Genomic DNA, 72,089 nt, shown 5'->3' with positions numbered 1-72,089 from the left:
ATGGTAACAACAATGCTCTAACTTAAACTGTTTCAGCCCTGCCGTTTTTGCTCCAGCAACCTTAGTAGAGAGCAGTGGAGCTCCGCCTATCCAATCTGCAATGAAAGCCTTCCAATTTGTAATAAAGTGTAGCCTCTCCGCAGAGCAATCCTTGGGAGGATCTGGCTGCTGTTCGCTATAAGCACCGCGTCGGTAAAAACAAACGAGCCGGCAGGTGATTGCGGATAAACAAAAATTACATTTCCAATAAAGGCTCTTGTCTCTTCGGGGCTGCCATGAGACCTTCGCCCAGCCCCACGAGCCCCCCCTTTCCGCTGTTAACAGCCTTAATATAGCCTCTCATCAGCCTTCCTGTTGAGAAGCCACCTGAGAGCTCTCGTCTTAATGCCAGCAGCTTGAAATGTTTCAGGCAATTAAATGTGCCTTGCTGGAATATGAGAATTTCTAGAAACAGCAATCGGTACGATGAATCATTGGGACTAAAAACAACTCATTGAGCTGTGAGGCCGTTACTTTGTATAGATATTATAATGTTGAGTATACAGTTGTGGTCAAAGGTTTACATACACTTGTGAAGAGCATAATGTCATGTCTCTCTTGAGTTTCCAGTTATTTCTACAACTCTGATTTTTCTCTGACAGAGTGATTGGAACAGATACTTTTTCACAAAAAAACATTCATGAAGTTTTGTTCTTTTATGACTTTATTATCGGTGAAGAGAAAAAAAGTGATCAAATCTTCTGGGTCAAAAATAGATAAACAGCAGCACGGATATTTGATAACAGGCATTTACCAGCAACGGAGTCGAGGGGCTCTACTCTGATACTGTTGTCTTCAGCTCCAGTCTGCTGAGAAGCTGTGCGGATAAGCTTGGAAGAGTGACTACCTCGGTCACAGTCTGCAGAAGTTCCCTATCTTGTGGAAGACTTCCTATGTGTGGTTTCAGTTTTTGTCCAACTTTCCAACATATTTTTGAGTCTGTATCCGTTTTAGCTACCGCAACTGAGATGGCGCCGTTCAAGTGGCAGCTGGCAGCGGTGGTAGCTCAGTCCACTCTTGCTCGTTTTGTGTTTTTGCTGCTTTTATGCCTTAATGATTTGATGATTCAATTTACTTTGATTTGCTTTGTACTTTGTGCTTCTACTTTGCTGTTCTGTCTAATCACCCTATATATATATATATATATATATATATATATATATATATATATATATATATATATATATATATATATATATATATATATATATATATATATATATATATATATATATATATATATATATATATATATATATATATATATATATATATATATATATATATATATATATATATATATATATATATATATATATATAAATATACATATATGACTATACGTAACAAACTAACAGAAGGTGTGTGGTGCACACATCAGACACATGCAGTCCCATCATGCAGACAAATTGCAAAGTGGGACGTATCGTGCACCTTTTCATGCACACGCGCCCCACCAAGCCCCTACAGGCCATCAGGCTCGTCCGCTTGCTCCTTCTGATGTGTTTTTCGTGTTAACACTTTACAGTGCCTCAGGTACATCATGCCGAATGCTGCCACACACAAGACCCATTTAGGATGTTTTTCATGGAACGGCATCTTTTTTATTTTTCAATTAAACTTTTATGCTTTTGTGATTTCCGTCTGCGTTCTCTCATTTTTGTGAGGAATGCTATCTTCTCCTATACAATTTCTTTGTGTTTTCTTGTTTTGTCACGAAAAAGGAGAATGCATTGTGCTTGCTTTTTACCTGCATTTTTGATAGACTTTCCAAAGTTTTGCCGAATAATGTCACAAACAACGATGGGTTGAACGGCAACTTTTGTTTGAAATTAAATCGTAGATTCACCTGTGAATGGCAGACAAAGTTGCAAGTGCTTTCAAATCACTTTTCTTCATTCACCAAATGGCTCAACAGCAATCACATAAAAAGGAGAGGCTGCCCCTCTCTTCTCGTATCAATTGGGGTATTTGTCTGATGAGCTGCAAAGCTTTGAAACGTCTGTCAGCAATGGCCTCATTCATGTCCTATCAAATCCGATGGCACTATGGAAGAAAGAATTGGTCCCAGGCATTGCCATTGATCGGCTCAGTGCGGGAAGGGTTTGAATAAGGTGGCAAGGGTCAGGAGAGATGTGTGATATCTTGGTAATCGATGGGCTCTCGTTGTAAGGAGAAGGCGGGAAATTGTCCCAGCCAGGTCATTGTAGTAAATATTGTGGAAAGGAACCATATTAATGTAACCCTGTCATTTCCTTAAATTGTTATGTAAAATTTGGTTGGCTAGGCACCTTGACAAGACCATGGAAGAGGCTATTAAAAAAGTCATTTTAGGGTGATTTCATAGGGTCCTTCAAAGACAACTATTCTTGTCAGAGTATTTCTAAAAATTCTGCCCCTGAATTCATTTTAGTATTAATGCATATTCTGTCCGATTTTGGGTAATCTACATTTCAATTGCAATTCAGTCGAGCCCTATGGTGACACTTTTGGAGCAGAGGCTTCCTTCTTGCATGGCAGCCTCTCAGTCCATGGAGATGCAAAACACGCCTGACTGTGGACACTGACACCTGTGTTCCAGCAGCTTCTAATTTTTGGCAGATCTGGGTTTTTTTTGGTGATTCTCGGTTGAATCTTCACCCACCAGACCAATTTTCTCTCAGCAGCAGGTGATAGCTTGTATTTTCTTCCTGATCGTGGCAGTGACAAAACAGTGCCATGCACTTTATTCTTACAAACAATTGTTTGCACTGTTGCTCTTGGGACCTGCAGCTGCTTCAAATGGCTCCAAGTGACTTTCCTGACTAGTTCAAGTCAAGGATTCGCTTTTTCAGATCCATGCTGAGCTCTTTTGACTTTCCCATTGTAGCGTTTGTGGGCGTTTGCATCCAAAGAGCCTTATTTAAATGGCCTCAGAGAAGTCACTAGCTGTAATCACTCATAATTACAAGAAAATCAGAGGCCATGCTATGAAGCCCATTTCACTGACACAAATTTCGAAGTCACCAAAATTGCTGATTTGTGTTGCTGTATATATATTTTGACCCAGCAGATTTGATCACTTTTTCTGTTAACCCATAATAAAGTCATAAAAGAACCAAACTTGATGAATGTTTTTTGTGACAAAGAAATAATTATCTGTTCCAATCACTCTATCAGAGAAAAATCAGAGTTGTAGAAATAACTGGAAACTCAAGAGAGCCATGACATTATGTTCTTCACAAGTGTATGTAAACTTTTGACCACAACTGTAAATACATTAGTCTTTTCTTATGCCTATAACTGTAATATTTAATTTAAAAACACTTCTTGCAAATTACTTTATTTTTGGACTTGTATTTTTGTATAATATGGTAAGTAGTGATAATAGGGGCGATCCTACTTTGTGGTTTTTCAGTTATAACGGCCATGTCTGGTCTACATTATTTGCTATATTCGAGGGATTACAGTAATTTCCTCACTAAAATACCATTTAGAACCTGGAAGATTCCACGGTCACCTTGACCTGCATGGCTGTCGTAAATGATGCTGCCTCATTTGACCTTGTCATTCCATTCCGATCACACAAGAGAAATGTTACATTACCAGCAAATACAATCACCTGAAAAATAAAACAAGTTAATAAAACAACAAAACAGTTGGGCTGCATTCCATGCAGTAAGACTATCATCTTTCAGCAGGCAAAACATTTGCGCGCTCTGAAAGAAACATAGGACGTCAGCTTGCTGAACTAAAAAGAAAAAAAAAACCTCTAATTGGATCCCGCCATTGCCATTTAAATTATAAAAATAATAAGCAAGATAAATCGCTAGCTAATTGAGCATGAGATCTGAACGATCGTTAAACCTAAAAGGCTTCGCTATAGTATAACCGGAATGCGATTGAGAGTCCGGCCTGAAATGCTGATATGCATTGGCTGCTTATTTTGAGCTGAGCAGGCCTTCATTAGGTGGGCTAATGAGTCAACTCAGCTACATTTTCTACGTTAGCCAAAGAAATAAATGAGGTCAAGAGTTAGAAAACTCGAGTGTTTGTGCTCTGTGAGTTGTGTCTCTTTGTCCTGTAATTCACTTTATGCAAATGTATCACTTTTTCCGATGTGTGTGCGTCTGTGTGTGTGTGTACGGTGCACTCTGTCGACCATGCTGCTATGCTCCCACATTGCCCCTGGGACCCATCTGCCTCCCTGTTATTAATTCATCAGGCTTAACCATGCGGCACTTTACGGCTTTGTTTGGACTGACCAAGTATCTTCTCTCTCTCGCTCTCTCAGCTGCAAATCGGAAAAATATCTGTCACGGCGAAGTGGGTTTTGTATCTTGCCTGCCTGTAAACGGGGGCCATTGTGCTTGGTCGATGAGCAAACAGGATGAAGTTATTTTTCAGGGGTCCGGGAATCGTTGGGGTAAATTTAGTTTTTAAAAGTAAAAGTACGACAAAGGTGCAACGCTTTATTGAGAACTGTTTTTAAAATGTGGGGCTTAACTACTTTAATCGTGCAAACCACATAATTTATTGTCTAAATTTAATTCTTGCTAATTTTTACAAAATTATTTATCAATGGCTATCAATAGGGTTAGGGTTAGGGGGTTAGGGGGTACTACCAAAAAGCTCCAGGGGTGTTTTTGGTGGAAATAGTGATTATACTAAGAAGCCCTTCATTTATCTTAGTCGTAGCACACACTGAATGAATTCAGCTCCTGAGTCAATTTGACTGGCACCAAAAGAAAACCCTGTAGGAGAGACAGTGGATGGGAAGCCATACACGAACATTCAAAACAAAAACAAAAAAAAAAGATTTTTTTCCAAGTACTGCAGCTTAGTACTAAATAGGTAAGTGGCTCTACTGAGAAGTGTTTATAGTAGTACATTTCAATTGCATGGACTTATCCTGCCACTTTAAATGTTTCAATAATCTATAATTGACTGGAGCCAAAGGCTGACGCTGTTTAGAACGTTAGAGGTCCAGGAACTTCTTAAGGCAGGTTTTACCGCTCTCAACATACCGCTTCTGATCAGATGACTACTTTAGTGAATAACAATAGTTTTGGGAAATATCTAATTTTCTGAACCACTTTAGCCTCATGGGGGGGTGCTGGAGCCTATCCAAGCTGATTCCAGGCCAGAGGCGGGGGACACCTGAAATCGGTGGCCAGCCAACAACAAGGTAAGCGGTGTACCCGGAGGAAACCGGTGTACCCGGAGGAGGCGCACGCAAGCCCGGGGAGAACATGCAAACTCGACACAGGTGGATGTCACCTGGATTTTAACCCAGGACCCCAGAGCTATGAGGCTAACCACTCGCACCACCTTTGGGAAATATATGTAGCAAAAACATACTGGTGGAAGTGCAGGTCTGGGGTCATGTATTCACGCCATGACAAGACGTTGGTCAAGGAGGACCAGAAACCTTTGGGACAGGGTTTGTAGCTCTGAACATGTATAAATCTCAGAAACCTTTTACCAGCACTATAAATACTAAAAGTTTATGCAAGTGAGTTTCAAGATTCTTAGAGAGGGTTGGAGAGCTTAAGGAACCTTCAAAATATAGTAATACCTTGACATAAGAATGCCCCAACATATGAGAAATTTGAGATAGGAAGAAAATTCTGAGCAAATGTTTGCCTTGGGATACGAGACAAATTTGAGAAGAGCTTAAGAGAGAGCCAGGTGGTCGAGTACGCGAGAGGTTGCTTATGATAACAGCTAGTCCCTCGTGTAAAGATATCTACGAGCACTGGGCTTAGAGGGTGCATTTTGTACATGTTTTTTGCATGAATCTTTGCAGAATTCAGGCGAAAAACAATGGGTCCAAATCAAGCCGGTGCAATGAAGGGTAGTGAGAAGAAAAAGGGTATAATGACAATCGATATTAAGTACAAAATAATCAAAAAACAAGAGAGTGATATACGCGTGACTGTGCTGGCTTGCCAATACGAGAGGAGTACTTTGACAATATGTACCATCCTTAAGCAGAAGTATGGTATAAAGAATATCAAGCCTTCCAAAGGACTAACCATAATTTCCAAGATGCGCAATTACATTCATAACGAGATGGAGAGCCTTCTTTTTATACAGATCAAAGATAAACAGTTAAGAGTGAGATAGCATGACCGAGTCGAAAATATGTGAAAAAGCCAGCGGAATCTACATGGACTTGAAAGCAAAGCAAGCATCTGAAAAAGACACCAGAAAAACCCTTCAAAGCAAGTCGTGGCTGGTTTAAATATTTAAAAAAAAAACAACTGGACGCAATGAACAATCGGTTCTGAGGCATGGAGAAGCAGGAAGTTCCGCCTTGAAAGCCACGGTGGAATACATTGACATCTTTGCCTCGGTTATTGTACCAAGTTTAAGTGTAATGTAACGTAAGATAAAAACTTATTTTTTGGCCTGTGTGTATAGTAATCTAAGTTCATTTACGTAAGTTAAAGTTTGTTATGTTACAAGCACGTCTATCATGTCTCTCTCGTCTCTGGTCTCTGGCTGTACTGAGTAATGTGACATTTTAGTATTGAAGATCATAACCACTAGGTATGTATTTGTTACTTTGTGAGTAGGTGGTGAATTAAAACCAATAAACTATTGTAATATCCTATTGTTGGTGTTTTTTCAAAGTGTGGGGACGAATTAATTTATATTTAGTTCATTTCTATCGGAAAATCTGATTTGAAATACGACTAAATTGACATACGAGCTCGGTCGCGGAATGCATTAAGATTGTATTTCAAGTTATTACTGTACATTGAATCTCGCATTTCTTGGTGAAGTAACTGACCACTTAAGTGCAATAGATCTAGAAAGTTTGTAAAGGTAATTATTTATGCATTTGTACTAATTCAGCAAATAATTTCTCTATTTTAATATCAGTGCAAAAGCATGCAAACAAAGACTAAACTCAGTAAAGAAAAAATTATAAGAATTAAATTGCAAAAAACACAGACAACATTTTCCTGCTCCTCTTAAAGAGGCCAGAAATCATATGTGGGAAGGTCCACTCGAAACTTTGACTTAATTCCCATCACACAAAACACAAAGATTGTTAGAAAGAAAAGCCTTTTAAGGTCTCCAAACTTTTTCAAGGTTAATCTAAAAATCTTAGAAAATAAGTCATTGGCCCTTCACTGTGAATATGTCTCGATTAGCGTGACTAAGACATGAGGAGATGAGAGGTTGTACTCTGTCAAAGGAGGTTATCTTGAGACAGTGAGACAAACCAAGAAGAAAGTTTGAGGTTTGAAGATGCAACTCAATGAGTGCATTTTCATTCAAAAACAAAGAAAAATGGTTTAGTTTGGATTTGGTTCTTAAACATTATCCGTGATAACGGTCAGCAATTGAGACAGTAAAATAATGTACGGGAAGTCATTTTTAATGCTATATTTTGTGTTTTGACGAGTAGGACTGACAATAACGTATTATATGAATGTTGTAAATGAACTAAATGAAGTAAAATATGGGGAATATAAAAGCAAAACCAGACACAGTCTTTATACTTAATCCCGCTCAGACCATTCGGCAAAGTCCAAATGGAGGGCTTGCTGACCAGTAGTTCAGGACTGGGGTTACACTGCCCTCTAGAGGCTGCTGTAAAGATGAAGCGAGGGAGCATTGAGTTTAGTGGCTAAACTCGTATACTCACTATATGTAATAAAATTGAAAACTGATTAGCGTGTAAATAATTATTCAAATATTTGACTTCAGTTATCGTGACATATTGTTACTAATGTACAAAATGAAAACAATATAAAAAAAATGAGACAGAAATGGTTGTTTGAAGATTTTTTTTAAATCACTGGTAATATATTAGGTCTGTAATCTACAACTCTTTCTCTAGAAGTTTTTTCCCCTCCACAAATCACTGTATCCAACTACTACTTTTATTACTATCGTTAATATGTGCCACAATTAGGCATATCATTTGCTGTAATAACTTTTTCCAAGCAAAAAAAATGTGTAATGTCATCTATGTCAATGTTCATCTTAATGACATACTACACAAAAAAATAAAACCCCTAACCGCATATTACATTCTCTCTCTTTGATTTTTATAACCAAAATTCATCTAAGTTAGGCCATGAATAGGACATTTTTATTTGTCAAAACTGCTGAATTTCATGATTTATGACTTCTTTTCTGTCACGTCGTCATTTGAAAATATTACATGTTTATGACAAATTCAAGGTGTAGAAAGTAGATATAGATAGAAAAAAATATTCACGGGTAGATATTCGGTAGTTCCGAGATCGAGGGCTCAATCCTCTGTGGGTCACGTCTTTCCTGTGTGGAGTTTGGACGTCTTCCTATGCCTGTGTGGATTTTGTCTGGACACTCTGGTCTCCTCCCACATCTAAATTGTCCCTAGGTATGAGTGTATGTGGTAATGGTTGTCTGTCTCCCTGTGCCCTGTGATTGCCTGGCCACCAGTTCAGGGTTTCCCCTGCCTTGTGCCCAAAGTCAGCTGGGATAGGCTCCAGGACACCCTGAATCGTGGGCCAGCCGATTGAAGAGAACGATAAGACGGTCAGGCATTTATGCTCAAATTTATACCCAGGGGCAACTTACAGTGTCCAATTAGCCTACCATGCATTTTTTGGAATGTGAAAGGAAACCGGAGTACCTGGAGAAAACCCACGCAGAACATGCAAACTGTGAGGCCGCTGCGCTAACCACTCAAGTCGCCGGGCGTAAGATGAATCAATGAATTTGTAGTGTATTTTCCCTCCCACTGAATTCAGTGTGATTGCATTCATTCATCTTCTTATCTCGCTTATCCTCGCAAGGGTTCAAGGGTTACTGGAGCCTATCCTAGCTGGCTTTAGGTGAAATACAAACTACACCCTTGAGTGGTCGCCAGTCAACCATAGCGTACACATAGAGGCAGACAACCATTTGCACTCGCAATCACATATCGACCAAGCTGGAATCGATCCAACACTTGCCCACACCGACGTGACGCGACTGACCCACTACACCATCATGCAGCTTCAGTTGAATTTCAATCTATCATTTCTATTGATCACAATGCCAGCAAAAAAAATGTGTATAAAATAAACAATATTGGGAGTGTAAACATTAAGGCCAACATAGCAAATTATAATCAAAATCAAAATTAAATTCACAAAAAAACAGGCCAAAATAAATTTTGGTATACATTGGAGATATTTTGGGTACAGTATGAAAGATTGATAAATGAACAGGCATTTACTGAACGTAAAACTTGTTACAGTGAAAATAGTTTTAAAAAGCTAACTGGTGTATGTCAAATTCAGAAGAAAAATATAATTGCACAACTGGTACAAGAAATAAAAACTATGTTAATGCAATAAAATGTCAAATTATAAAAGTGGAAGATTTGGACCCTAACTGCCATCATGCTCACCATCACCGGCTCCCTAATGCATTTATTTTTTTCTCCATTTACTGCATTGCTGGTTTTATTATCTAATCTATTCAAACCGGAAGGTTCTCGCAACGAATGGTCACTGCCAGGTGTCGCAATTTAAAACGATTGAAGGTGAACCGCCGTCCGAAGCAGCTACTACGACTACCATTACTACCACTACTACCACTACTACCACTACGACCACTACTACCACTACGACCACTACTACCAGTAGTACCACTACTACCACTACTACCACTACTACCACTACTACCACTACTACCACTACTACCACTACTACCACTACTACCAGTACTACCACTACTACCAGTACTACCACTACTACCGGTACTACCACTACTACCACTACTACTACTACTACTACTGGTACTACCACTACTACTACTTTTACTACTATTACTACTACTATTGCAACTATTACTACCACCACCACGACTATTACTGCCACTACTACTGCTATTACTACTATTATTATCTACTAGCACTACAGATCCATCTAGTTAATCTATAACACAACCCCCTACTACTACTACTAATAAAACCACCACTACTACAAGTAGTAGGTCCGTTTTTTCGTAGCGCCTTCAACGAATCAATCCAACCCTCAAAAATGTTATGGTTATAAAACCTCTACTGCAGCTACAGCTGCTACACGTAAAAAATCATCAATGATAACCCCATACAATTGAAATATTATTTAGAAATATAGCCCTATTTTACTCACCAAAAATCATTTTTTAACTGTCCACAATATCCATCCTCCTTTCTTTGCTCCTTCTTCTCTATTGCCATCGAAAGTCGAGCCTGTCTTGTCGTATTTCTGGCATAAGTTTTTATTCGATTTAGTGTTGAAAATGTTCATTCACGGTTGCGACAGGCTTGCTTGCTTTGGAGGTGTCCGACCTTTCTTAATGTTGTCGAGCTTTCTTTTCTTGAAAAGTCCATCTTGAAAACTTTATCCTAGGCAACTCACTCAAACAAACAAATTAAAATTAACTTGGATAAATATATACAGACACTCAACGTTTATTATAACTTCACACAAAACTTTAAATCAAACTGTTGTTATCATGTTTTTACATTAGCATATTTTCACGACTATAAGGCACACATAGAAGTCTTAAATGTTCTCCAAAATAGACAGAGCGACTTATAATCCAGTGCACTGTTATCACGATAAAATAAAATGAATCAGTCGATAGGGTACACCGACTCTACTTTTTTCCCGTAGACAAAGTACTGCGCAGTAACTGCTGGGATATGGAGCAGTTCTTTTGTTAATACGCCCAATGGATTGTGGCCTGTATACATCGACATCAATACGAAGCATGGAAAGCACCGTGTAAAATGTTTCGCTAGCTACCAGCTAGCTACTATTTGCAAATGGATTGTGGCCTGTACACATCAACAACAACACAGCATGATGAAGCATGTAAAGCACCGTTGGAAAAGTTACGCTAGCTACCAGCTACTATTTGCGAATGGATTGTGGCCAGATGGAAAATGAGGACTTTTTGCGGGTGATGATGACATGACATTCTGTGCCCCGGAAATAGCGTCTGGGGCTGCTTATGTAACCAGCGCTATTACGGTTCAATATTCATCCACATATAATACATATATGCCATGCCTGGCTGCGTCTAAACGAACGGTGCGTCCTTTGTGTGTAAAATACAGAAAAATAACACTCGTTATTGACACTGCGGCTAAAAATATGATGCGCCGAATAGTCGTGAAAATACAGTGATTGAAATATTGTGTTCTTCCAAACCATTGAAAAAGTACAGCACAATGATAAACAATTGCGCTTGACCCGAGCAGAAATGTTGAAGACTTACCAGTGCTGTGTATGCCTACTTCCTCTAGAACAACCCCTGAAATGAGAGGATTTGTTTCAAAACAAAAGACTGGTGGTTTAGTCAGCCTTAATAATACTTACTTCCCTTGTGGAAAAAAATGAAAACAAAAATGTTAAAGCGATAGAGGCTACTTTTGCAATCGATTTTGAATCGATTGCCACATTGAAGTCGCACGAGACGAATCATTCGTCAGAACTCGTATCTCAGACCATTCACAATGCACTTTAGCTACCGAATTCTTCCAGTTTAAAGAGCAGTTGAATCAAGATGGTGGAAGCCATAGCTATGATGTGAATTTCGTTGCATATAAATTGGAATTATGGTACTTCTCCGAAACGGTTGCTTAAAAAAAATGTAAGTGAAAATATTTTTGGATTTCCGGATTTTCCCGGAGTTTGTGTTGCATTTACGGGTAAACTCCGGAAATTAGTAGTAGTTGGCAGTTCTGCATGACACAACACGAAAAAGCATGGTGAGATAGAAGAAGGTTCACTATAGCCCTACTCAAAAAGTGTGAATGTTCTCTCCCACAATGGAGCAATCAAGTGTTGGACTCTTTCGTGGCTAAGAAAGCATTGTATTTGTTAAGAAGAAACAAACAGCTATTATCTCTTCAGGTATACTCTCTATTTCCTGCACTAAGTAGCCCCACAACTGTGTGGCTTCTCAAGGGCTTCTTGGCAAACAATCTTATTTGACTTTTTTTCCTAAAGCAGACAAAGGGGCACAACTTCAAGTGAGTACATCTAATTAAAATGTTGCTAAAGCACAGCGTAGCAGGCACTTTATTTAAGAGCTAATTGCGCCTACGCCTGGAACCGCCTGCTTTCTACGCACGCACTCCTTTTCGTTGAGGGGCGGCGAATATTAAGCAGTCGGGAGTTAATCATCTAAGAGTCGCCGGAGGAATACGGGGTTGTGCTGTGACACAGATTCATGCATGATTAGCAGTGGCCTCTGCGGGTTGCTTGTTTTGTTTACCGACAGGTGTTTTTGCTCTCTAAGCAGTGATGGGATTTTTCCTAAAACAATTTCGCAGCAGATAGTTTTTAGATTATACTGAATATTTTTTAGACGCAGTTTTTTCAGATGTCGGTTTCCAGATTTTGAATTTGTTTTTTTGGATGATTCTAAATGAACTCAAGAGCTGATGGCAATGGAAGTACAATCGATTTCTGCATTGTTGTTAATGACAGTGATAATATGATCCTTCAGTGACTGTGTTCTGGTCTTAAAGGAGGCATTGCTCTACTTTACAGGCAAACATTTGCAAAACTCAGAACAAGGATAACCATAAAATAAAAGGGAGCATAGGTTTAATCAACAGATGATTGACAGAAATTAAGAAATGCCAGAGGGATGTAAAATTATATGATTTCATTTCTTTTCCTCCTGCCTATTTAATAGTCTGTCATCTTATCCCTTTGGGCAAAAAAGCACTTTAAAGACGACCAGCAGGAATTGTCTTCAAAGTGCCGTCATTGGACATCGCGGACAAGGACAAAGTGGCAACGATGAGTTGAAAGAAAAAAGAAAGCAAAGAGTGGGGCAAAAGGAGCGATAGTGAAAATAAAAACTAAGCTTGTATTAGGTTTTCACACATCTACCTCAGGATGACAGGCTGCGAAAGCCAAGCCGTCCCAATAGCCAATTTCGACAGTTTTGCAGTACGCTCGTATTCGAGTCAGGGTGAAAATGAAAACCGGCCGGAGGCCAAACGTCTCTTTTTTTCCCACTTTCCTTTCTTTTGTTCTACAAGAAGAAACACGTGAGGTAATTTATAGACAAAGCTGTGTAGAGTGGCCAGTGTTTCTTCAAAATAATTTCAGTAAAAGCAATCATTTAAAAAATGTATTAGAAAAAAGAACTCAAGTAATGAGTAACTGCTAAATAACTCTATTTATTCATTTTCTGAACTGCTTATCCTGACAAAGGTCACGGGGTCCCGTAGCCTACCCCAGCTAATTTGGGCACCAGGTGGAGAACAACCTGAATTTGTAGCCAGTCAATCACAGGGAACAAGGAGACAAACAACCATTCACATTCACACATAGAATGTTCAACCAGTATACCCTGCATGTTTTTGTTATGTGGGAGGAGACCGGAGTAGAAACCCACGGAAGTCCGAGAAAAACATGCAAACTCCACACAGTGTTGACCGATCTGCGAGCCCAACAAGCTAACCCAGGGGTGGGCAAACTTTTTGGCCCAGGGGGCCACATTGACTTTAAAAATTTGATACATGGGTCAGCACAAGATACGATACATATAAAAAACTGCATCCGTTAACAGTACATATGAAACATAAACTGAAAAAAAGGACTAAAGTATTAACATACTCATCACTCATCATTAAAGTATAAAGTACAAAGTAAAGTAAAAAGGAATGTATTAAGAAATATTAAAATGTAATTTAAAAAAAGATAGAGGGGCTGTAAAACACGAAAAACTAATAAGAGTGGACACAGCTACTGCCACTGGCTTCCACGTGACGGCGCCATCTTGAAAAAAAAAAACATTATTTGGACAACGTCGGCGGGCCGGATTAAAACGCCTCGTGTGCTGTAGTTTGCCCATATCTGAGCTAACCCCTCGAATATCGCAGATAATGTAGGACATGGCCGCGATAATCGAAAAACCGTAAAGTAGGATAAGTGAATACTTTCATACTGTTTTTTTGTGCCGATACAAAAATGCACTAGTACACCAGTACAGTTATAAAGAAGTGTATTTATTCATTACAGCTATAAGAATATTAAAAGACTGTAATGTGATAATGTCTAATACAACCTATACATAAAAAAAATGTAAATACTTTAAATACTATACTCAGAGCAAAAATAGTACTTCTGCGCTTGATATAATTTTTAAAAAAAAGTTCATGGGAGTTTTAGACCAAGTCCATTATATGTGTATAATGACAATAAAGGCAATCCATTTAATTCAAGTCCTCCTGCATAGCGCAGTAGAAGGGTGGCCCACTTTCAGCGAGGTACAGCTTTGTGTTGGGAATAAAATAGTTTAAGAACCAGTCATTTTTGGAGGCTTTTGTGATCCAGGCATTCCTGTTGCTCATCAAGTAGACAGCCAGCAGCATTGCCACACATGATGATCCGCATGTTCAGTTCATCTTTGAATAAGAATGTCCATAATTCATCCTCATCCATATTAAAAAGTTGCTTCAACCATTCTCTTGAATTCTGTCAGGGAACTCTCCTACGATGTAGCGTTTTGCTGCCTCCCGGTCTGCCGGCCAACGAGGCTCACTTGCGGCACTGGAACAAGGCTGAGGTTCCTCTTCATTGCCTTTGTCAGTAGCTAAACTATCGTAAAAGGTCTTGCTTTGGTTTTAACAATGTTGGTATCGAGAGGCTCTCCTTACTTATGTGACTAGGTGTGTTTGACTGATAATTATCCCTTGTGTGATCTGGTAGGTCTGGTTGTTGGAGTATTGCTTGCGTTTTGGTCATGTCGTCTCCATGTCGTATGCATACATTCTATCCATGTTCGGTTTGATTCTTTATTAGATTTTTACTCAGACCTAAGTTTGTAGGGCTAATTCTGGTCATTTTTATTTAAGCCTTCAGTTTTCTGGACCAGCACTCCTTTCTCGTTTGACTTCCAGCATCTTTGGGTCTGACTCCACAGCACACCCGAGGCACATTTATGATAGATTTTATTCCTGCTTCCGGAATGGAATCAGAACAAAAGGCACGGCGTCCGTATCATTTGTTTTAATAGGTGCGCCATTGTTCTTCTGGATATGCACCCAGCCTTGAGTGGCACCCATCTCAGCGCCCAAGAAAAGGCGCTGTTCTGACTTTCGCCATTTCTATCTCCTGTCTTCACCTACGTGTTTCGGCGTGAATTTTGAAGGCGGAAAGACATTTAAAGAGCTATTTTCGATGCCAATTCAAAATCCCTACAATGCTGGAAGACGCTCACTGTCGTCTTTCTGTGCGCCGTGCGAAATGTATGTAATGTAATGTAATCCCAAGAAAAGGCATGTCACTGTTTGTATTTTCGATGCATCATTCTTCTTCAACGGTGATATTTCTTTTTCTGTGCTGAGTGCCACCCATTTCAGAGCCAAAGAAGAAGTGGCATCCTGACTAATGCAATTTTTCATCTCCTGTTTTCTGTTAGCAAGTTTCAGTGTGGATTTTTGTATTTTCATGAACTTTTTTCATACATTAAGAAAAAAAACTGTGTACTGAATGATCAGAGTACTCTCATTCCTCACTACTTCACTCCTATCGCCATGTTTATATAATTATGTATCCAAACAAAAAAAAAATCATAAAAATGTTAAAATTTAGGCTGAAACTCGCAAGCTGAAGACAGGGGACCCCCACGCAATTTAGCACCGATGAAGATAAATGGCAGGCAGATGTCGTTGCTCTTCTCTGAAAATAGAAATCTCTGGGTGGCTAAGACGGCTGGATAGCGTAGAAGGACAGTGTGAAAGTTGCATTTCCCTCTATGTGTGGGCATCGGATAGGCCTGGTGGATTAAGTGTTTAGAATGTGGGACTCACAGCTCTGAGGTCCTGGATTCAAATCCAGGTAAATCCACCTGTGTGCAGCTTGCATGCTCTCCCTGTCCCTGTGTGGGTTTTTTTCCGGGTACTCCCATATTTCCAAAAACATGCATTGAAGGCTGATTGGACACTAATTAATGTGGATTACTAGCAGATTTTTTTTTTACGAGTCAGAAACTATCTATTGTTACGCTCGTAACTCTTGCATAAACAAAAAAATATTGGGTAAAATTCGTTTTTTGTCCCACTTTATTTACATTACTTAATCAGGGAATTGATCCACTTTTCACTTATTATATGTGAATAAACAGGCCCAATTGTCCTTCTGTCAAAGGGAGTTGGCTTTCTTTAACTCATTGGCTGCCATTGACGGCAATAAATCTCTAGTCCATAGCATTCTTGGCATCAATCGCCGTCAACAGCACTGAAAAATAATCGCTCACCGCTAACCCTCCCAGTTCAAACGGATTGGAAGGCTATCATTGTCAATAGCAGAAAATGAGTTAACGTGATGAAAGGTTCTTCTTTCTGCTCTTTTTTCGTGTTTGAGCATTTGATCACAGACGCATGCACTAATACAAACATCGATGCAGCTCCATCAACACGCTCTCCTGGAGCAACCCGCAAACAAAAAGGGGTTGATTTAGAGGACAGAGGGTGGGGGGTGGCCGCCTCATGGTGTAGAGGTTCACTAGCCAGACTACGGTGCGGGCAGGCACAGGCTCAATTTCCGCTGGTGGTGGTGGGGGGTGGTTCACTTATGGGCTCCTCCCCCCTGCACACACATTATTTTTAAAAAAAACTTTCTGCTGTTGTTGGCTTTGATAGTTGATGCTGAACATCTAATCTGAAAAACTGACGGGTGTAGGAAATCTGTGAGGCATTTAGTGCATGTGTGGAATCACAATGTGTGTATATGGGGGGCGTGTGTATGTGTGTGCGGTGTTGGGGTTTGTTTGGAAATCTAACAGGGAGATTAAGTTAGGTTGGTTGATCAGCAGTGCATTTGTTTATCTTAAGAGCAGGCAGATGAGAAGCTGTTTATGTCAGATCTGTCATGAGCAATTGCAAATGTTTGGGACTTGTCATGGTACACAAGACACGGCGGTTGAACCTTCCAAATGTGTTCAGAGAAAACACACAGACTAGTCTTGATTGGTGGGTCAGCCCCAGCACAACTTGGATTTTTCTGTGCCACTGACGACATTTTTGACTGGGAGGTGCTGGAAATCAAAATGTATTGGACGCTTATTACCATCAATGGTAGCAAATAACTTAAGTGCATGCTGTAATGGAAAGAAAAAGAGCAGAAGGTCTAATAACTAACGGCAGTACGACAGAAAGGGCCACGTCCAAAATAGACTGGATCTATCCAAATGAATTTAAAAACATCTTCGGCTCCACTACGGGTGCTTCTCTTCTCTTTGAGTACAACAAATGCAATAAACAAACATCCCCCACCCCGCCATGGCTTCACCCCATGTCAACTCGTTTGCCGTTTGACAGGACTGTACATCATACTCTTGGAAGCCTACTAATTGCAAGTGACGGCTGTGTTTCTGCGGTGGTCAGTGTGGATTTTTGTCGGGAGGCGGGGTGGCATATGTAGCCTGAACTTGCAGACGCAGACGGTCAGAGCCATTATGGTAGTTTGACTACTGCTCTGAGAACCCATCACCCAGAGTTTGGGTAAATCGATGTCAAAGGTAGTCATCAAAACATCAAAGACGGGATCTTAAAAGCATATGCCACTGTGGCCCAAAGCGTCATCTGCATTCCCAGAAACATATCACACATAGGGCCGTTACCACAGTCCCCATATTTGCTGAATGAAGCTGCACAATCATTATTGTATTCTACAGAAATTACAGGTTGGAATTCAACAACAATTAGTAGTAGTATTTAGTTTTGCAGCGCAAAGACACCACTGGATTGTATTCCTTATTTCCGACTTTGCTTCAGCAGCCCACAATTAATAAAATACACTGCTGACCTGAGTAGTAAATGTTCTCTGTTTATGGCCTGTTTAGTGACAGATTCATGCAGGGTTTTTTTTCAAATTTCATTCATTCAAATTTCAGAGATGACATAATACAATCGAGAAGTGGACTTTGAGTCTCTGCGACTGACAGTAGGGCAGGGCAAAAAAAAAATGGGGAGTTACCATTATTGTTTAAGTTCATAAATGCTGGTATATTGATAACAAAAAAAGCTAGAGGTGTAGAAATTAATTTGTCACGATTTTTTTAATTGTTCAGACACCATTAGAAATAGTTTAAATCCTTTACAATACAGCCTCTTCAAGCCATAGATGACAAGATTTTCAACACTCTAAGGCACACCTTCCATTAATGGCCTATTTTAAAAAGGGTTTCATAGAGAAGGCACGCATTATAAGGTAGTAGTAGTGATAGTAGTCATAGTGGTTGGGGCTTGTGTTAAACATCCACTAGACCGTCCTGATTGGAATTTCATACTATGTACAGTAATACCTCGACATACGACATATGGCAAATACCACACGATGGAATTAGGAGTTGAAAATTGTATCACTGCAACACTATCTGAACCTCCCTAAAATCTAACTGCAGACCATTTAAATTAAATTCCTACCCAATTACAGTAAAACCATGTAAATAATGGCTGCAAGGCTTGTTACATTTTTAATACATGCACAGTGTGCTCAAGCAAAAAAAGGTTAAAGTTGACATGGTTTGGTAATAAATCTCAGCGCGACCAGCGGAAAAGTAGAGACGCCACTGGGGCCAAAACCACAGACTAAACACTGATGACCTCGGTGCTGACCTGCAACACACACGCACTTACACATAGTGGTGCTCCCATATCACTTCAGAGGACATTGAACTCCATCCATTTCCTGAAGATGTCAAAATGATTTAGCATGTAAGCTTTTTGGCCATGAAACAAATGTGCCTTTGATGCACACGTCTGGTCTCCCCCGAACACTTACTAAACAAAAAAATGAATGTACTATATGCCAAGAAATGTTTAAATAGATAATCCATTGAATAAAACACTATTGGCTTTTATATCTTGGAATTATTGTGGTAGGTACCTCTGCCTCACAGCTCTGGGGTCCTGGGGTCAAATCCAGGTCGGTCCAACTGTGTGGAGTTTGCATGTTCTCCCTGGGTCTGCGTGGGTTTTCTCCGGGCCCTTCAAATTCCTCCCACATTCCAAAAACATGCATGGTAGGCAGATTGGACACTCTGAATTGCCCCTAGGTATGAATGTGAGCGTGAATGATTGTTTGTCTGCTTTTGGCCTGCAATCGGCTGTCCACCAATTCAGGGTGTCCCCACCTCATGCTGAACGGCAGCTTGGAGAAACTCCAGCACCCACCCCGCAATAAAGTGGGTCTGAAAATGAAATGAAAAACTATTACCATTTTAAATTTCAATTTAAAGATAATTCTTAAAATTAAATATCACTGAAATCTCATACACCCAACCTTGGGTGTATGTTACCCTCTAGCGGATAAAACGAGAAGTGTAGAGGCGAGAGTGGTTATTTCGTTGGCTTCTTGATGCCCCGAACTTCACGAGGACTGATGGTGTGACCTTCTACCCTATAGTACCCACACTGGGAGATACCTCCTTTTTTACATGGATGTATTCCTGTAGTGATAAACAAAGCGTACATGTGTGAGAGTGGGGATGAGTGGTGACCGTGTGTGTGTGTTGTTGTTGTTGTTGTTGTTGTTTTTGTTGTTGTTTGTTTGTTTGTTTGTCAGTGGGGTGATCGTTTATTTATGAATATTTTTCTGATTTTCAGAAGCTCAGGATTCTGTCTAGATTCAGTTAGTCTACTCTTTTCCCATCCTTCGAAATAAAAGAAGGGAAACATGGAAGGTATTGTAAGGAATCTATTTGCATCTATGCAATTTTACATTGCACGAATCGTGTAACCATTGATATTTTAATGTGGTGAAGATGTTGGCCTTATTTCCTGTTTTATTTTGAAATCATTAATGATTTTAGGTCTATGTTTCCCTTGCCAGAGTGTCTTTGTCTGTTTAAACGTCACCCCAGCCTTGATCACTGTCACTTCCACAGCCTTTGTAAGAAACCTAAGTTTGCCACTTTGATTCTGTTATACATTTCTTCCTCCCGCGTCAGCCTCACAGCTATGGGGTCCTGGGTTCAAATCCAGGTTACATTCACCTGAGTAAAGTTTGCAGGTTCTCCTGCGTGGGTTTCCTACGGGTACTCCAGTTTCCTCCCACATTCCAAAAACATGCATGGTAGGCTGATTGGACACTCTAAATTGGCCCTAGCTTTGTCTGTGAGTGTGTATGGTTGTCCGTCTCCTTGTGCACTGCGATTGGCTGACCACCGATTCCCACCTCTGGGCCGGATTCAGCTGGGATAGGCTCCTTCACCCCCACGACCATGATGAGGATAAAGCGGTTCAAAAAATGAGAAGAGATGAGCTGAGATTTCTTCCTCCCTATTTGCAATTTTGTTTAGTAAATTTATCTTCATTGCAGTTTGCAATTTTTTTTGGTGCTAACATTTTTCTCTCTGTGATGATTTTTTGGCGGGATTTTGCATGTTTTTCATCTTAGAACAAGAGCCTGTAAATAAAGACATATTTTTAGATATAAAATCACCTGAGTCTGAGTCCTGCCTCAAGTCCAGCCCTGACATTTTGACAGTTCAAAGCCGTATCACTCACTACCACCACGTGGACCAAATGACTGCACCATAGATCTGATCCCAGGCTTCACTATTCTAAAGTCTCATCTTTACTCAGTCTGTAGTCCAGAGAGTGTGGCCATGAAAGAATACATAGAACCCAGAATCCATGGAGCAAAACACCTGGTCTGGGTCGAGTATGTTGCCTACTTCAGCCCCAGAATTTTCTCCGTTTAAGTGTGTTTTTGGTTATGAGGCCCATGCAATTGCAGCTCACCAACCTGAAATGTCTGTGCCCGCTGCAGATGGCATGATCCACCCCAGTCAGCGTATTTGGGGGGCTGCCGGGGGAAAGCAGTGGACTGTAAGTGGTGTCCATCCCCACTCTATCAGCTGGGTCAGAGGCTCTAGTTTGATGCAAGGGACCTGCCCCTCAAAGTGCCCTCTGTAATAGTTAGACAATAATTTGTTAATGAAAGTTTTTAAAATTTTGTATTTTCTTTTATATTCATAGTACACTTCAAGTTTTCTTTCCACATATTGTTGAACTGTTCACATGCGGTATAGTGGAAGACATGTGTTGATCACCAACTTTGTGGCTGCTGATTGGACTGGCTAAAGTGATGTACATGATATAAAGAAAAAAAGACACTTGGTGCGGGCGTGTCCAGAGTGTGCTACCACGTGAGGCACGTGTGCTCAGGCTATGGACTATGCTTGGGCTACGGACTATAAAAAGAGTGTGGCTCAATTATCGAAAAGAAAGGAGAAAAAGATGGACTTGTTTGTGGCTTTAGCAGGCAAACTGCTTTGGAACTTTATCGCGACTGGACAAGGTTTTCGCAGAGGAGAAGGACCACTCATGAAGAAGCCATCTTGGAATGGAGACTTCTCCAAATCCTCTGAATTTAATTTCATCGGACAGGACGGAGTGCTGGCACTTCAAGGAAGGCCCACGTCAAACCAGTCCCCGCTGGATTTTTTATTTTATTTTCTTCATTTGTGTTGTATGTGGGGTATTGTTTATACAAAGTGTGCAAAGTGTACAAAGTTATACAGAGTGTGACTTGTAATAATTTTGGGAGAATGATTTTCGGAAAAAAAGGGGAATGGGGAACTTGTCTTTTGTGCTTTTGTTGCGGTCTGCTCCAACCCGTGGCACCTCCAAGAAGCTACCACTCCATTTTGTCGGGCCCTTTCCAATATCTATTATTGTCGGCAACTTGCTTAATTATGTCACAATTTACACCATCTTCCACATCAGCAAAGTCTAGCCTCCCGGCTCTCCCTCCTCCTCCCCTGACGATAGATGGGGCTCCCACCTACAAAGTCAAATGGCTGCTAGCGGTTCACTCCAGAAGTTGGGGTCAGCAGTATCTGGTGGATTGGGAGGGGTATGGTCCCGAGGAGAGGCAATGGGTCCATTCCCAGTTTATCTTGGACAAATCCCGATAGCAAGTTTTTGCCGGGTTCATACTGAACAGCCTGTGCCCTCTGGTAGCCGGCCCTAGACGTTCTGTCATACCGTGGTGAGGTTTTTGGCCTTGGTTCCTGTTTTAATTTGAAATCATGACTTTCCTGATTTTGGGACAGTTGCTCTTCCCCTTCCATCCCTGATTATCTAGTATTTCCATCTGTGTCTCATTACTTATATTCTTTAATTAGTTAGAAAAAACAGAAAGTTTTAAAAATAATTCACAAAAATACAACCCCATATATACGTTGGTAAAAAATATTATAACATATTTTTAAAACAAAGGGAATGATTTGGTAGTTGGTGACAAAAAAAACAACAACCAAAAAAAATGGCCAAAACATAGACACATTTCAATAGTTTTGTTTTTCAGATTGTGGCCCTGCGTATAGAGTGGTTAAGACAACATTTTCAGTGTTCTCAGACTCAATCCCAGGTTTGGACCTTCTTTTGTAGGGTTAGCTATAAGCTCCCGGACGCCCCAGTGACCTCTTTCGGCATAAGTGGTGTGGAAAAGGAATAAATGAATGTTTTGGGATTGACGTTTTTTAACAGAACTATTGAAATGTGTCTATGATTTGGTCATTTTTTTTGGTTGTTGTTTTTTTTGTCACCAACTACCAAATCATTCATTCCCTTTGTTTTAAAAATATGTTTGGCTTCACTGATTTTTGTGTCCAAATATGCATACCTGTTTTATGTTATTTTTCTATGAATACGTTTAACTAAGTTATATTCATGGCATAATTATAAACCTCTTTTTTGTATATATATATATATGTATATGTATATATATATATATATATATATATATATATATATATATATATATATATATATATATATATATATATATATATATATATATATATATATATATATATATATATATATATATATATATATATATATATATATATATATATATATATATATATATATATATATATATATATATATATATATATATATATACATATACATATACATATATATATATATATATATATATATATATATATATATATATATATATATATATATATATATATATATATATATATATATATATATATATATATATATATATATATATATATATATATATATATATATATATATATATATATATATATATATATATATATATATATATATATATATATATATATATATATATATATATATATATATATATACACACACATACACACACACATACACACACACATACACACATACATACATACATACATACATACATACATATAGCTGTAATCTTTTGATGAACATATTCCTCTTTTATTTTTATTCAGAATGTTTAGTTTATTTGCACGAACATCTTTCAAAATTAACCATCAACGTATATATAATGTATATAATATATTGTCTTCCGTGGTTTTATTTGCGCCATCCCGTGCACCATAGATTAAATCTATCCACATATACTTTAAATCTGATTTAAAGTATATGTATACTAAACTTCCTTCCTTGTAGGTTGGGGTGGCAAAACAAGTCCTCTAGGGGCGATGTAGGTGCAGGTTTTTGTTCCAACCGATCCAGCACAGACACTGACCAATGAAATTTCTGCAGAAAACTAGAAGTACCTGACTGGAATCCACTGATTCCACTGATTGGTGAAAAGGTGTCCCTCTTGATGGGTTGGAATAAAAACCTGCACCCACTGCAGCCCTTTGTTGAATAGTATGGACCCACCTGTTGTAGGTTACAAGTTAGCCAGTGGGTAGCATGTGTGCGCTACTTAATAGCTGCGGGTTTAACACGGAGACATTGTCTTCTGGGGCAGCCTGGAGGAATAAGTGGTTATCACATGGGCCCCACAGCTCTGGGGTCCTGGGTTCAAATCCTGGTCGGTTCACCTGTGTGTAGTTTGCATGTTCTTATTGGCTTGTGTGGGTTTTCTCTGGGTACTGTGGTTTCCTACCACATTCCCAAAACATGCATGGTAGGCCGATTGGACACTGAATTGCCCCTAGGAATGAATGTGAGCGTGAATGGTTGTCCATCTCCTTGTGCCCTGCAATTGGCTGCCCACCAATTCAGGGTGTTCCCTGCCTCTGGCCCAATGTCAGCTGGGATAGGCTCCAGCACCCACTGCAACCCTACTGATTATAAAGCGGTTCAGAAGATTAGACATTGTCTTCTGTAATTGTGGCCAGTATTTTTCCAAACATGTAAACAACATGTGCAACAATGAAAACAAACTGCTATATCACAAAAAAATATATATTTATCTAGTTGATCAAGTCGTTCACACAAATTTAACATGACAATAAAATACGTTTGTAACATTTCATTTGCTAGCTATTACAAGTAGAAAATAGTCCAAGAATTAATTTTGCATGTTTTTCTGGATGGAATGTCAGTGACGTGGTTGTTTTGGAATTGTTTTGCAATTAATTGCATGCGGGCTAAATGAAATGTTTTAAATGCAAAAATTTGTTATTTTAAACTTCAAATACAACTATTAACACAGGGGGACCATTGTACCAATGACTAAAAACCAAAGCAACATGATTTGAACAACTTTATAGACCCATTTTCCCAATAGATTAACCAGAAGTTGCATTGTGGTCTGAGCACGACACCATTGAATGGCCTTAATAGTAATAAAATAACATACTAATTATGACAGAGACCTAGTATTTACAAATGTGGACATCACATCCTGGTTGAATAAAACCAAGGAATTTTGTAAACTAGTGCAGACAAAGATTTAATTTGCCTACACGTCCCCAGGTCACTACCGTATTAAATTATTGCCGCATATTTTTTAGATGCTACAAAATCAGTAGAGGCACCATCATGTTCAACTCTCATGAAAAAAATTCCAACTATTTTTTGTACCTTCTAACTAGTCATTCCAGTTTCTCTGATAGGTTATTAGTGCTCATTTTCCTGTGTAGCTCTCTATTTATGTTTCCATATCCTCCATTCGCCATGTTGTTGTGTCTATAAATCCTAGTCAGGCTTCCGCTTGTCACCCGAAGTCGAAACGTTGGGATATTGAAATATGTAGTTCTTTCGATGTGCCAACTCAAGTCAATACAATGTTGGCCCACAAAAATAAAACTAAATAAATGAATGCTTCAGTCCTCTATGTAGTTTAACATGAGGCATGTGGGGTGTGTCTGTTGATAATAATATAACAATCTATTAATGTGTTCCTGATTCCACCCACTTTTAATTACTGTTCTGTCTCAATCTCAGGATGAATTGAATTTTAACTAGCATTCCTTGGGTGTACGGCGCACTGGTTAATTAGTGGTTAGCTTGCTGGCCTCACAGTTCTGAGGTCCTGGGTTCAAATCCAGGTCGGTCCACCTGTGTGGAGTTTGCGTGTTCTCCCCGGGCCCATGTGGGTTTCCTCCGAGTACGCTGGTTTGTTCCCACAGTCCAAAAACATGCATGGTTGGCTGATTGGACACTCTAAATTGCCTCTACAATTTGTGAGTGCAAATGGTTGTCCTTCACCTCGTGTCCTGCAATGGGCTGGCCACCGCCTCTGGCCCGGAGACAGCTGGAATAGGCCCAGGATCCCCTGTGACCCTATTGAGCATAAAGCGCTTCTGAAAACTAGATGAGATGACACTCATAGCTGGGGGCAATTTAGAGTGTCTTATCAATTTACCAATTTGGATAAAACTTCTAATAAGAAACCCAGACACTCGCAGAAGTTTATTCGTTCGTATTCGACAAAATATTCTTGAAGCGGTCTCAAAAAGGACCAGCATTTGCACATTGCACAACATGCATGTGCGACTTCAGCGTGACCAATCGTGGAATTACTGAGTGTAAAACACACGCAGAAGGACCCAAACAAAAAGATTTTCATTATGCTGTATTTATTCAATAGTTTGCAAAAACAGAATATTTCAATTAATGTAAAAAAAACATGATAATAACAGTTTGATTTAACTTGTACTAAGTTATATTTGTTTTACATTTAATATCGATTTTGCAGGGCGGCCCGGATACCCAAGTAGTTAGTGCGTTCAAATCCAAGTCACATTCGCCTGTATGGAGTTTGCATGTTCTCACTGGGCTTGTGTGGGTTTCCTTTGGGTATTTTGGTTTTCTCCCACATTCCAAAAACTTGCATGGTAGGCCGATTGAACACTCTAAATTGCCCTAGGTATGGGTGTGAGTGTGCATGGTTGTCCATCTCATTGTGCCCTGCGATTGGCTGGCTACCGATTCAGGGTGTCCCCCTGCCTCTGGCCCGGATACAGCTGGGATTGGCTCCAGAATAAAACGGTTCAGAAAATGAGATGAGATGCGATCGATTTGGCATGAATCACATTCACTCCAGGAAACCACGGAAATGGGACAAGGGTACTCCTGAAATGGGGTCGACGGAGGTTGGCAGCTCTGTTTAGTGCACAATGTGTTAGAAAGGGGTGGGGGTAGTGGTGGTTCACTAAACTGGATCCCTGCGTCACAACTTCCGCCCTGTTCCCTCCTCCCTCCTCCCCCTGCATCGCTGAAGCGACTCGAGCTGCTTGCCTGTCTGCCTCGCAATCCAATATGGAGTAGCAAGGCGAAAGATGGGGCTCTAGCGGGGCCACCATACAGCGACTACGGCGCGATTTATACATTCTACCCAACAAACATCGGCGCCTGGCTGACGTGTGGAGACTATTTTGCCTGGTGAGCAAAGGTGAAAAACCGACGACCAGACAGCACCTGAGGGCGAGTCCATATTGTCCAGTAAGGCGGGGTTAGGGAAGGCTTGCGTCGGACAAACCACAACCTGCTGGCCCGCAAAAAAAAGTTGCAGTATATCTTTGGAGGAGGGGGTCGAATTTTGCTGTCGAAAAGCAACTGGCTTGACGAGAAAGGAGGGAGGTGAAGAGAAAGGAAGAGGGGTTTCACACTACACACAAAAGACTTGAGGATATTTGGGTGATAAATGTGGATTTGTAGCGGGAATCAACGCGATGACGGGGCCAAAGAAGAACGTATCAGACGAGCTACGTGACCTAAGGTGAAACGAGGAAACATGATAGAAGAAACACACCCAAACGAGTAAGTAGCCATATACAACCCCCTCCTCCGACACCCCTCCATTTTACCCCCCAACCCCCTCCCCTCGCTCAACTTGCTCTAAATTACTTTTCTTTAAATACCTTCCGTTAATGAAACAACACGAGGCTAACAGTTGTGGCTGCGTTTGGTAGCGTGAAAAGGCCGCCTTGTTTGGAGAAAATCGAAGAGGAAGAGTTTTGAGCTGCAGGAAGCAATGCTTGGGTGATTCGGAAACATTTTGTGAAAGTATCCCCGGGCAAGAGACCCCAGGTTTTGACGACATCCCCCCGGGTGTGCCTGCGCAAATATCTCGCTACGTCAAACACATAAAGCGATAAAAGACCACTGCCGTGTGATCCTATCGGTGTCTCTGTGTTATTTTGGTTTATCTCGCGTGTGTACGCGTGTGTACGTGTGCGTCTGTGTGTGCGTGGTGCCTTCAACCGAAAGGGGAAGTCTCACAGGATATGAGATATCCGATACGCCTCACCCGCCATGTCTTTCTCAATTGCGTCTCATTTGCATACCGCCATTCATAAAAAAAAACGCTTGTTTTGAAAACAAGCGCACTTTTTCACAAACAATTCACATCGAGCTAAATTTCGTAGCTAAAATGATTGTAAAAATGCTTCAGTGAGGCAACACGAGGCTTCTCTATCGGACCAACATGGAGACTTTTACGTTACGCTGGTTCGCCATTTTGGCTCTGCAATGTCGATTAATCTGATGGTGTCGAAGGCCATCGGAGGGGGTGCTTGCACGGCGGTAGCGTGACGCTGGGCTCATTCATAAAAGCCATCTAAAGCTTCCTGAATCGTCTCCCCATTCATGCCCGCTGGCAGAATTCGGCTTCACCGCAGTAGCACACAGCGACATCGCTCCGCACACGCTGACTTCCGCGTTCTCGTTGCCTACATTTTTTGTGTGCATATGCTTAGAGTGGGCGATATAACCTTTCAAGTCTATTTGGCGATATTTACTGGAGAACCCCCCCCCCCCCCCCCCCCCCAAAAAAAATAGCGAAAATGTCTGTGATTAGTGTTTAAATTTAACAGCAATTTTATTGTACACATTTAATCCACTGTTAAAACAAAAGTCCACCTTTTCCAGTAATTCCATTGCAATGTAAATAGCACAAATCCAATGGATTACTGATACTGCTTGAAATAGAAAAAAAAGTATTAGCCATGTAGTCTTTCATCTCAGACATAACTCAATCAGCTTTAACAGTGGTCTCCAAACTATTCCACACAAGGCCGCAGCAGGTACAGGTTTTCATTCTTTTCCAAAAAGAGAATACCTTTTCACGAATCTGGTGTCCAACAAGTGCAATGAGTAGATTGGCTTCCTGTATTCTATAGAAATCTCATTGGTCAAAGTGTCTGTGCTGAATCGGTTGGAACAAAAACCTGCATCCTGAATGGCATTCGAGGGCCAGTTTGGGGACCCCTGTTAAAGCCAACAATTTGAAACCTGAGATTTATGTTTTGCATTTTAATGTGCAACAGCAAGGAACACTAATATGCCAAAGTAGGTCACAGCAAGGGACATTCCTACCATCTCTTAGATCAGAGGTGTCCAAACTACAGTTATCCCTCGTCACGTTGGCCTTTAGTGCATTGCAGTATTTTCCTTAATTAAAAATATGTTTATAAAACTGTCGAAATTCGCACTGAAACGCGCAAGGAGAGTGCAGCGGCTGCCCACTCAACTCAAAAAAAAAAAATGAGGAAGAAGACGGCGAGATCATTCCAGCTTTGCTTTGGATTTGTGACAGCATGGTCAGAACCATTGAATTTGGAAAATTATGTTGGCAATGTCATGTTTTTGTACACAAAACAGCAGTCAAAACTCCCCATCACCATGTTCCCTGTGCGCTGAAAACTGCTCCTGCTTGCCCTTATGATGATCCAGTGCCTCTCAAATCTGGTAAAAAGGCATTACCTGAATTGGGATAGAGCTCTCAATCACATATTGTAAATATTCATTTTAATCATGTTTACTTCACCTTTTTGTACTCCACAGGTCTCTTTTAAAAAAATCTAAATCAGGCAAAGCATGTCTATTGTCATTGTGAGGACATTACTTCACATATTTTTCCAAATAACATACTTTCTAAACGTCCAATTACACAATTATTTTCTCAATACATGGAACACATTGCGAGTTCTCTCTAGCAAACAATGTCGCTTTTTATTGCTGATTTACACATGTATCCCTACAACTTAAAAAAGATCAAGTTACATCCCATGCACTATCTATATTACAACACCATAATATGAGTGGATTAACGACTTTCAAAATACTCAACTAATTTGCCTTGATTCTAACTAGCATTTTACAGTGCTAACAGATAGAAGGCATTTAATAAATAACACACCATAAACCCAAATGTAGCTTGAACCAATGTTTTATCTTTGAATGTAATATATTGACGATATGCCAGATGACATTAATCCGAGATCTATCTGCATCCCACGGAAATGCGATCCATCCCCGACCCCAAACAAAAACGGACTACATTTTCGCACACACACCCAACAGCACTACCTTGCTAAGACTGTTCTGTTCTTCCTGTTTATATTTGTTAGCATTTGATATCAAGACTGTATTAACCCCTCCTGCGTAAAATTTCATGGTGGACCATCGGTAATAACTAAAGGATATTGCACTAAATTTGCACTAACAGCCTTAGAGTACTTGAAAGCCATGTTTGTTCATTTACTACCTACAATATTCTTAAGTTTACATCGGCGGATGTTGTCTATGAGGAATTCCCTAAAATCCAACAGTCTGAAACCTCAAATTTAGCGTTGTTGTTTAAATTTAAAAAAAAACATGGCAATACAAGAAACAGGGGATTATTGTCCTCAGAACGTGACATAACCTCTTCCTGACTTAAACTGCAAAGTTTTTGGATTCCGGTCTATTGAGTAACCAATTGGACTGACCTCATATTGATTGTCTTTGAGAAAGCCCGGTTAAACCTGCCTCATAGCCACCAGGTACTCTCATAGTCACACTTATCGGCGAGTAGGTTAACGTCTTCTTTGTAGTTTACTAATATGGCTGTCTAGGTGCAAATTGACAGTTTTTTCATTCATTTTCTGAACTTTATCCTTATTAGGGTTGCGAGGGGTGCTGAAGTCTATCCCAGCTGACTCCAGAGGCGGGGGACACGCTGAATCAATGGCCAGCCGATCGTAGAGCATGAGGAGGCGAATAACATTGGATAACCATTCACTCTCACACTCGTACCAAGGGGCAATTTAGAATGTCCAATCAGCCTGCCATGCATGTTTTTTGGAATGTGGGAGGAAACCGGAGTACCCGAAGAAAACCCACCCAGGTCCGGGAAGAACATGTAAATTCCACACAGGTGGACCGACCTGGATCTGAACCCAGGATCCCAGAGCTGTGTGGCTGACGCGCTAACCATTCACCCGCTGAGCCAAAATAACTATCTCATTTAAAATGAGTAAACAGGATATGAGCATTGCGATCATTTGGCCACCGATTCAGAGTGTCCCCCGCTTCTAGCCCGAAGTTAGCAGGGATATGCTCCAGCACCCCCCGTAACTCTTATGAGGATATAGCGCTTCAGAAAATGAAATGGAAAAAAAGGATATGAGCATATAATTGCTTTTCTTGGAAAATAAAACAAGTATTCAATTTGACTACAATTTTTCATGCTGATCACAAACTATCAGGCACTTGCATAACCTTTGGCGTTTGGCGTATATATCTCTTTTTTTAAATGGTCGTGTTCAAAACAACGCAAATGCAATAAATACAATAGTATTTAAGTATTTACATTTGTTTTGTTTGTAATCATGTTTGAAAACCATTAATATATTTTTGTAGACCACCTGAAAAATATACCAGGGTCGGTCCATTTTCAATATGCATTTTAGATATACTGCTCATAATTCAAACACCATGTTAGTAGCACATTCCAATCAATTCTATGAACTTAATAAACCTTGGTTTCCAGCCTTGACATCAACACCCACACAAATACACAATATCATGTGAAACAGACCCTTGTTAACAGTGTTTCCTGTGTTTTACTCATCGCAGCTTTTATATAATAGCCCAAGCTGTTTATATCTCTGAAGCAAACAATGGAGCCGGATTGTTTGTCCCTTCTCATTAAAAAGAATAACAACTAATCTCTCTGCTCATCAGCTGATGGAATGACCAAGATTGTAATAATAGGTTGGTTTCAATGTATTCTCCTAGACTATGACTGCAATTGGTTGAGTTTTTATGTAGTCTGGTTAGTGTGATGTTTAGCTGGAATACACTTGGTCAGCTCCACCTCGATGTATACGTACCATGCCCTCTGTGTTTTGAGCCTGATATAACTCCTTCGTTTGGGATTCTGCACAGGCACATAATGTCTTTCATTGTGTGGCGCTTCTTTCAGTAATCATATAGCATAGTCAATTAGTAGAACAAATGCACAATCACTCCAGGTTATTAAAGGGCAAATAACTGAGTGTTGTGTCCTTAAGCGTGAGACCAACGTTGGATCTTCTGATGGTTTTGTACAGAGTTACGTTCTCACACGTAGAGGGCCCAGTTTTCAATTGAGACTACAATGGTACCTCGAAATATGAGTTTAATTCATTCCATGACTGAGTTTGTATGTTAATTATCTCGTAACTCAAACGAATGTTTCCCATTGAAATGAACTAAAAACAAATCGCTCGTAAGACAACAAACAAATCTAAATGAACTTGGATTACAATGCAGACACACTCAAAAATAAGTTCAATCAAACCTAACACTAAACTTAATTATAATTTTGTTTGACATTTTGATACCTTTCTTCTCCCGGGTTGGCTCTTTTTGTCCTGCCTCCACCCTGAATTTCAGTCAATATCAAGGGTTGTTTGAGTTTGTATTCCCTTCAAAATAACTGATGGCCTAACGGGGGAAAAAATAAAAGACAGAAAAAAATGCACCGCTCTGCCCAGTACTCGCACATTACAGAAAGGGAATTGCGACCAGAGACATTACACGAGGGAGTTGCGTGGAGAGAGACAGTGCCCATGATGTTCCTATGTGCAGCATCTCGCGTCCACCGTCTGCTCGTATATCCAAATTTGTCTCATATCTCAAGATAAATATTTGCCCAAAATTTTACTTGTATCTCGAATACCACTGTACAAAGATCTTGCAACAAATGTTTTAACACGTTGCTCACAGAATTTGAGCGACATATTTTTCCATTTCCAAACAATGCTGTTGGATTGATATAATTAGCTCCTACAGGATAAGAGGATAATGAAGTATTACGGTGGGCTTTTGCTTGACCTTGTAAGAGGTTTAGACGAAATCAGTTTACAGTCTTACCTCCTCTACTTACGAATGCCTCTAGCTACAAAATTTTCATGTTATGAAATTTTGTTTATGCAAATGAGTGACTTGAGATATGAAAAAGATCCAAGTTACAAAATCCCCCAAAAACTAAATAGTAAAAAAAGGAAAAATTTCCTTATCCACTTATTTTGAAAAAAAATGTTTTGCCTGAATTGACTCTCACTTTAGAACATTGCTTCACTCTACTGGGCTCTCATTCTATCTCATATAATGACAATAAAAGCATTAAATTAAATTGGTTGTCTCGCAACAACCACTTTGTTAAAATATTTTTTCTTACATACCTGTCCATCTCGACTAAACTCCCCTTATTAAGGATTGCAATTCCCATTGCTAAGCGATTAAAAACCGTACAATCGCAATGTGTCACATATTTTCACACCCACACAGGGCACAGGTAAAAGTCTAAAATGTAGTACAAAGTGGACGGCTTTCAGGCCTGGTAGAACGGGCTCTTGTCAGCATCTGGTGGACAAACATGGTTATTTTGTCTCCAATAACGGCCACGGAGGGAACTATTTCAGCAGTGCAGGGCACATTTTCCTATGCTTTATTTATTTTAGGACATTAATAAATAATTTCCTTATCATTTTATCTCATTTTTGTGTTTCCTCGCATCTTTCATACAAAATTGGGACACTTTGGCCAATTTTAAAGGGCTTAGTTTGTAGTTGTGTGAGGACCGACCGTGGAACGAATTAGAGAATTTGAACAATTTCGTAATTAGTGGTACGGCTGTATTTTCCTCCTTGAATTTTCTGGATCCGTCATCGATTTTTAAAAATTATCTCTAATTCTGTCAGTGGTTCTGAAAATGGGGACAGCTAAGGTTGGCTACCAACTGAGCCAGCTTCCCGACCTTATCAATGGGGTAAATCAATGATAATATTCCTGGTTCATTTTTTTATTCCTAGTGGTTTCCATTTGCTTGGTTTCCTTGCAAAAGGACATTGTTGCCGTTTTCCAAGTGTTTGCTTCTTCTTACGCGATGTCATGCATGGTAGATTAATTTGCCTTAAATTCCTGCTGCATGGGCATACTTATTGCCCGCCTTTAGCATATCTAGCAATGTCACTTTCACGGTCACGGCCATCATTTCTCGTTTGTTTTCTTGGGCTCATGCCTTAGATGGCCCAGGGGTGATTGCAAGAGCTGTTGAGGCCCAATATTGATCCATATATAATATATAGTTAGCTGTCTAGCTTTGAATGCTCTGTTGATGCCAATTTAGTGGCTGGTGTTCTTTTGTCAATCCACGTGGAATGACGGTGAGCACCGATTTCGTGTGCTCACCATCATACTGGGTGTATTGAAAAAATAACTACAGTTGTGGTCAAAAGTTTACCTACATTTGTGAAGAACATAATGTCATGTCTCTCTTGAGTTTCCAGTTATTTCTACAACTCAGATTTTTCTCTAATAGTGATTGCAACAGATATTTTTTTGTCAAAAAAACATTCATGAAGTTTGGTTCTTTAATGACTATTATGGGTCAACAGAAAAAAGTGATCAAATCTGCTGGACCAAAATTATACTCGCAGCATCGCTAATATTTGGTAAAATATGTTCTTTGGCCATTTTCACTCAATTGGGCGCTTTTGGTAGCCATCCACAAACTTTTGGTTGAATCTTTGACCACTCCTCTTGACAGAATTGGTACAGTTCAGTTAAATTTAATGGCTTTCTGACATGGACTTGTTTCTTCAGCATTGTCCACGGGTTCTCAATGGGGTTTAGGTCAGGACTTTGGGAAGGCCATTCTAAAACCTTATTTCTAGCCTGATTTAGCCATTCCATTACCACTTCTGATGTGTGTTTGGGGTCATTGTCCTGTTGGAACACCCAACTACGCCCGAGACCCAATCTTCAGGCTGATGACTTTAGGTTATCTTGAAGAATTTGAAGGTAATCCTCCTTCATTATCCCATTTACTCTCTGTAAAGCACCAGTTCCATTGGCAGCAAACAGCCCCACAGCATAATACTACAACCACCGTGCTTGACGGTAGGCATGGTGTACCTCTTACTGGGCATTGTGGGCAAACAGCTCAATTTTTGTTTCATCTGACCACCAAACTTTCCTCCAGAAGGTCTTATCTTTGTCCATGTGATCACCAGCAAACTACAGCTAAGCATTAAGGTGCCGCTTTTGGAGCTAGGGCTTCCTTCTTGCACGGCAGGCTCTCAGTCTGAATCTTCACCCTCCTGATCAATTTTCTCTTGCATTTTCTTCCTGATCGTGGCAGTTACAAAACATTGCCATGCATTTTATACTTACAAACAATTGTTTGTGCTGTTGCTCTTGGGACCTGCAGCTTCTTTGAAATGGCTCCAAGTGACTTTCCTGACTTGTTCAAGACAAGGATTCGCTTTTTCTGATCCATGCTGAGCTCCTTTGACTTTCCCATTGTAGCGTTTGTGGGCGTTTGCATCCAATGAGTCCAACAGCACACTGTTGCTGGTATTTTGGCCCATTCCTCCATGCAGATCTGCTCGATCAGGGTTGTTTTGGGGCTGTCGTTGGGCTGCACAAACTTTCAACTCCCACCACAGATTTCCTATGTGGTTGAGATCTGGAGACTGCCTAGGCCAGCCCAGGAACTTGAAATGCTTTTCAGGAAGCCACTCCTTTGTTGTCCTGGCTGTGTTTGGGCTCACTGTCATGCTGAAAGACCCAGCTACGTATCATTTTCAATGTTCTAGCTGATGGAAGAAGATTTTCACTCAAATCTCTCGATACATGGCCCCATTCATTCTTTCCTTTAAACAGATCAGTCATCCCGGTCCCTTTGCCGAAAAACAGCCCCAAAGCACGTTTCCACCCCAATGCTTCACAGTGGGTATGGTGTTTTTCGGATGCAATTCAGTATTCTTTCTCCTCCAAACACGAGAACCTGTGTTTCTACCATAAAGTTTTATTTTGGTTTCTTCTGACCATAACACATTCTCCCAGTCTTCTTCTGGATTATCCAATTGCTCTCTGTCCTGTGTGTACTGGCTTCAGCAGGAGGACACGTCTGGCAGTACAGGATTTGAGTCCCTGGTGGTGCATTTTGTTACTGATAGTAACCTTTTTTTACTGTGGTCCCAGCCCTCTGTGGGTCATTCACTATGTCCCCCGTGTGGTTCTGGGATTTTTGCTCACCATCCTTGTTATCATTTTGACGCCACAGGGTGAGATATTGCATGGAGCCCCAGATCGAGGGAGATTATCAGTGGTCTTCTATGTCTTCCATTTTCTAATAATTGCTCCCACAGTTAATTTCTTTACACAAATCGTTTTACCTATTGCAGATTCAGTCTTCCCAGCCTGGTGCATGTCTTCGATTTTCTCTCTGGTGTCCTTCGACTGCTCTTTCTTTGGTCTGGGTCAGGGGTCGGGAACCTTTTTGACGAAGAGAGTTATAAATAATTCATTTTTTCAAACATTCCTTGAGAGTCATACTAAGAATTTAAAAGTAAAAATACATGAAAATGTGTGCATTTATTAATCATTTCACCACTTTGAAAATAAAAAAGTGTCTTAATTATTTTGAAAACATTTTGAGCTGTTGTTAATCAACTAGTATGCATGCAGAAGAGTCAAATGAATAAAATTTATGATTAAAAAGGCGCTAAAGATCATGTCGACGCCACACTCCCATTGGTGCGTTCGGGACTTAGGTCTCTCCCCAGATACCCATATTTAACCACACAGGTCAGCGGAGAGCCATATACACCCATCAAAACAGCCACATATGGCTCCCTAGCCATAGGTTCCCTACCCCTGGTCTGGGCCATAGTGGAGCTTGGAGTGTGAGAAACTGAGGTTGTGGACCGGTGTCTTTTATACCGACAATAAGTTAAAACAGATGATATCAATACAGGTAACAAGTGGAGACCTCGTTACAAGAAGTTAGACCTCTTTGACAGCCAGAAATCTTCCTTGTTTGCAGTTGACCAAATACTTATTTTCCACTCTAATTTGGAAATAAATTCTTTAAAAATTAAACAATGTGATTTTCAGTTTACTTCCACATTCTGTCTATCATGGTTGAGGTTTACCCATGTTGACAATTACAGGCCTTTCTTATCTTTTCAAGTAGGAGAACTTGCACATTTGGTGTTTGACTACCGTATGTTCACGACTATAAGGCACACACAAAAGTCTTAAATTTTCTCCAAAATAGACAGGGTGCCTCATAATCCAGTGCACTTTATCTATGGACCAAATACTAAATTTTTTAACACAATAAAATAAAATAAATCAGTCAATAGGACAACTACGGCAAGCAGCCCCTGACTCTACTATTTCCCGTAGATAAAGTACTGCACAGTGACTGCTGGGAAATAGAGTTCTTAATACACCCAGTTCTTCAATATACCCAGTATGACGGCGGGCACACTAATTTGGTGCTCGCCATCATTTCGGCTCTATTTACAAAAGAAATCCTGCTGCTAGGTGTTGGCGTCAACAGAGCATTCAAAGCCAGACTGCGTCCTTTGTGTGTGTAAAATTCAGGAATAGCACTCGTCATTGACACTGTGGCTAAAAATATGATGTACTTAATAGTCGTGAAAATACGGTAATTATTTATTTGCCCCACTGTAAGGCGCACCGGATTATAAGGCACATATCAGCGCGCCTTATAATGCGAAAAATATGGTATTTATCCTATTCATCAGTAACAAAGGGCTATTATTTTCCAAATAATACATTTGATATTTTTTAGAGTAAGTAAGAACATTATGAGAATATATTTTACGTTTTTAAAATGTGATTTCATTTCTTCATTAAACTGAGTTATAACCTCATATTACAACTGTCTGTATTTTAAACAGATCAAAATGTATTTAGATACGTTGGTTAGATAGCTAGTTCTATTTTTTTCCACAAACAAATGGTACATTTTGGAGTTCAAAATAGATATTCAGAGTGAAATGTGTAGCAATAATAGAAAAAGAAGTTGGGGGAAACCATGTTCTACATTTTAAGGCTGTTACCAAGGGAACCATTAACCATGTCAAATACTAATGCAACTGATTCACTGACTGAGCGACCTTTCCGCTTGGACATGTGAGTGTTCCAAATAAAGGCATCTGATTGGCAGAAAGCCGATCGCAACATCCCCCATTGAGGCAACAAGGTCAATATTTGGGATGGACTCAATTACCTCACATTTGCTGTGGGAATAGGGAAGTTTTTCATTTACATTTTCTCTTTGATAACTAAGTTGGTAGTGCCACAATGCCTTTCAAAACGTCAACATATTCAAACTTTGCTCTCACAACGGCGGGAAACACTCAAGTTTAGCAAGTAGTGAGTGATGTGATGACTTCCTGCTAGGCACCATGTTAGAATAAAGATCCAAACTTTTGTCTTACAAACGGAAGACCCAGAAGTGTTCGGAAAAAGTTTCTCTGGTTTTAAAATAGACCAGTTTATATGGACATTCAATTGTAAACTGTCACTATTGCCTTTCCATTTTTATTTTGTAAGTGTTAAAAGCTTATTTGCCCTGTTCGCTCCACTATTTCATGATTGTTTTATCTGTTATTTTTTTGTGGATGAAGTCTGATGACTTGACTAGCTAAAACCATAGGTTATGAAACCACACAAAACACAATTCTGGAAAAAAATTCTGCGTTTTAAAAGAGCACTCTGTCTGTCTGAGGTAGCTGATGCTGGTTTGATGTTTGGTATTTGCTTAATTTTCAGAGGAGAAGTTTCTAGAAAAACCTAAGGGTGCGTATAAAAACGCAAGGGTCTTTGTACCACAGGTGAATGTTTAGCCACAATATGTAACATTTTACCAGTTTTGCTGATGGCAACAGTCTGTATACAATAAAACCTTGATTATTGTGATTAATGGGGGTTAAGCCCCAGCAACCCTCGCAAATCATTCAAGGGTGGGCGATATGGAAGATGAATGATTGAATTAAAAACAAACATTTAAAAAATTCCCCAGAAAAAAATCTGTGATGTAGTGAAGCAGTTATAACTGGAGCGGGAAGTAGCGAGGTGTCACTGTATGCTTACAGTTGTCCCATCCACGTTCCCACACATTGACTGCCTAGAGCAGTGTTTTTCAACCTTTTTTGAGCCACGGCACATTTTTTACATTGGAAAAATTTGTGGCACACCACTAACCAAAAATTTTACAAAATGACACTCTGTATAGTATATTTACTACAGCACGGACACTGGACAATGACATCATATTTGCAGAAAACTATTAATAAATGTTAATTTAAAAAAAAAAGGATATTGGATAATTTCTCACGGCACACCTGACGATCTCTCACGGCACACTAGTGTGCCACGGCACAGTGGTTGAAAATCACTGGCCTAGAGAGCACATACCCCCCAAATTTGGGCTTTACAAACGCTGAGAAAAACATGGCCGATGTCACAGCAACGGCCTGTACAGTAAAGCGCAATGGGAGCAGGCAAACACTCTAGGTAACATCCACTGTACTTATGTCTAGTTTTGCTTTACTGTCTATGGATAGAATTCTTTGTGCATCCGTGAGCGAATGTGTGCTTGCATTGATTCTTACAGGGAGCGGCACTTTTCATCTCTTCGCAGTCACCTCAATCAGTCACACAGGAATTTGGTGCCCATCATCGCTGGTCCTGTTAGGTTACTCGCATTGCTGCGCACACGAGGTTACACAAAATATTAGAATTAGAATATATTACGTAGAAAAAAAAGGTTTTGTAGCATGTGAAATTGATTATTTTATACTGAATGATTTTATGATTCAAGAGAAGGTGATTGTAATTTTATCGTGATTAAATTTCTTGGCAAGTTAGCGCATGCTAATTGCTTATTTAATGTAAATGAGCAATGACCTCAATAAAAGTTGCTTTTGACTTAGGACCTGAATAATGAGTCCTTGGTCTTAGATTGAACATATTTTACATGACAAGTTTGAGCAAATATGACATTTTTACTTGAAACTTTTGAACAACTAATGATTTTTTACAGCATGGACAGATGGCAAATGCTTGGATTTAGCAATAAACTGCTCAGTGGCAAACATGTCTATGGAATTTAAAGTAATAAGCACGACGCTAAAATGTTATTGTAGCCTGTGGGAATAGGATATCATTAAAGCAGATACCTGATTTGAAGGTGCAGATTCCGGCTTTGTTAACCCATTCTGCCAATAACCTGCATCAATATCAAAATAAGCTAATGACTTATCATTTGAAAAGTAATGGTATAAATGTGGCAGTCCGGTGAATGAGTGGTTAGCGCATCGACCTAACTGTTCTGGGGTCAGGGGTTCTATCCCAGGATCGGTTCTCACTATGTGGAGTTGTCATGTTATTCCCGGGCTTGCGTGGGGTTTCTCTGGGTACTCCAGTTTTCTCCCACCTCCTAATAACACTCCAAATTGCCCATAGTTATGTGTGAGCGTGAATGGTTGTCTGCCTCCTTGTGGCCTGTAATTGGCTGGCCCAATAATTCAAGGTGTCCCTCGCCTGGTGCCCTTAATTAGCTGAGATAGTAACTAGATTGAAATTATTCTTGTGCGAAAAACTGACTTTAAAGTTGTTGATTTTGACTTTGAACAAGCCAAGAAAGACCTGTTTACAATTGTCTGACCCGAATTAGCTCCATAGTCCCCGTAATAGTTTGCACACATCTTTGTACTGTTTGTTTGACTCTATATTCATTCAAAACATGCCGCCGTGTGTATCAAGGTAGCATTTGTGGCTCTTCCCACCACAGATTACAGGGTTTTTTCAGCAGACGGGGGCTGTAAACACAGGTTACAAGTAGACTAGACCCAAATATCAAGTTTTCCCATCTCCAAAAGCACTGATAACCACTACTGTGTATCTTGGAGCATGTGTGCTTACAGAGAGGTCTGGATTTTTGCTTTATTGCTACTTTTGGGTGGCCTGCGTGGGGGACAACCTGTTCCACATGTGTTTTAAAGTCTACCAGAAGTTGGCCGTGTGATTTACCTAAAACAGCCATGACGTCTATTGAAAATGAGCAGTATTCTCTTTGCAATGGCTAAGTTACCCAATGCAGAGTAACACGCAGCACTTCAGCTATATCAGTGGTTCTTAACTTGGGTTTGATCGAACCCTAGAGGTTCGGTGAGTCGGTCTCAAGGGTTCAGTGGAGCCCCTGCTGCGCAACAAGACACATCGACTCATGTGTATTGATGATAACCTGGCCCGCTTGACCATCACTGGCTGCAGATGATCACGTGCCATAGCTTGGCCAATCAGTGCTCTGAGGAATTTGTATATCTTGAGTTTGAAAAAAAATCCTATTTTATTTGACACTTAAGTAGGGTTCGGTGAATGCACATATGAAACTGGTGGGGTTCGGTAGCTCCAACAAGGTTAAGAACCACTGGGCAATGAGGAGTCAGGGCCTTTAGTTAATCCCAAGGCAGGAAATCAACAACCTTAATGTTGCTTTTTTTCTGATAAATTTTCCTTCAAATACATAAAAATCAGTTTGAAAATGAGTGCTGAAACATCAATTCAACCTAAGAACAAGTGTAATATGAGTTATATAGAAACTTTTAGTCAGATTTTTACTATTTTTGTTTACAGCAAGTTCATAACATGTATATTGTTGTCTTCACGAGCTAAAGTCCAGGACAGTGGTACCTCGACATACGAGCAATTCGAGATACGAGAAACCCAGGTGGCCAAGACATGAGAGGCTGTTTATGATTTTAGCGCAGTCTTTTTTGCCGCATCTCTTTTGTGTATAAAAGATATCTACGAGCACTGGGCAGAGCGATGCATTTTTTTCTGTTTTTTTTCCTCATCACTCGCGAATGGCGGATTGATCGCTAATACGAGAAGTATATATTACTTCTCGTTGGCAAGTGGCCGTGCGTTATCCTATTGTGAGGACATTTGTGTGCATCATTTTCGGAATATTTTGAAGGGAATACAAAAGCAAACAGCCCATAGATGGTTAAAGTCAGGATGAAGGCGATTCAAATAGCCAACCCGGGAGAAGAAAAGTATCAGACTTTAATACAATAGTTATTGTTTTAATATGGTTTGTGTAAGAGGATAAATATTAAATGTCTACATTCTGTCAGTCAAGATTTGCGTCATAGCTTGCGACACATTTCTATGAGCAGGGTGGGATGCTAGGCAGATCGCTGTTGTAAACAAACGGGTGACTGTGTGATGGGCCATGGAGGGGAAAAGAGAAAAGTAACAGAGGATTCAACGTTTCTTTGACCGAATCATTTGCATTCATTTGGAAGGAACGTTTGTACAGTCGCTTTGTAGCGAGAAGTTGTCAAATAACAAAAAGACTCATGTTTTTCCAATCCAATATCCTGTTTTTGGTGTTTTTTCAGAGGTTTGGAACAAATAAAAAAAAAATCTATGGGAATCGTGAGATACGAGTAAATCGACATACGAGCTCAGTTCCGGAACGCATTAGGCTTGTATCTCGAGGTACCACTGTAAATATGTAAGGTGTGCTTTGCCTTCACTGTACTTTTTACGGTTCCAGACAAATTTCTTTTTTTTCCGTTCAATATGGCTCTTGTAACATTTTAGGCTGCTGACCCCTGCACGAAACTATTGTTTCCAAACTCCATTCAGTGAGGACCAAAGCTGTGCGTCCTTCCTCATGGGGTGGAGTCTTTAAAGTATTCAGACCACTGACTCACAACATCCACAAGTTGAGGCCAGTAATACCCCATTTCTACTGCACACAGTGTCGGTGGTACACTGCTCCCCGACGCCGAATGATGGACCAGAATTTCTTCAAAGTAATCTGAATGTCATTCTCCATTGCCTCATAAAACTCCTCCCATTTCCACGTTTTTTCCTCGGTCTTCAAAGTGCCCACTCTTTTTGAAGTCCTTGGAAGGGATGCTGGAGAGTGCTCCTCCTGGGGACTTCCTTGTTTTGTTGGGGGACTTCAATGCTCACATGGGCAATGACAGTGAAAACTGAGGGGTAGTGATTGGGAAGAACAGGCCCCGTGATTGAAACCAGGTGTTCTGTTGTTGGATTTCTGCGCTCATCATGGATTGAAAATAATGAACTCCATGTTCAAGTATAAGGATGTCCATATGTGCAGGTGGCACCAGGACACCCTAGGCCAGAGGTGTCAAAGTGGCGGCCCAGGGGCCAAATCTGGCCCGCCACATCATATTGTGTGGCCCGGGAAAGTAAATCATGAGTGCCGACTTTGTTTTAGGATCAAATTAAAATGAAGATTATTGATGTATATCATATTTGCTGATTTTCCCCCTTTTAAATCAATATTGTAAGTTTTTTTAATCATTTTTCGGTTTTTAATTCAAAAATTATTTTGTAAAACCTAAAAATATATTTTTTAAAAAGCTGAAATAAAAATTGTTTTAGATCTATAAAAAACGAAATGTTCAGGGCTATTAATCCAGTTCTTTTAATCCATTTGGGGGTGGATGAGAGATCCGCCTGGTGTTTCTAAAGGCTCTGGATGTTGTTGGGCTGTCTTGGTTGACACACCTCTGCAACGTGGCGTGGACATCGGGGTCAGTCCCTCAGTATTTGCAGATTTTCAGGTGGTGCTTCTCCTTTTTAAAAAGGGGGACCGGAGGATATATTCCAAATATCGGGGAATCACACACCTCATCCTCCCCGGGAATGTCTCTTCTAGGGTACTGGAGAGGAGGCTCCGTCGGGAGTTCGAATCTCGGATTTATGAGAAGCCTTGTGGTTTTCGTCCTGGCCGTGGAACAGTGGATCAGCTCTACACCCTTAGCAGGGTCCTCGGGGGTCCTCAATATTGCATCCCTTCTTTTTGCAGATGTGGTTCTGTTGGTTCTTAATGATGTCTTTTTTATCTTCTCTTTTTTTGGTAGGTCAAATAACATCCCTATTTTGTTTAGTGCATTGTAGTATCCAGAAAATGTCCGTATTGAAGCGATTGTCACATCCTTGCTAAAATAGAAAACCTAGTGACAAACATACTGGTAGCGGCAGGCCGAAAAGCAGTGATGACATTGAGAATTTGCTTGTTAAAACAACAACGCAGGTTTTAAACTGGCCTAAAACACAAACTGGCAAAATAAGAACAAAAGGGTTTCTTCCTATAGCTCATAGATTCATCGCCCTTGTCCTCAGCTTGTGCCCATGTTTTCAGCACTTATTTTCAACCAGATTAAATGTTTTCTTATCCTAAATATTCTTAATAGAAACAAAATTATGTGATTTGAGGATAGCAAATTATTTCCCCTTCAACAACAATATTTCAAGTTTGATTTTGACATACCCTTCCTAATGACAGATTTTTAGCATCGGAGGAATGCTACTGTATATTTCAACGGAAGAGAATGGAAATACATGTGTGTGTGTGTGTGTGTGTGTGTGTGTGTGGGCGAGCAAGAAAGGGACTGAAGGGGAGAGAGTGACGGTGTTATATAATTACTTTATAGACAGTGCAGCAGATTTGACGCATCTATGCACACCGTGTACAGGTGGCGAAACCGGTAGAGTGGCGCCCTCCCACACGCGCACATTCATAAAAGTGACTGAATGACAGGTTGGCTGACGGCATGACAACAGACAAACTGTGGAGCACCGACCGCTTTGTATGTTCATTTTGAAAAGACGCACACACACGTACGTCTCCTTCCTGTTGTTGTCAGATCAGTGCACAGAGTTCATTGTGTCCCTGTGGAGGGTGGCGACTGTCATGTTGGAACATGACCACTCTTTTGTCCCATAGCGGTGAATACTAGACTAAACTTTTGCAGATTCTTCCATCGAGGAGTCGAATAACTGGTTATTCTTCTGCCGTTAACATTGGAATTGCAAACAAAGAATTTTGGTTGAGTTCCATTTTGGGCCTCTTCACTTGAAAATCTTTCCATCCGAAAATAATGTCAAGTCAATTTTTTGCAGAATTTATGATTGAAATTGCTATGAGCAGTACAGTAATTTCTCGAATATCGCGGTTAATCTAGACCAGTGGTTTTCAAAGTGGGCGGTACCGCCCCCCGGGGGGCGGTGTGAACTTTCAGGGGGGCGCTGACGAATAAACAGGCGAATGGGGGGCGTTGAAATAGTGAAGGGGGCGATGGAGCAATTACAGTAAAATGTGACGTTGGTGTTTGTAGAAAGACCGGAAAAATTGATTGTCTGTAATAAAAAGTCGACAAAAAACAAGCTTTATTGAAACAAGAAACGTTGTCTGCTCGAGCGCTCACGAGCAGCGCGCATATACCGTATATCACTAATTGTCGCGAGTTTATCGTCGATGCAGGCGACTGGGGAAACCACCACCATCCAGTCAGCCGCAGAGGAGCACACAATAGCGCGCCGGCAGCGTTTAACCACAGACGTATGCGCACAGCGACCGGCTTAATGCATCAGCTATCAATTTTTATGATTCGAGGTGAACTGCGCATTGGTCTATTAAAAGAAACGAAATTAGCGAATAATATCTGAGGCGCCTGTCTTCTATTTATTTAAGCTTCGTTCGTTGGAAAGGGGTAAAGAGGGGGGCGTTGGCATTTTGGCCCGGCGGTGAAGGGGGCGGTGGCCAAAAAAGTTTGAAAATCACTGATCTAGACCATACATGGCCACGATAAACGAATAGCCGTGAAGTATGGTCACCCATATTTAAAAAGTTATTAAAAAAATTCAGTGCTGAGTTCTAGTAGCAAGCGGAGGGGATGCGAGTGGCTTCCGCTTGAGAGTTTCAGCGTGGATTTTCACATCTTTATGAATTCAAAATAAAAAAAACAGTGAAACTGTGAAAGTTGAAGCTGAAATGTGTGTATAAATCTAGATATAATATATATTTAAACATTTAACTACTTTATACTGTACTCAGTGAATATTGTTCCTCTCCGCTTGATATCAATCCAAAAAAAGACAGGTAAACGGGAGCTATAGTCCAAGTCTTTAGCCTTCTTGTGGCCATGGGTCCATTGTCCGCGATATTCATGGGATTACTGTACTTGCCTGACTAAACATGTCAGGTAACAAAACAACTTAAACAACATTGTCGGTTATAAACAAAACTGTCAAAACATAGGGCCCCGTTCCTGTTTTATAACCCATGAGGATGGTCGAAATTGTTGATTAAGTCTGGCTTTTCCCTGAGGCCAGTATGGAGGGTATGGCTAAAAAAAAAAAAAACCATCACATTCATCGGTCATACCATGCCATGGATGAGAAAACCAGATTTTTTTTAAATGATGCCTTTTAATGAGAACGAGTCCAAAGAAAGATTTGTTTTATTCATACATTGTGACTACTCATCTCTAAGTCACTACAATCCTTAATTAGTGCCACACAATTTTTACCCGCTATATTTAAAGTGGTGGTATGTTCCACTCATGAAATTTTCCAACAAGTTGCTCCAGTTTCACTGATGGCTCATTGTTGCAGAGATTCACGTGTAGCTCTCTTTTTATGCTTTTATGTCCCCCTTTTGTTTTTATTGTTTCTGTCCACTTTTTCGCTAGTAGCCAAAAAAAGGTGGAGGTATTGGAATGTGTAGTTATTTTGACATGTCAAGGGAAATCAAGATAGTTTTGGCCCATGAAAATAAAACTCCAACATGAATGCTTCCTTCTGCTATATTTTTTAACACGGAGGGAATCATCACCTATTAATGTAGTCCCAATAACAAGATTGCTAAAGTTTGGGACTCCCAGTATGCGGGAATTCAAGAAATAATTCATGCTCTCGTTGAAAGTTCGGCCAATATAACATTTAAATTATTACCACAAAATAACAAAAGTGACTTTTGAGAATAAATTGAATACAATTCGATGAAAATAATTCAATTTTTTTTTAAGTAGGCGCTTTTGGGGAATACTATAGCATTGACAACTTTGGATTTTAATTTTGTTTCTATGTTTGTGACTATTGTAAGGATAAAAGACTTACAATTGTGCTCACTGAAATACCAAATTTGTGTTGTTGTTCAAGGAAACACAACATTTTGGTAAGAGCGAGTATTTGTGAAGCACAAGCACTGCATTTGTTTGTCATTTGTTCCACTGGGTTTGCTGCAGGAGGAACTTTCACAATGATTGAGCCGAAAGTCTTAACTATTTTACCTGTTATGTTGCAGTGATAGCTACATTGTGCGTGTGAAAGCAGTGGTGATGACGCGGGACGACTCAAGTGGAGGCTGGCTGGCCCAGGATGGCGGTGCACTCAGTAGGGTCGGGGTGTGTTGCCTGCGACCACTTGAACTACCCGCGCTGCCACTCTTGAGCAACTCCAAATTCCTCATCCGAGGCGAGCGGATACGGGACAAACAGGTGAAGAAAGTTTCTGATGATTTTCCATGAAGCTTCAAGATATGTCAAATATTGCCAAAATACTCCCCATTTGAAAAGGCTTGACTGGCATATTTGTTTTGTAGGTGATCATGGACTGTCCGCTGAGGAAGGACTTGGTGTATACTATTGCCACGCCCACTTTTCACCACTGGAGGGTGGAGGACCGTAGATGTGGCCTGTCTTTCCAGAGTCCGTCTGATGCCAGGGCATTCGACAGGGGCGTGCGGAAGGCCATCGAAGATTTGGCTGAAGGTGTGTTGCACTTTTACTGGTTATGCCCGTGGCTATTAACCTGATGGTCAAAAAGGCACGATTGTTTACCAACAAACACGTTTCTTTTTTCTATGCAGTGGTACCTCAACATACGAGTGCTCCGTCATACGAACAATTTGAGATACGAGTACAATTTTGGGCAAATATTTATCTTGACATACAAGACAAATTTTGATATACGAGCGAACACGAAAAGCTGCTCATATATACAGTATTTTGACATGCTTATAGCTGTAAAATTGAATAAATATTCACTTTTTTATAGTTAGTTATTTAGTTTTATAGTACATGTCTACTCGTATTTCTGTATAGGTGCAAAAACATGTATTGTAGTAGTAATAATGAAGGTGATCCTACTTGGCGGTTTTTCGTTTATCGCGGCCATGTCGAGTCTACATTAACCACAATATTCCAGGGATTACTGTAAATAGTTTTAAGGTATAGTTGTTTTGTGAGATAAAATTAATAGAGATTCCCAGATCACATATTTCTTCCACCCACGTTCGAGTCAGACTCTACTGATTTTGAGGATCTGTCGATATCGAGTCTCGATCCCCAGGTGTTATATGTAAGTGTGGCACGTAGAACAAAGTGCAGAAATAAAATACAAAACGTGGCAGGAGTATATCAAGAAAAATGACTTATAATCAAATAATAAAATCAAACCTGACGGAAAGACATGGGAAGACGAGGTACACAAGAGAGAGCAAGCAGGGGATACACCAAGGGCGGAGAAACGACAGGTGAACATAATGGGCAATCATTCGGGCAGGACAAACATGGAACATAACAAACCAAAACCCCAACTGACCCTAATACCAGGAAACCTATTCAGGTTAAGAAAAAAGTATTACCGTATTTTCACACCTATAGGGCGCACTTGAAAGTCTAAAATTTTCTCTAAAACGAACGAGGCGCCCAATCAGTCGGTGCGCCTTGTGTATGCACTCATTTCTAAATATTGTACGACTGTGACCGGTTGACTGGCTGGTTTCCTTTCTTGCCGACACACTACTTATTGCAATCAACCCAGCAGACGTTCACCCTAAAAGTAGCCTCCCTGCGTATTCCAAGCATTAGGGTAAATCCATTCCAAACATCCCAGACGAGTGTCAATGCAGTTGACTACGGTGTGCTCGTAGGGCTTTTAACCCTCCATACAATGACGAGCAGGGAGCGTCGCACAAGTTACGTGACTATTTGGAATGGATTGTCGATGCCTGGGCCAAAGTAACGGTGAGCACTATAGTTTGCGCTTTTGTCAAAGCTGGAATCACTATTTCGAAACTACAGCGTCAACTCTGACCCTGACAAGGAGATGGAACCCAGCATTGTTGATGAACTCGTCCACTTGCCTGAACTCTATGTCGGATAGAGAAAATGAGGACTTTGACAGATTTGTAGATGTTTGAATACTTAAACTTATATTTTTGCGAATGCACATTACATTAATAAAACAGAATCAAACTCAGTTTTCATTGCAGCGCGTCCTTTGAGATTTGTCACTTGTTATCTCAACTTGATAAATGCCACAGCAAGTGATTATATGTCCCCGCCATTGATGGTGAGAGATGCTCTCTAAAAACGACCCAATCTGGCCTGATTTCCGATATACCTATTCCAATCCGATTTCTGATTGAGGACATGCCTATTCCTTAAATTCATCTCTTTGTTTGCCATCCTATTCAATGTTTGTTGAAATTGATGCAATGCTTCCTCTTTTTAAATAAACACTATTAACAAGTGCCTTGAACTTGAGTTTTTATTTTTTGAGTAACAACCGTTTGCTTTGACCAAAGTCTTGAACCTGCATGCATTTACCTTGATAGCATGCATGCATTTGCTAGCGTATGTTTTAGAAAGGGCAACAGGAGCAAAACTAAGTTTGATTTTGTTTTATTGACGTAATGGATGTTCGCAAAAATATAGGTCAAAGTATTCAAACGGGCCTCATCTTCTGTATCCGACATTGGCCAACAATACTGGGTTCCATAACATTTTCAGGGTCAGAGTGTTCGTCGTGGGGTTTCGGAATTGGGATTCCAGCTTTGATGAAAGCTCAAACTACAGTGCTCACTGGCACTTTTGCCCAGGCATCGACAATCCATTCCAAATCGACATGTAACTCGTGCGACGCTGCCTGCCAGTCTTTGTATGGAAATTGTTTGCCATTCAACATTCATCACTCCCAAGCCGTTTGCAACGCTGTTTCTCCTTGCTGTTATATCGTATTCAATCCATGGCTTCATTCAGTCCATTCTCCAAGCGTTAACACCCGCATTCTGTTGTCATTCACATCAAGCCTTTCCTCTGTGTAGCCCTAATGTGTTGAGTATTGAGTGTTTTTGAGGGTTAACAATGCTACAAACACATAGAAATAAAATATCTTGCCACTTGCCTGGGATGTTTTAAATTTACCGTAACACTTGAAATGCGCAGGAAGGCAATTTTGATCTGGGTTGGTCGCAATAAGTATCTTGTCAACAAGAAATAAAACCAGTCACTCAAGCGGGCAGAGTCATCTAAAAATTTCAATTTAGTGCACAAACAAGGTGCACCAACCGATTGAGCACATCAACCATTTTAGTGAAAGATTTTGACTTTTATGTGCGCCCTATGGGTGTGAAAATAAGTGTTTCAGTTCCAAACAAGTGTCCACAAGTGCTTTTATTTCCCCTTAAATGAGGCTTGTACAAACTCCTATTTTAGATGCGATTGCTTCTTTATCTCTCTTTTTTTTAACAAGAGGTGCGTTTCAGGTCACCTTAGAAATCCATCCTGCAAACGATTTGAGTGAAAATCAAGTACACAAAGGGGTTTCATGGTTCCCCTCCAGGTGTGATCCAACTTATAGCAAAGAAACCTGTTCAATTCGTATGTCGGTCGGGCTGTTACATGTGTTTTCTTGATCTTTTCCAAATTTCGAGACACTAGAAAAGTGGCTCTCATACCAAGTTGTCGTAGTCGCTGTAAGTCGGTTGGAAAGTAATAGGTGAAATAGAAATTAATTTATCGGACCGCGGCAAAAAAAAGGTTGGGGCCGCTTGTTTAAGGTACCTCTAGACCTGAATGTCTGGTTGCAATCATTTTCCATTACAGTGATACCTAAACATACGAGTGCCCTGACATACGAGCAATTTGAGATACAAATACAATTTCGAGCAAATATTTACCTTGAGATACGAGAAAAATTTTGATACACGAGAATACAAAGAGGATGCTTATAACATCTTGCCGCAACTCCCTTGTGTAATGTCTCTACGAGCACTGGGCGGACCGTTGCATTTTTTCAGTGTTTTTCCCCCCGTTAGTGCAGAATGCAGCACACGTGGCATGCAGCATTCTACCCTGACTAACTGACTGCCTTGCTTGCTAATACGAGAGGATTATACTTCTCGTTGGCAAGTGGTTGTGCGTTATCCTATTGTGAGGACATTAGTGTGCATCATTTTCAGGATATTTGAAGGGAAGACAAAAGCCAACAAACCTCGATAGGTTCTTTTTAAAAACTGCAGCTGAAATTCTGGGTGGAGGCGGGGCAAATAGAGCCAACCCTGGAGAAGAAAGGTCTAAAAATGTAAAACTAAATTTGGTTAGATTAAATTTATTTTTGAGTATGTCTGTATTGTAATCCAAGTTCATTTAAATTTGTTTATCTTATGCTACGGACGGGTGCCTTACCCGTCTCTGTCACTCTCCCTCTCTTTATGTTCCGCTCTCTCTACCTTTCACGAAATATGCTTAATTTTAGTACTATTAAACATAACTACTAGTTATTTGTTACTCTGTTAATAGATAGCTGAAATTCAGGGTGGAGGCAGGGCAAATAGAGCTTTTTTCCTGGCTTTTTTTTTTCAGAGTTAGAGCGAATTAATTTGTTTTTAGTTAATTTATATGGGAAACGTTGATTTGAGATCCAAGTAAATCGACATACGAGCTCAGTCCCGGAATGCATTAAGCTTGTATTTGAAAGTACCGCTGTACTTCTGATTAAATTAAATGTATTTTTGAATATATAAGAAATTGTAACCCGCAGAAGCAATTGTGTATGTATGTTCAGGGGGATACATTTGTATGATTTTCAGTCCTGTTTTAATCTTTCCTCTGTAGGCTCCACAACCTCCTCTACGGCACTCCAAAATGAAGGCGAACTAGGCGACGACGACGTCTTCACCGTAAGCCTGTTTTCTTTTTGTTTCGCGCTGGGCAAAGATGAGCTGTTTGCAGTTGTGTGCTTGAGAGGGAGGGGGAGAAGACCCTCCCCCACTTCACGGTAACCTGACACGGAGAGCAGCAGGCAGGGTCAGAAGGTTATTTCCTGTATCCTAACACACCAACACCACAACGACCAATTCAACCCTCCCTCCGCCTACAGGGGCGGCTTAAAAAGAGAGCAGCGAGTGAGTGAACAAGCAGCTTGCAGCTGTTTCCCAGCTTAGTGCGTGGAGGCTGATTTACGAGAGGAAGTGCCTTGTGGGTTCATCTTCTGGACTCTGGTGTCTGCGATGGCCAAGACTAATAGGTGCTCTGCTGGGAGTGTATCGCCACCACAGAGATGCACATAAACACTAAAAGAGGCCAAGGGAGATTTCTACAGAGATTTCAAGGGAATCCACTTAGCTTGGATTTGGCAAATCTAGAAATGGTCATTTAACTAAACTCTTTTGGAACATTAACTTCTCTTGGGGAAACATTTAGTTGCTGAATTCCATTCTGTAAGCAAGATCTTAACTCAGTTTACCATTCAAATGCCATTAATCCTTTCCAGGACCCCAAAACTTTGTGTAATTTTTTAAATAAGAGATGTAACACTGCAATATAAAGTATAAAAATGAAAACGTAATTTAGTTCCATTTTTAAAAAATGAAATCACAGACACTAGTGTTTATGGGATGTGTGCTTTTCATTTAAGTTTACAAATGAGAACCGTGTGGGATTTGCAGTTCAATTATTCATTAAATTCCCTTAGTAATATCAATAGAACTTAAAGAAACATGTTATTTGTAAATCTTTCCACTACGGTTCTCAATTTTCAAAATTTTCCCAATTTAATAATTAATTGATAGTCCGTCAAAGTGTTTTGACTTTGTTTATGTAAAAGATGAGCCAGCGAGATCAGTTCTTTGTTTTGGTCCAGGTTGCCACTGCTTTGTAGGCTATGTAAACTAAGGTCGATGCCACTCCCACAGCGAGAATTGACTATTTGTCTACCAATGGAGCAAAAAAAGTCAGATGAGTCATGACAACTGAAAATCTCACTTAAACCATTGAGAACTGTCTTATAAGTATTCCCAAAAAACATGTTTTTAAGTCCATTGATATTATAGGGCCATTTGATGGATTTAATTGAATAGCACATATTAGCTGGGTCTTGCGATAGTGTTATGAATATTGAATTTGCAATAAAATTACTGCATTTCTGACCTGAGAAATCATTACTAGCTGGTTTAAATTTGAGCAATGTATAGTTTTTCCATCATGTTAAAGTTAACGGCGTTATCTACATATTGATGACCCACCACTTTGTGTAATTTTCAGGCATAGTTGCACAGCATTAGGCTCACAATAAAAAACTGGCGACTTCTGAAAAGTGTGAAGACACAGAAATGGGAGAAAACGATCAAAAATTTTAAGGGGCACGAGGTGCAGGACACCCTAAATTGATGGCACAAGGAGACAAACAACCATTCATGCTCACACTCGTACCTATGGGAAATTTAGAATGTTCAATCAGCCGACCATGCATGTGTTTGGAATGTGGGAGGAAAGCGGAGTACCCGGAGAACACCCACACAGTAGAACATGTAAACTCCACACAGGTGTACCAACCTGGATTTGAACCCAGCGCCGGCGCGCTAAACATTCATCTGCCGGGCCGTCAAGAAACAGCAAATTATAGCTATACAGAGGAAAGGCCTGACATGAATGACAACAGAATGCGGGTATAAACGCTTAGAAGATGGACTGAAGCCATGGATTTGAACGAAATATAACAGCAAGGGGAAATAGCATTGCGAACGGCTTGGGGGTGACGAAAGGTTAGGAGTTTACTGTGCATTTGTCCCAGAAAGTTAAGACCAACCTCAGAAGTGGGAATAGATGTCCAAAGGTAGAATGACGTAGTATGAACTAAGTTTTAAAAAAATAAAACATATACATATATATTTTTTTCTTTTTTAAACCGTACTTGTCTAGGGTTAGCAGGCCGCTCCTGCTCTGAATTAAACGTATCCTTGCAGGCAAGAGCACAGGTGGTATGTTTTGTTATTTTTGGCAGGCTGCTCTGCAAAGGCTTTGTAAGAAAGGAATTAAGGGGGTGGTGGGGTTAGGCTGGAATTCTCAGCGTGGCTGTGTCCATGTGGGGCATGCTGCTCAGGGATGAGGCCAGAATATAATGGGTATAGCTTCCACACACGTGTGTACATAACGCAGATCTGGGTCATATAAATCTGGCAAATAATTCATGGAGTTTAGGCCTACCAGTGTTCCAGGTCACGCCTACAACAAACTTCAGAGGAATCAAGACAGCACCATGACTAAAACAGATGTGTAATGTGTGAGATCTGCTTTTAAAGATCTTGTATGGGATTTTTTGTGTGTGTGCTGTACTAGTGCTGAAGTGAACTTACTACTTATCACAACAAGGAAGAGTTTGGCATACTGTAGCCAAATCTGCCCAAAATTATGGAAGTTATTCTACCCTTTTTCTTTTGTAATCAGCTGTAGAGCAAGTGTTGCTTTTATATGAATTTGGTTACTTCCTTCACCACTTTGCGGCTTCAACATTCACAACCATAGTACATTTTTTATGTTAAATATCCAAATATAAAATGCTTAGTAAGTGGAAGACCACAGATGAAAAAAATGCTCGCCGCCGCTTCTTCTTTGGAGTTGAGTACCACCCAACTGCAGCAAATTTTCACCATAGAAGAATGAAGTGTTGTATAATATAAAAGGTTGGAAACGTCTTGCCTTTTCCTCTTTTGTTTGGATTGGGTTTCACATCAGGCACGTACCTTGTGGAGGAAGACGATGCCGAAGTTATTCTAGCTGATTTCAAATCACACTTGAAAATACCTTCTAAGGCTTAGAATCTAAGCGTCTTCGGCTATCTAAGGCATCCAAGAAATATCGAGACGTGATCACAGAGACCAAAAAATTGACTAGATATGCCAAAGGAGAGCCATAAGCATAAAAAAAACCTACCGGGCATTATAAAGGAACCAGAAGCAAACATTTGGAATACAGCAACATTATCCTTTTCCAAAGACACCAAGCAAGTGGTAACCACTAGGAATAAAGAATGAACCTGGAATATGAGGGATTTACGCTGTAGAAAAGGCAGTGGAGCTGGCATGATAGGGAAAAGCGTCAACACACTGTTTGAGAGCCACAACCCCTTCAACTGATGTGGACCTCGTCGAAATGATGCTATTGGGGAATTGATTGACATTGATTGATTTATTTGATAAGGGACTGCACATATTAAGGAACATATTTATATTTGTGTCTATGAACATACAGTATTTACACGGATACAAGCCGCCTGCGCGTATAAGCCCCACACTTTGAATAAATGACCCTAACCCTAACGATGAGGAAGAGAATGAATTTGATCTTACTTTAAGAAATCTGCACTTTGCAATGGATTCCCGAGATTGATGACATAGTCAATGCCATTGTATTTGGCAATCGTCTTGAGAGTGTCATGTACTTGTATAAAAGCATATTTGTACAAATACAAAAAAGAAACAGCGGTCTCAACTCCTCATTAACCTTCTGTCTAAGCTGTGCAACTGCGCAATCGCGCACTGGTTGCACACTCGGCGCACAAGAAAACCTATCCACTGCAGTCAATGTACTCCAAATGAATTAGATATAGATATATAACTTTTTTTCTGTATCATTTTGCTTTCATTGAGTGACAGATGTCCAGCCAATCATTGGATACGACGCAATTATGTTTAGCAGCCAATCTGCATCGGCAGTACCTGCGTCTGAGGTTAAAGCCTGCTCTGCTGAAGGGAATGTGATGCGTACAATCCCCTAACCAGAGTAAAAAAAGAACTCCATCTTTGAAGTTGGAATGGCTGTCGGAGTAGTATGTGCAAATAAAAAAAAACAACCGTTAAAAATGGGGGACATCATTTGTTTTACGAGTGAGAAAGATCTGGTTCTGGTCTTCAAAGCATACAGCGAAGGTAAAGTTTGGGTAAAATATGGACTCAATGAAAGCAAGACTACCTCGAGCTAAACATTCACCAGAAATGTCCTTTGAATGAAAATAAGGTAAAATTTAAGTCAGATCTGTGCAAATTCCAGTGACATTTATTAAGATGTTTTAAGTATGAATATTAATAATTTAATGATATTGTGACTAGATCATTTATGGGTGGTTGAAATAAATCTGGTGATGTTAGATGTGATACTGGTGTGTGGCCATAGCGAGGAGTTCTGATGTTGCTCACACTGGTCTTTAGTGTGCTGAGGGAGGTTGTTTGTATGCCCGGACATATAAAAATTTTGAAGGAACATTGCTCCCCATCACCATGTTCCTTGAGGGCCGAAAACCTATCACAAAAGCTCCCCCTGCTGCCCCTATGGCGTCTCCTGAAGATTCAATCAATGATCCATCAATGCCTGTCGAATCTGAGGAAAACTCCCAATAACCTGTTTTTTTTGGGGGGGAGGAGATTTATTTATTTTTAAATCAAACAGAGAGGAACTCTTTTCACTGTGAGTACTTAAAGTATTTACCTTTTTTCAATAGATTAAATTTAGAAATTACTATGAGTATTTTCATGTGCCTATAACTGTTAAATGTAATGAAGACCTTTTCTTGATAATTGTACTTGTATAGGCGTCAAAACATGTCATAGGGTAGTAATAGGGAACATCCTAAATATCGCAGTTTTTCTATTATTGTGGCCCTTTTTGGTAGTGATATTGTCCTTTTGCTTTCATGCTCCGTATTAGCCTCTATTGCTAACATGCGAAAAATACATATGTTCTTCTCCTGAGCGATTGAACCACTACGCCACGATGCGCCACCAGTAGTGAATTAGTTAAAGATAATGGTCAAAATCCATAAAACTTGAGGTTAGGTCATGTTTTACCTATAAAAGATGGCATTCTTCCTGCAATTTTTATACCAAGTTAGGATTATGTTGGTGACTTGTAAAATGCAAAAGACCAAGGTACCCAAACTTCACCACTGACACATTTTTATGCCTCATTTTCTGCCTTAAAATCATCCCTGAAATCTGGATCTCGATCAGCTAGTACACAGAGAGGCTCCCCTCATGTTTGCGCCTGCAGAGTCTGACCTCCGGTGTGGCTATGTGAAATCGATCTGCCCGAGTGCTGGATGGCCAGACGTGTGGGGTGTCTGGCCAAGATTTGACTTGGAGCAGTGCCCTGACTGCCTTTTGGCAGAAAGGCTATCAGTGCGGGTGATGGGAACAAGCAAAGTAGATCGACCATGTGAGCCCATTGATGCTATGAGCTCAAGTCAAATCTAATTGTGTTTTTATAAAAATAATATTTTCAGTAGACTAGGGGCCTTTTGATGGCTTTTTAGTAACTTGCATGAGGAATAGCCTCCTATCATGAGAGCAACCCTATAACATAGAACACCCAAACTTCTGTTTTTTAAAATGAAGTCTCAAGAGTCATTGAAAAATCCTGTCATACAGGACATTGCCTACTGGGTAAGCCTCTGTAGTCTTTGGGAAAAAAAATACAACCCTTGTCGATAAAAGCCAGCTCAAAATATAACGTCAAATTAAATTAAATAGACATGCCAATTTAAACTGGCTAATTTTATCACCAAAATAAACCTGTTTAAAATCGGATACCCACTTGGACTTATGTGATAAATACTTAGTGACATCTCTATGGAGGGTCCATCTTTTTTGCTTATCGTGGGGGGCACGGGAGCTCTTCCCAGCCAACAATGAGCACCAGGCAGTTTACAGCTTAAATCATCCATCCAATTGCAAGGCACAAGGAGACCGACAACCATTCACACACATAACTAGGGGCAATTTAGAGTGTTCAACCTTCCTACCAGAGAAAACCCACTCAAGCCTCAATGAACATGCAAACAACACACAGTGAGGACCCACCTGAGATCAAAACCATGACCTCACAACTGTGATGCTGATGCCCCACCCACTTGCTACTGGGCCACCTGTATCACAAGCATTAAGTGAACTATTTTAAATAGTTAGGGTAAGTCTGTTGCGATATGCAATGATTAAATTAATCGCACAGTAAATAAAAAGAGAGGTTGCTTATTTTCTGGCTGAAATGTATTGCTGTTTGTGCTCCTTGCACTTCCCGTGTGTGTTAAAATTTCACCCACTGATTGCATATGAAACTCCAGTTCCTTTTACAGAAGTTTATTGGTCATTACCACACTGTAGAACAGTTGTTCTTAACCTGGGTTTGATCGAACCCTAGGGGTTCAGTGTAGCTTCTGCTGCGGAAGTCAAGACAAATGGACTTATTCATGATAACATTTCCTGCTTGACCATCACGGGCTGCAGATGATCACGTAACATTGCTTGGCCAATTAGTGCTGAGGTGAATTTCTATACAGCGGTACCTAAAGATACAAACGTTTCCCATAAAAATTAACTAAAAACAAATTACCGTATTTTGCTGATTAATATACCCCCCTCAGTTAATATACCTGGGTATATTAAACGGCAGGGGTATATTAAATGGCGCACAGAGGGGAAGGTAAAATCCACTACGCACTCTTTATGCCATGACGGAGTGCATCAACGTTTTGCAGACTAAAACTACTTACTTCTCAGGTTAAAACTACTTAATGCTGAATAAAGTCTGACTTGGAATTTTAATGAACTTAAGTATCTATAATTATGCCCCCATGAACACCATACAAATCTTGTCAAAAAATCGGAGTTGCCGTTTAATATACCTGAGTATATTAAATGGCGCACAAACGGAATGGCAAAAAAAAATCAAAAATCATTTAATATACCCAAGTATATTAAACGGCAAAATACGGTAATTTGTTCCATCCTTCTGAAAAAAACACCCAAAACTGGAAATTGGATTGGAAAAACAATTTTATTTGTTCTAATTTGCCATCTATTTACAAATAAGTAGTGATTTAATATAACTAAAATGTGTTTAATATTATTAAAATTAGACGGATTTTGCGGGCGGGGAGAAAGACGGACAGAGAGGGGCGGAGCTTTTTGCACGGCAACACGCTCGTAACATAACATAAAGAAATTTAAATCAACTTGGATTACGATGCAGACACACTCCAAAATAAATTTAATCTAACCTTACACTGTACCTAATTCTATTTTTTTTTCTTTCTTCTCCCGGCCAGGTTGGCTCTATTTGCCTCCACCCTGACCGGTTGTTTGCTTTTGTACTCCCTTCAAAATATTCCGACAATTATGCGCAGACATGTCCTCACAATAAGATAATGCACGACCACTTGCCAACGAGGAGTATATACGGCAAAAATAAAAAAAAAACACTGAAACAATGCAACGCTACGTCCAGTGCTCGCAGAGGCATTACTCGAGGGAGTTGCGACCAGAGAGACATTACACAAGGGAGTTGCGGGGAGAGAGACAGTTCCCATAATGTTCTTATGAGCAGCCTCTCACGTCCGCAGTATGCCTAAGATAAATATTTGCTCGAAATTTTACTCATCTCAAATTGCTCGTATGTCGAGGTATTACTATATTTACAAACAATCCTATTTCTGAAGAAAAAAACTTTTGGAACCAATCATATTTGTAAATCGATCTACCATTGTATAGTTGTAATAACCACTTTACTCTGCTATGAACCAATGGCAGAGGTCTTCAAAATGCAGTCTTCATGAGTAAACAGACAGAGCAAAAAAAAAAGAAAAACAATGTCCAACTGACACCGAATGTTGGTGAGGGTTAATCTCAAATCCTGCTTAAGAGTCACCTTTTTAAAAAGAAATTATGAAAAGTGAATGTTCCGAGAATCATTATTGACAAGAGGATATTGGTTTATTCGCTGCAAGCTATTGTCAAAGTAGTTTTTCATATTACCAACCATTTGAACATTCTGATTCCTATTTAACACCAACTCTAGTGGAATGACAATATGAGCACCACACCTAGTAAAAAAAAAAGTTGACTCCTTCCTAGGAAGGTGACATGTCTCAGGTGATAGAGTAGTCAGTCGTCTTCCAACCCAAAAGTTTCTCACCCATCCTCGACTTTTGTGACTACATTGAAGTGTCTTTGAAAAAAATGTTGAACCCACCATTGCTGCACATTCACTTGGTGACTGAAGTTATTGTACCTTGAAGATGGAAAAGTGCTATAAAAGTGAAAGCCCATAAACCAATTTTGGCAGATGTGTTGAAATTGTTGTCTCTGTTTTAAATTTGGAAGCCTGTGACTGAAAAACAAGCTCTCCTTTCCTGTTTTTCCCCCAATCAGAGCATTCCTTTCCTGTTTTGTTGGTCAAATAGCAACATAGCATTGTGATGATTTATTTATTTATTTATTTGTTGGTGATGTCGTGTCCAATGACAACACCGCTCTCAGACACATCCTGTGTTTGTTTGTTATTCTTCCCCCAATACCAGAATGCCACCGACAGCTCATCCAACTCCTCCTCCCAGAAGCTAGATAGCTGCCTGCCACCATTCGAGTCCTCGCCTCTTCCGCAAAGACACAAGTTCATGCCAGGATATCGCCACAACCTTCATGACTCGTACCGGCTATCTGACCACTACCTTCTAGATCAGGTCTGGATTATTTTTAGATTACTAATAGGATGAATTAAAGAATAGTTATTGATTTGTGTTTGGATAGTTTTTTTTCTTTCCACATCAGCATGTTAAAACTTGATGTCTTCCCACAGCCTTTGTCACGCCTTCCCCATGTCACGTTCCAGGAGGATGAGGAAATTGTCCGCATCAACCCACGTGAGCGTAGTTGGGAGCGGTCGGGGGACCGCGTCAATGAACGCCTCCAGGGCCGTCCATCAGACCGGTCCTGGCTCACGGGCTATGAGGATTACCGTCATGCCACCATGCGTGACAAGTTTATCCAGATGGAGGACAATGAATCCTACGTCCACTTCGCCAAGACCGAGGTTCAGAAGCACGACTACACGTACCCGCTGGCCCCAACCCTGTCTCCTTCAAACTCAGACCCAGCCCTCGGACCCTTCACCAGCAAGGGTCGACACGGGGGATCCTACCGCCAGGGCTTCTCTGTGATCTCCTCGCAGCCTCGGTCCTTCCTGCCCAGCTCCTCTCTGTCACTCAATGGGGGTAAGAGCCCCAAGGAGGATGGTCTGGAGCGGGTTCAATGTGAGCACTGCGGTGATGCCTTCTTGGTAGCTGAAAACAGACGTGGCACGTGCCAGGATGCACCCGACCCCGTGAAGGGCTGTGTCCGGCGAGTAAGCTGCATGTGGCTGGCAGACACTATGCTCTATCACTGCATGTCCGACCCGGAAGGGGAATACTCGGATCCATGCTCCTGCGACGGGGGTGAGGGGAGCCGGCTGGGTACGCGCTGGCTAGCCCTTGTTGGCCTGTCTCTGGTGGCGCCCTGCCTCTGCCTGTACCCACCCCTGAATGCGTGCCATCGAGCGGGCTCAGCGTGTGGTTGCTGCGGAGGACGACACAAAGCCCTCAGCTGAAAAGGCAGGTCAAAGGAAACCAGAATCCAACGTAAGCACAGGGAAGGATGGTAGGACTGCTGAAACCTCCCAGAACTGAAACAAGCCAAAAATGTCTAGAAAAACTGGTGCATTTTCTAAGAGGCCGCTGGGAAGATAAGCTCCCCTTAAAGGCGGCAGGCAGTCGTCTCTCTACACAGCCATTTTCGTGCTCCATTTCCCGCTAAGAAACGGACGGCTCTCTATACAGGGGGACTTTTGTTTTCTGTTTTTTTTTTGTTTTGTTTTATAGCTCAACATACGTATACTGTATGTAACACTTATGCAGGTACTTTATACTTTGTACACTGACTTTGACATCTGCCACAAAATGCTGAAATTAAGAAGTAGTTAGCTCAATGCTGACAGCGATAGACGTCGATGGCAATTATTCCTTACTAATCCCTCCTTGTTCAAATGGATTGGTTTTCCATCAGCCAATTGCAGTAAATAAGTTACAAAGAACACTTACCCAATCCATCAAAAGGCTTACGAAACACCTAAAGTTGCCACAAAATGGCACCAAAGCACTACTTTTCTTCATTTCAACATAGTTCATTGCCACCAAAACAACATTTTTATAGAAATATTTGGGGCAACACTGTTCTCTTATTTTAATTTTATTATTCACGTTCTTATTCCCGGTATCCTTACTCCAATATAGACAACCAATCAATAAACATCCCAAAGATTTTCTGTTTGTTTTTTTTAACCATAACAATTCACCACTGGGGTGGAAAAAAAGGATGTTTTGGCTTTGTTGTTCGCTCATCGTGCCTCCAGTTTCACTTGCCAATTATTGTTTATTCTTATTCCAAAAGGTGCCTCAAATATAATCACCAAAATCTGGAAACCCTGCCATTCTCAGAATGAAGAGTCAGAGTTTTTTTTGCATTTTTTTGCTACCATTTGCCTTAACAATCCGTGAAGAGGGTTTCCCTCACAGAATTTATGTTTAAAATATTTTTATACAGAGAAAAAAAACTCATCTGCGACATACAATCAGCTAAGGCCAGCGGTCACATTAATGGAGCAGCTACTCATGCCAATTGAAACAATTGAAATCCCCATAAACTTAATGTTTAACAAATAATATAACCAAATAGCAAAATGCAATGACACATTTTTATGTGCTCTTGTTGCTCTTTCTGTGCGTAAAAATAAAAGTGATTTAGTTATCGACAACTCTGAACAAATTTAGCGACGCAACATGTTAAAAGCAATACTGGCGCTGTGCCGTAAGCAACATCGATGACAACTTCAACGCTGTATTAACAGATATGTAATGTCAGCATAATAATACCATATGATTATGATACTGCTATGTCTATATCGTATGGATATTGCAATATTTGATCTCACCTGTGCTGGAATCGGTTTGACGTCAAATTTCTCATGTCAATGTGTATTCGTTTAAATACGTCAGTTCAACACATTTATGGTCTTTAAATGGACAAAGGTGTTCTTTTTTTTGTGGTATTTCCGACTCAACTAAAATCCAGGAAGTAAAGCTCCCGTCCTGATTGTAGTGCCAAGGAAATGTCTCTTACTGTAGTTGTAATCCAGACTGGCCGAGGATGTCCTTTTTCCTCGCGTCTGTCTTACACGTCCTGTGTTTCTGCGTCCTTGGTGTGTTTTTTACCTCCGGACGCCGCATCTGAAGGGCTCAAAAAGCATCCTGTTTATGGCCTCACACATTGGGGCCAGAGACAATCAGTTTGGAAAGTGTGCATTTTGTCTTTTTTTCGTTTGTTTCTCTCCGTCCAGTCTCGTGAGCCCTTTCAGAGCCAATTTACAAGTGCCTCAACGTATTGTCCCTTCTGTATCGTATTTAAGTTGAGAAATTATTCAAAGAAAAATGACTCCCTGTATTTGAATTAGACCTGTTTTTTACGCTTAATATTTTTACATCTGTAAAAATAAAAATACATAAGAGAAAAAATTATATTATATATATCAAGTGTATGTTGTACATTTTTATTTGTATTTTTTTTAATAACTGTTTTGAACTAACGTACGATGGATGTAGTAGCTTTTGCTTTTGAGAAGGAACAGGAAGTACTTTGTAGATAACTGTGTCTGCGTGCATGTTAGGAAGTGGATTTGTGAGGGTGGTCGGTTGTGTTTAAAAAAAAGCCTGAAGTAAATGTGTGTGTGTCTCCGCCTTCGACCACCAATAAAAGGAAAAAATGTTGAAAGCACACCCTATCCAGTTTGATGATTGCCAGTAGAAATCTTTGAAAAAAAATGAAAGTGTTCTGCATAAGGTACTGGTTGAATAGGTGTTTGTCTGCAAAAAGAAACTATTTTTATAATTAGAACTTGTTATAAATCTCATCTCATTTTCTGAACCGCTTTTATCCTACTCAGGGTCGTGGGGGTACTGCAGCCTATCCCAGCTGTCTCCGGGTCAGATGTGGGGGACAACACCCTGAATCGGGGGCCAGCCAATCACAGAGCACAAGGAGACGGACAACCATGCACACTCGTACTCATACCTGGGGGCAATGCATGTTTTTGGAATGTGGAGTACCCGGAGGAAGCCCACACAGGCCCAGGGAGAACATGCAAACTCCACACAGGTGGACCCACCTGGTCTTCATAGTTTCATCACTTATTTAATATAAATGTGCTAAAATTATTTTTACCTATACTGGTAAAATTTTAATGCTTAAAGTAAAAATCAACATGCCTGAATTATGATTTTGACTTGAAGTAACCACAACCAAATGTTGTGCTTGCCCAAAATGATCACATTGACATATTAAAATATAAGTATCAATTTTAGCTCCAATCAATCAGTATCATTATTTATGCCAAGGGCGGACCGGTGGAGCAAGTGGTTAGCGCGTTGGCCTCAAAGCACTGGGGTCCTGGGTTCCAATCCAGGTCACGTCCACTTGTGTAGAGTTTGTTCTCCCTGGGCCTGCGTGGGTTTCCTCTGGGTACTCTGATTTCCTCCCACATTCAAAACAAATGCATGGTAGGCTGAATGGACACTCTAAATTGCCCCTAGGTATGGGTGTGAGTGTGCATGGCTGTCCTTCTCTTTGTGCCCTGCGATTGGCTGGCCACCGATTCAGGGTGTTGTTCCCCACATCTGACCTGGAGACAGCTGGGATAGGCTGCAGTACCCCCACGAGCCTAAGTAGGATAAAGCGGTTCAGAAAATGAGATGAGATTTATAACAAGTTCTAACTTTTAACATTTATAACCCTCAAGTTATGTTTCTTCCTCATCCTAAATATGAGATAGCCATCGAGAAGGTTGTTGAAACTCAGAATACCTCTGCAAAAAGCATGTGGCCGATAGTAAGGAGTCTTTGGAAAATGGGGAGAGAAAGAAAAAAACGGTAAAGTCCCACAGGGCTTTCGTGGGGCCTGCTTCAGGTAACTGGATTTAAAAAAAACAGCTGCGCACATGTGCAAACATTTAAGATAGCTGTGCTCCAAACAGGGTCAACACGGCCCTTCTCCAAAGGCTTTCCTCATTGAAACAGACGCCACCACGGTGCTGCATATTCCAAGATAGGTGATGATTTCAAATGCACTTTGGAGTCAACACAATGAAAAGTACTTTTTTAAATGCCTGCTGTTGCTATAAAGTAATGAAACAATCATATGTGCTTGAGCAAGCGCCTCGCTTCGGTGGATACTAAGGGGGGGGGGGGTAATCAGTCTATAAAAACACGTGAGCTTCTGGAAGCATTTTTTAAAAATCATTTTTAAAATTACTTAATACTTTCCTTTATATTTTACTTTGTACTTTATACCTTTTACATTAATGTATTCACAACTTTTAATACTCGACTCCACCCATCATGTGTGTGAGGCAGTCATTGTTCTATTAGTGTTGCACCCTGCATTTTCGTATTGTTTGAAACGGAGAAATAATCACAGTGATCAGTTGTGTTGTCTTGAACCAACTTTTACTGTAATGACTAAAAATACCCCGTGCCTCAACCTATGTGCACCCAGACATTAATAATCGAACACTGATACATACTTTAACATATTACTCTTGCTATTTGGATGAAGGCATCAATAATCGAACACTGATAACCATCCAATCCAAAACTAGTTGTAATCCCCAACATGCAATCATTTTTTAACTTAAACACTTTAGCATGTCATCCTCTATCATTAATAACTTACACACTTTAGTCTGTCACATTAGCTTAGTTTCTTTATGTTAATCCTGGTCATTTTTTGGAACCATTCAGGCCAGGAAGGCTACCGGTTCTGATCAGCTCCAGACTACTGAGGGACTGTGCGGATACAATTGAAAGATTGATTCTGCATTTTTTTTAAACCTCAGTCTCAGTCTGCATAAAGTCCTAACTTTGTGTGGTTACAGCTTTATCTAGGTCTACATTGTCTTTCCTGTGTCTGTGCTTGCTACTGCTACAAACTCAAATTCCCGAATACGAGATGAATACAAATTAATCTAATTTACTCTTATCAACTATTAAGATGGTGGCCAAAAATGCTACTGGAACAAGGATCAAAATATTGAAGTGCACAACATCCCCTTCTGATTCTTAGCTAAGTGCTTCACAATGGAGGATCAAATGCACGATCATACCAATGTTACATTCCATTCAGAACATTTCTGAAGAAATTGTCTTGATAGCTATGCTGTGTTGGTTGGTATAGTTGTTGTAAAAGTACACTCAAATTTTAAAGGAAAATTTTATTTTTGCTAATGAACATTCAGTTTGACTTGCATGCTTCTTTTGTTCTCGCACATAATAAAATAAAGACTAAATTTTTGACCATAGTGTAACAAGACATCTGAAGTATGAATGCATGAAAAGAATATTTGTGTGATGATGGCGTGGGTACATTATAAAATGGCTAAATAAAGTACAACCAAACTAAGTTTTGCTTCCGTTGGCTTTTTTATAATGTGTTTTTAGCGTGTGTCCGTATGTTTAAGCTGGTGTATGTTTTGCCCTGCCTGGCTGCGTCTTTAAAAACGGTGCGTCTTCCGTGTGTGTCAAATACATAAATAGCACTCGTTACAGACACTGCGGCTTAAAATGTGATGCGCCATATAGTCATGAAAATACGGTACTCAAAAAAATATGGTACAGTGTTCCCTCGCTACTTGGCGGTTCGGCCACCGCGGACTCAGAGCTTCACGGATTTAAAAAAAATATACAAACATTACATTGAGACAACATATTTTACAGATTTTTTTGTTATAACATGAATTTCACTCTCTACCGGTATTGTACACGGTGTACTGTATACAGGGGGGGGATATATATATTTTTTAATTAAATTCAAATTAAGCATTTTTCAAGGGGAATGCCTACTTCGCGGAAATTCCCTTATTGCGGGTGGTCCCGGTGGTCCCCATTAACCGCAATAACCGAGGGAACACTGTATACATATCGAGAAGAAAGATACAAATAGCATACTATTGTATTCCGGCTGATGCGGGTGTGATTGTGTGCGGATGGTCAGTTGTCTCTCTGTGTGCCCTACGGGTGACTGGCGACCAGTCTTGGGTGTAGTCTGCCTTTCCCCTAAAGTCATCTGGAATAGGCTCTAGAAACCCCCACAACCCTTACAAGGACGCATGGTAAAAATTAGATCAATGTCCCATCAAAATATCCCCTTTACAAGAGGTGGGGCTGATGCCAGGGGATGGGGGATGCGAAGCAATGCAAATGTTAAATTTGCGAAATGACTAAGATGCTTACAAGCTTGTTTTTAGGAAAATGTGATTTTTTTATCATTTAAATGCAAGTTTTGAATGTAGCATAATGTATTTTATTCTCCTTGGCACCATCGATCGTTTTTCATTAAAAGCACATATTTCAACTTCTGAAAAAAAATGAAAAACAAGAATTAAATTGGTTGTTTGTGTAGTTTATGGAATATATCAAGAGCTTTCTTAACATTTTTTCTTTGTAATTGCAGTTCCTTGAACAAAATTAAGAATTGTTTCGGTTGCTGTTCAACACAGAGCATTTCCCATTCATGGCATTTTTTGAAAGACCCCCAGCAAAAGAAAAGGTGAACAGTGCAATCAAATAATGAAAATGACAAATGAGAAGTTGCTGCAAAAATGAGGTAAGGGGTCACTGTTGCTGGGAAGTGGCGGCAAGAGTGACGAGATTATAATGGAACCAAGGTCGGAAGAGCCTTTCTTTTTATTTTATTTCATTTCAGGCAAGGAAAAGACACCCTTTTCCTTTACTGGCACCACTCTTCCACCTGTGTTTCCTACCATTTATATCAGATGTCTAGCAAGAGATCCATCCTTCCACATAGATTCATTGGACAAAGGATTGGAATCAGGTAAACAAAAAAAAGAGGGCTTCTTAAAATTGTATTAATTTTTAAGTGTTAATTTGCTGTATTTTAGTAATAGACATCCAAACCAGTTGGAATGGGAGGGTAGAAAGATATGATTTAATATGAACTACACCCTCCAGTCCAATTGGATGACAGTGTCAATAGCAGTGAAAATTACTCAATGCCACCCACCTCACTTAGAATAGATTTGAGGTCTACAAATGTCAATGGTAGTGAGGTACAGGCAGCAAAATAATATTGTGGACAAGGACATTGAAACGTACATATTTATGCAGCCCAAAGAAATTTAGCAGAAGAAAAATATACAGCGACAGCTAAGTCTCAACCCACTTTATTACACTGGATTGTTTTTTTATTTTTTACTTATAAGTTAAAGTAATACTTGCATTTCCACAGGCTACTTAACCCAGCCTGTATAATTTAACTATAGGCAGGAGTGCACCATGAATTGCCCATCACCCAGGACAGTTACATATGACAGAATACTAAAAATCTAGTTGCCCAGATTGAATTCAACATTGCGAATGGTGGCACATTTTAAATGACTAGCTCCATCTAGTGTTGAGATTGAGTACAATAGAAGATAAATGAATTTAAGCTTTTTGTGTAGGATATTTTAAATATTTTCATAGTTTACTTCAAGCTACATAGATATAAATAGATTGATTCCATCCATGATTATTACAAAACAAATGCCAGGCATAATTATAAATCACTTCTTTATTTAAATCAGCGTTATGCAGTTATGCTTATGAACAAGGTCAAAACAAAATGGTGGCAACAAAAAAAATTAAGAAAGCAGAGATGTGGAATAAAAAGTGAACTGCACTTGGCACTGGATAACACATCCACAGAAAAAGAGGAAAAGAAAAAAAACATTTCAAAAATATTCATTAACAAATCAAATTATGGTGAAGTGCCTCCAGTATTGATCACGCTAGGGGAGATCCAGTGGAGAAGAGGGGGGGAGATCACAACCTCAACAAAAAAAAACATTTTTCATTTAAACCTTCTGTGATTTCCTGCGTTTTGTGTAGATATATGTACAACATCAAGCCTTTTTGATCAACACTAAGGCAGATGAAAAACACTGGAAAGTACCGTCACATAATTAAGCCACAGCAAGCATCAGTATCTACTTTATTGTTGCATTTGTGCGCTCCTTGAATACAGGGTTTCCTTCAATTAAAATATTTTCCTACATGTTGTTAAATTCCTTCGTATTTGTGTGAAATTGGGAATCCACTATCAGCGATCGTCAAACATGATATTTCAAATTACTGGTAATTACACAACAAAATTTTATCCCAACAAATAGTTTGGTAGTTTGGTATTGCATTACCATATTTGAGCGACAGATTACATAAAAAATATAAGATAACATTTGTCCAATTCTCTGTTTTGCTCTGTTTGCTTTGTACAGGGTACTTGCAAAAACATACGATGTTTTGCGGTTAGTAATAACTGTGCGTGTACACATCAAATACTACAATATCATTTGCTGCAATTAATAACAATAGATGTCAAAAATAGTTAAACTGTGAGGACTGGCAGCAAATTATTAAATTCAATGGTTTGGGCATTTTTCGACGTTAATGGCAGCTAAAGAGTTTTTGGGGTACCCTGCTTTGGAAGGAGCTGCACTCTTCATTAAACAGAAAAAGCCATTTTCTGTGACTACAATTAACCACACTTCATTTACATTAGTAGTAGCTCACAGCAACAAAAGGCAAGAAACAAAAGTTAAAAAAAAAAAAAAACGTAAAAGAAAATAAGTCATCCTTCTCCCTGGGGGGAAAAAATAAACAGTTTCACTTATATAAATGCAATTAGTCACGGGACACAAACGAAAAAACATTGGGTAGACCCTGATTGTGATATCAAAAAGCTAGTAGGCTTCCCTTCAACATGTCCCCAATTTCCCCGCTTACTCGTGGTAATGTAGACCCTTTTTTTTGTTTTTGTTTTTTTTATCTCTACGGGAATTGTGCAAAAAATATGGAACTGTATGCCAGAAAAGGTGAAGGCGAAAAAGTAGAGATTGACTGCGGGAAAGAGAAAAAAGATAAATAGATATATTTGTGTGTCTGTGTCTTTATCTGACAGTGACGCCCAGCTTTTGCAGAACACGCACACCCTTCTCTTGGTACTCATCACGGGTAAGCCAGAAGTTGTCCTTGTCCTTCATGATGTCAGCCAGTACTGCCCCACCCAGGAATACCATGTGCTTTCGCCTGGGGGGGTCCTCGATGCGAATCTTGAATTTCTGTTTGAAAAGTAGTTATTAAAATGAAGAGAATATAGCTTACAATAAAACAACAATTAGAGTACTTTACCAAAGTATTGGGACCCTTGAACTATTCAAGCTTTTGCCACGTTTCAGGTTTCAAACAAAGATAGAAGATAATGTACAAATATATACACCAACATCTGCTTTTAGTTTGGGGAATTCAATTAATACAATCTTACAAAGGTACCATAAATCATTATACTACATTCACATAACATTCTTTTTTTTACATAAATGAATGCACATGATTTATGCATCAAGCAGCATATTGATGTTCTGAGAAATTTGTGTTAAATGCAATTTTTTTTTTGTGGTAGCCAAATTCTGTTCAGATTCATTGACGCTGTTCCCGAACCCATTTATTTTTGTTTCTTTGGCTAAAATGTTCACCGTCAGAAAATAAAGTATCGCACTAATAGCAACACCTGATGGCAGACTATTTTTGCAAAACGTGAAAGACAGTCGGAAAAGTGTGGAAGTCTGGCTTTCATTATCATATTTATAAATTCAGATTTTACAGGCAAATGTACTTGTATACTATCCTTACTGCCCATATACATACATACAGACACACATACGCACACACACACGTATGTACGTATGTATATGTATGTGTATGTGTATGTGTATATATATATATATATATATATATATATATATATATATATATATATATATATATATATATATATATATATATATATATATATATATATATATATATATATATATATATATATATATATATATATATATATATATATATATATATATATATATTATTTATTAAATTATTTATTTGATCAAAGTAGGAGAATCTTACCGAGAGCTTGTCAACATCCCCCTTGAGAACACGCTCCAGATAGAGCTGCTTGAGTTCCCTCTCCAGTCGCGAAGGTAGCCCAGGGTACATGGTGGATCCCCCCGACAACACGATGTGTTTGTAGAACTCGGGCCTGAGCAGGAACATTTTTAAACCCGCGTTCAAGATGTGCACACGCTATTCAAGTCGCTCACCTGGTGTCAATGTCAGCTGCTTGAATGGTGTTAAAGAGCAGCTCAGCCACACCCACACCCTCCACATTGATGAGGTGCGGCTGGAATAGAGCCTCTGGCGCCTCGAAACGCTCGCCGCCCACCTTGATCACGCGGCCATCTGGCAGCTGTAGACACGTGAAAAAAGGGGGGGGGGGTCTTATTCAAACAGCGAAAAGATGCTGAACATGAACAGCTCAAGTATTCCTAATCTTAAATACCATACAAGTGTAAAAAAAACCTATCTACTCTCATTTGACTATTAAAGAATCTTGACTTATGAGGAATTAATTTCACAACAAAATTAATTAATTAATTTCAAAACAAAACTGAAGTTGATGTTTATAGAGATCAAATGAGATTGATGGACACTTTATAAAGCCATGAACACGGCAAGAAAAAGCGCCCTTTTAAATCACACACGCTAGATCAGGGATGGGCAAACTTTTCGGGCAGGGGGCCACATTGACTTTAAAAATTTGACAGATAGGTCGGTTCAGCACAAGACACGATACATATAAAAAACTGCAACCGTTAACAGTACATATGAAACAAGCAGAAAAAAAGACTTAAGTATTAACATACTCATCACTCATCATTAAAGTAAAAAGTGTAAAGTACAAAGTAAAGTAAAAAGGAATGAATTAAGAAATATTAAAATGTAATTTAAAAAAGGATAGAGGGACTGTATAACACGAAAAACAAATAAGAGTGGACACAGCTACTGCCAATGGCTTCCGTGTGGCGGCGCCATCTTGGGAAAATCAATAATAAAAATAAAAAAAACATTTGGACAACGTCGGCGGGCCGAATTAAAACACCACGCGGGCCGTAGTTTGCCCATGCCTGCTCTAGAGAAAGCACTTGTACCAAAAGACAAAATGAAGCTATCACATTCAACCACACATGCAGTCAAACATTAACATTGAAAAACATCTGTGCTACGACAATCAACAACTAATTGATTAAATCAGTCAACAACTCTTGATAATCAATGCACCCTCAGGACAATGTACCGTGAAAACTATAATCAAGACTTGTTATAGTGATTATTAAATTTCTGTACTCATCAATAAAATATGATCAATTATTTAGGTAATAAATTTTATAAAGAGATACAGTAATACCTTGACATACGAGTGTCCCAACATAAGAGAAATTAGAGCGATTAAACAAATTTGAGATACAATCATAGATGATTACTGATGCGGTCGTCCGATTGTGCGAAAAAGCAAGAGGCCGTTTGTGAGAACAGCATCGCCCCGTCTTTCACCCCACATCTCCATCGCGTAAAGATATCTATAAGAGTTCTCATCAGGAATCAAATATAGCCCCAACATTATTCCAAAATCCGATTTTTCACACCGACCCAGTCGCCAAAAGTTGATGTCTGCGGACATCATATCACAATTTGAATCTTGTCATAGCCCAATCTACGATGCCATGCTTGTCTCATTTCTGAACCAGTTTATGCTCAGTAGGGTCTCAGGGGGTGCTGGAGCCTATCCCAGCTGACTTCGGGCTAGAGGCGGGAAACACCCTTAATTGGTGGCCAGCCGATCGCAGGACCCAAGGACACGGACAACCATGCTCACCTACACACATACCTAGGGATAATTTAAAGTGTCCAATCAGCCTACAATGCACGTTTATGGAATGTGGGAGGAAACCGAAGTATGTAATGTTTCTTATTTAAAATTTATTCTTGAAATATTTCAATTTTAATCTCGTAATATTACAATGTATGACTTTTTGGTTGGCAA

The 72,089-nt window shown here is 39.9% G+C and overlaps 2 protein-coding genes across 2 annotated transcripts in view; one reads left to right on the top strand and one right to left on the bottom strand.

Moving 5' to 3' along the window:
- Positions 1–26,422: 26,422 nt before the first annotated feature.
- spred2b (sprouty related EVH1 domain containing 2b) lies at positions 26,423–62,875 on the top strand. Its single transcript, XM_077729543.1, has 6 exons — positions 26,423–27,025; positions 46,479–46,671; positions 46,776–46,944; positions 51,076–51,140; positions 59,588–59,749; positions 59,866–62,875. Exons 1-6 carry the CDS (start codon positions 27,000–27,002, stop codon positions 60,652–60,654), a joined length of 1,404 nt encoding a protein of 467 aa, XP_077585669.1. The 5' UTR covers positions 26,423–26,999; the 3' UTR covers positions 60,655–62,875.
- A 5,729-nt stretch (positions 62,876–68,604) lies between these two features.
- The window catches only part of actr2b (actin related protein 2b), a 13,404-nt gene continuing 9,919 nt past the window's right edge, over positions 68,605–72,089 (bottom strand). The window contains exons 7-9 of the mRNA XM_077730477.1: positions 70,309–70,454; positions 70,115–70,247; positions 68,605–69,267 (exon numbers count right to left, since the gene is read on the bottom strand). Of these exons, the coding sequence (XP_077586603.1) occupies positions 69,097–69,267; positions 70,115–70,247; positions 70,309–70,454 (450 nt within the window). The 3' untranslated portion in view covers positions 68,605–69,096. The remainder of the gene's footprint in view (positions 69,268–70,114; positions 70,248–70,308; positions 70,455–72,089) is intronic.

The sequence above is a fragment of the Stigmatopora nigra genome, chromosome 12 (assembly GCF_051989575.1).
Source record: "Stigmatopora nigra isolate UIUO_SnigA chromosome 12, RoL_Snig_1.1, whole genome shotgun sequence".
NCBI lineage: Eukaryota > Metazoa > Chordata > Actinopteri > Syngnathiformes > Syngnathidae > Stigmatopora > Stigmatopora nigra.
Note: the sequence above shows the minus strand (reverse complement) of the source record. Positions and strands in the feature narration are given on the sequence as shown.

What these genes read in the sequence shown, in the direction of transcription:
- spred2b (XM_077729543.1), top strand. Translation starts at nt 27,000, where the DNA reads ATGATAGAAGAAACACACCCAAACGA. An exon ending in CATCGAAGATTTGGCTGAAG is followed by an intron (nt 46,945 to 51,075) that starts GTGTGTTGCACT and finishes TTTCCTCTGTAG; the next exon opens with GCTCCACAACCTCCTCTACG. An exon ending in GCGACGACGACGTCTTCACC is followed by an intron (nt 51,141 to 59,587) that starts GTAAGCCTGTTT and finishes CCCCAATACCAG; the next exon opens with AATGCCACCGACAGCTCATC.